At 36.9% G+C, this 60,948-nt stretch overlaps 3 protein-coding genes and 2 pseudogenes across 3 annotated transcripts; 2 read left to right on the top strand and 3 right to left on the bottom strand.

Annotated features, from left to right (window-relative positions):
* The first annotated feature begins 354 nt into the window (after window positions 1-354).
* Window positions 355-3,361, top strand: LOC110763660 (histidine kinase CKI1-like; annotated as a pseudogene).
* Window positions 3,362-5,803: 2,442 nt separating this feature from the next.
* Window positions 5,804-11,324, bottom strand: LOC110763659 (uncharacterized; annotated as a pseudogene).
* A 4,219-nt stretch (window positions 11,325-15,543) lies between these two features.
* Window positions 15,544-17,875, bottom strand: LOC110763658 (uncharacterized). Its single transcript, XM_088244437.1, has 2 exons — window positions 17,478-17,875; window positions 15,544-17,388 (listed from the first exon to the last, which is right to left on the bottom strand). The coding sequence occupies exons 1-2, from the start codon at window positions 17,781-17,783 to the stop codon at window positions 15,850-15,852; spliced, it is 1,845 nt and encodes a 614-aa protein (XP_088100563.1). The 5' UTR covers window positions 17,784-17,875; the 3' UTR covers window positions 15,544-15,849.
* Window positions 17,876-18,454: 579 nt separating this feature from the next.
* On the bottom strand, window positions 18,455-23,502 carry HIT3 (HIS triad family protein 3). Its single transcript, XM_021966496.2, has 5 exons — window positions 23,288-23,502; window positions 23,098-23,155; window positions 21,949-22,038; window positions 18,918-19,035; window positions 18,455-18,786 (listed from the first exon to the last, which is right to left on the bottom strand). Exons 1-5 carry the CDS (start codon window positions 23,485-23,487, stop codon window positions 18,719-18,721), a joined length of 534 nt encoding a protein of 177 aa, XP_021822188.1. The 5' UTR covers window positions 23,488-23,502; the 3' UTR covers window positions 18,455-18,718.
* Window positions 23,503-46,417: 22,915 nt separating this feature from the next.
* Window positions 46,418-52,913, top strand: PAG1 (20S proteasome alpha subunit G1). The gene is made up of 10 exons (XM_021966495.2): window positions 46,418-46,611; window positions 46,746-46,785; window positions 46,912-46,995; window positions 47,972-48,045; window positions 48,982-49,068; window positions 49,153-49,237; window positions 49,368-49,414; window positions 49,856-49,921; window positions 51,506-51,596; window positions 52,566-52,913. Exons 1-10 carry the CDS (start codon window positions 46,508-46,510, stop codon window positions 52,635-52,637), a joined length of 750 nt encoding a protein of 249 aa, XP_021822187.1. The 5' UTR covers window positions 46,418-46,507; the 3' UTR covers window positions 52,638-52,913.
* The last annotated feature ends 8,035 nt before the right edge of the window (window positions 52,914-60,948 follow it).

The following is a 60,948-nucleotide window of genomic DNA, read 5'->3' as shown; positions in this document are numbered from 1 at the left end:
TAAATAGGCCCCTCCACTACAATACAGGGGTAAGACTTTTCAGCTTGACTTTTATACTTTTATATGGTCAACAGCAAGAGCTCTTAAAACAACAAACTTACTTCGGCATCGGAGGGTCTTAGGCTGGTTCCACACCGGTTCCATAGACCTTACGAGTCTCGACTTCTTTCTATTCAGGATCAGCATCCAAGGACAGGAAGAATCGGCATCCAATATTCAATCGATCTCTCGATCGTCCATCTCATTTGTAAGTTGCACTCATCTCTATCTGTTCAGATTTAGCGCCAACATTGTCAATATGTTTTCACAACGCACATTGCGCGTTGTGAAAGGACTTTTTTCTTGTAGTGATCTTACGATGAAGTTTCCCCGGGTTCTAAATTAGAGGCAAATTTAAGACAAATGGATTCTTGTACAAAGGACCTGTTAGGTAATTATAAGTAGTCTAAATGATACATTAACCTTAACTAGCTGGTCATGCATCACGCATATGATTTTTTTTTCCTGTCCATAACTCAATAACATGTAACTACTTGGTAGGCATATTGAACTCTATTCTTGATACAAGTAAAATTGAAGCGGGTAAAATGCAATTTGAAGAAGAGGAGTTTGATGTGGCCCAACTTCTTGGAGACGTGGTCGATTTGTATCATCCTGTGGGTTTAAAGAAAGGCATAGATGTGGTGTTGGATCCTTAAGATGGCTCTGTTATAAAGTTTTCGAGCCTGAAAGGTGACAGGGGAAGACTTAAGCAGATATTATACTACTTAATAATCAATGCTGTCAAATTGACTTCGGAAGAACATGCAGCAGTCCGTGCTTGGGTTGAAAAACCTAGTTTTAAGAACTCAATAGCTGGTTCGGACAAGAACATTGGTGTTATGAGACAATTGTTGTGTTTTTTTAACAAGAACAAAGCAAAAGCTAACATGGAAACAATGAATGTGGTCGAAAATTATTCAAATTTCTTGGAATTTGTATTTGAGGTGGATGATACAGGGAAGGGAATTCCTGTGTGTTGAGCAGAAGACATGACATAATCATTATGTTGAGAAGAAGACATGACATATTCATTATAGCAGTCAACACAAGAATATAATATTGTGTTGACTGCTATAATGAATATGTCATGTCTTCTTCTCAACATAATGATTATGTCATGTCTTCTGCTCAACACTGTGGGAACCAAATTAAATCAGAACCCTAATTCCTTCCATTTGGGGATTATTTGACCTAATTGGGAATTACTAAACCTAATTGGGGGTTACTCAATTTAATTGGGGGTTATCCAATTAAATACACCAACCCCACCAACCTCATCTACCACAATTAGGGATTTGATTAATTCCCTAAATAATCAAATCCCTAAATATACCTACCTCACCAACCTCACCTACCTCACCAACCTCGTCAAGGCCCCCTATAAATACTTGGCCACGCACAAGGATGAGGTACGTCAGAATTTCTACTAAAACTCTAGAGAGCTCTTCCCTTCACAAATCCTAGCCACCTCCTCTCTCTCTCTCTCTCTCTCTCTCTCTCTCTCTCTTTTACATAAAGCTCCGGCCGCCCGGTTTTCACCACACATATATATCTCCGTACCCTATTTAGCTATTGATTTTTCCCTAAATTAATTGAACTAACTTAGGCATCGGAGGGCCTTTGGCCAACACCCCCCGGGTGTGGTCCTCTTATCCAATTTATTTTGCAGGGAGAAGGAGGCGGCGAAGAAGAAAGCGGAATCTTTCAACAGAACATTCTCGTGGGAGGAAATTTGCTCCCACAATTCCCTAGGAAAGAAAAAAAGCAGTATTTGAAAACTATGTCCAAGTCAAAGAAACAGCTCTTGGAGAGAAGTTGGTACTGGCTTAGGGCTTGGTATTGTTCAATCTCTGGTAAGCAATAAATATCAATCTTATATACTTTTCCTTTTTACTTGGGAACATGCCTTTATATGTTTGTGTGTATATACTTGGGGAAACAGACTGATATTTTGGAATATGCATGCCTACTCACATGAGTGATATACAACATTGAAAAGTACTTTCGATGACAGGTCAAATCTACATTTGGGGATAGCAGCAACTCACAATCCTACTACTTCCGGTCCAAGCATTCATGCACCAAGGCCCAGATTGAACATTTGAACCCCAAGTCCTAGAATTGAGGGATTGGGATCCGTTGTAGTCATGATGATTAAGAATGAGGAGCACCTTAGAATTTCACAAAAGTTCATGGAGAACCTTAGGATAAAGGTACTGGTGGCAGAACATTGGGAGCAACTTCCTCATACTCTAGAGAAAATAAGATGCAAGGGTTGCCATTCTCGCCGTCATAGTTCTTCAGGAATATCTGAGTTGGGTTTGCAAGATTTCTTGGCATGCAACTCCAAGAACAAAGGAAAGGAAGTGCCTTTGATCAGGGTCATGGATGGAACCGAAAACAACAACAACAACAACATACTGTCTCTCTTTAAGAAGACTAATTTTAGTGGCACATCAGGCTTTGTATTATTAGTAATTGATGCCACAGCTGGACCATTTCTGGAACTATGTAAGATTGTAAATGAATTCAAAAGTAGCCTTCACAAGAATAGTAGTAATTGCAATTGGTAAGGTTGTTTGGTTAGCAAATCATAGCATTAACTTCAATGACGTCCTCGGAAAGGGGGATATTTTATATCCAGAGGATGTTGTCAAACACAAGGCACTTCACGGTAGTCGTCTATATGAAGTGGTAAGGCTTCTTCCAGAGTTTGGGGGTGCATTACCAAAGAGAAAGTTCGCCTTTTAGCGGCAGTAGCATCAGTTTCATAGAAGTACTGACGATGGATATGAAATATTGCAAGATCATACTATTGGTGGTTTGGGTAATATGAAACCTCGCCAGAAACCAATGCATCATCAATATCCGTCTCATGTTGGCTCCACATCAAGAAAGTCAGAAGTACTAGTACCTAATGACCACCCCTCAGTTCCAGATCAAAGACAAGATCAACCTAGAAATAAGAGGTAACTACCTACTATTGCATACATATATGTGTAATGGACTGTGAGGTACCTAGTATATTAATGAACTGTGAGGTAACTACCTACTATTGAATACATATATGTGTAAATCAATCCTATTGCTTTTGGGTTAAGAATTAAGATTGCGTATTTTGGTGTCCCTCAAACAGATGCCAGAAATGGATGGGTTTGAAGCAACAAGGCATATAAGGAAAGAGGATGAACCTTACAATCTCCACATCCCTATCATTGCATTAACTGGTCATGCACCAGGCGAGGAAAGAAGAAAGAGGATCGAGGCTGGCATGGACAACCATTTAAGCAAAACTGTTCCAGAGGGAACATTTGCTTGAAATAATGAGGCGCATTGATAGTGGAAATAAATTAAAAGGGAAATGTTGGAGGTAGAGGGATGACATTTGAAAACGACAACAATTATTATTGGAATTCAGGGAGAAGGATTATAATTCAATGACAATTACTACAATTTAGCCTAATAATTTAGATTTATACTCTAACAATTTATCACACATGGTAATGTCCCGTTTCACACAAGTTTTTAGCAGGATGGACACTCTTAACAGGGTATAAGCATATAAGTCATGAAGTTCCACGCATTCTTTCTAATTTCAAGAAAATTAATTAGAACTTTGTTGGTTATGGAAGAACAATAGAGTGATTTTACTTATTCAACAATAGATGGGTATAAGGCTTTATAGAGGACTAGGCTTATTGGCCTTCAACAACTAAAAACTGTTTACTAGGCTTATTGGCATTTTTCCTATTTTCTGGCTTATTGGTCTCTTCTCTCTTAGTTCACTTATACAAGAGGCAACACCTATTTATAGATATAGGCTGCCGCCATTGTCCAAGTCGGTGGACTTAGCTTTCTACTAATTTACAATATAATAATATTACCTTATTACAATATTTTTATTAGGACTTTTCTAGAAGCCTACAACAATTATGTCTTAAATCTTGACTTTGTCAAAGTTATTGGATATTTCTTGAGGTTTCTATTTTTTTTCTAGATTTTTCTAAATTCTTCAAGACAAGTGTGCATTAAATTTAACACTCCTCCTTAATGCACACTTGGAGCTATATTGCTAGATATTCTGATCTTGTTGATGCCATATTCTTTGCTCCAGCTGATAATTGAGCTGCAGTTTCTATCTTCCGGTCATTACCACTGTTGTTGATATGCCAATTTGTGTTGTCTTTTTCTGATGGTGCTGGACATGCATAGATCACATGCATGCTCGTACTTATCATTTTCTTATGTGTAGTTAGCTTGATAGTTTTTCTTGAATCGGCAATCTTTTTCTATATGCCCAAATCTTTTGCAGTACCAGCATTTTGGTATGCCTCGGTACCAACAATCTTTCTCTAGGTGGCTTGTCATACCCGACAAGGAGGATAGTCTTTCCTCTCCACAATTTCTCTTTTATTTTCCCAATTATTGTTGGGTTCATTTTCTACTTCTCTAGAATTTTCTTCAAATTTCCTTTCATCATCTCTAGACTTCTGAGACCTTAAATTTAGTTTCGACTGGAAGGCACTTTCTACTGGACTTTCATTTCGCCTACTCAGTCTTTTTTCATATGCTTCCAGAGAGCCCATTAATTCTGTCATTGACATACTAGTTATATCTTTTGTTTGTTCAATGGCAGTTACTAGTGGATCATACTTATCAGTGAGACTGATAAGTATTTTTTTCTACAATTCTTGAACCATAAACTTTTTCCCCATAGGCTCTCAATTGATTGACTATTTCTTTTACTCTAGCATAATACTCTTGTGTGGTCTCAGAATCTTTCTTTTTAATGTTTTCAAAATCTCTTCTCAAAGTGTAACATCCTACATTGACCAACAGAGAGGGGGGACCAAAGAGGACAATTTCGTGCTACGGCGGAGTGATCCTGAATGTGACAATTTGGTATTAGAGCCACTTTGCCATGTGGTGCGAGTGTGCCGACGAGGACTTCGGGCCCCTAAGGGGAGTGGATTGTGAGATCCCACATTGACCAACGAATAGGGGGTGCTGTGCCTTATATGTACATGTCCACCTCCATTTAGCATGAGGCCTTTTGGGAGCTCACTGGCTTCGGATTTATGGGAACTCCGAAGTTAATCGAGTTGGGGCTAGAGCAATCCCATAATGAGTGACGTACTGGGAAGTTACTCGTGAGTTCCCAAAAACAAAATCGTGAGGGCAGAGGGGGGGGCCCAAAGCAGACAATATCGTGCTACGGTGGAGCGATCCCTGGATGTGACAATTTGGTATCAGAGCCACTCTACCGTGTGGTGCGAGTGTGCCGACGAGGACGTCGGGCCCCTAAGGGGTGGGGGGGATTGTAACATCCCACATCGACCAATAGAGAGAGCTTTATACAGGACTAGGCTTATTGGCCTTCAACAACTAGAAACTGTTTACTAGGCTTATTGGCATTTTTCCTATTTTCTAGCTTATTGCCCTCTTCTCTCTTAGTTCACTTATACAAGAGGCAACACCTATTTATAGATATAGGCTGCCGCCATTGTCCAAGTCGGTGGACTTAGCTTTCTACTAATTTACAATATAATAATATTACCTTATTACAATATTTTTATTAGGACTTTTCTAGAAGCCTACAACAATTATGTCTTAAAGCTTGACTTTGTCAAAGTTATTGGATATTTCTTGAGGTTTCTACTTTTTTCTAAATTTTTCTAAATTCTTCAAGACAAATGTGCATTAAATTTAACAAACTCAATGGATTGGAATGTTCCTATAAATGTTCTACACAGGGATATGGTTAATCCATATCTAGAATTTCTCTACCTGTTGGAGAAATCACAGCCTTCCGAGCAGCTTGATTCATTTGTTGGATTGTTTGGAAGCCCTGCATCATTTACAGCATTAAAATCCTTATAATAGTTGACGCTTTAAATTTCAATTCCCACAAAATAAAAACAAGAGGGACGTTAAAGTATTTGAATCACCTTCTCCTCCAATTTAGAAAAAATAGTGCAGCAACTTATCTCAACTTTCAGAATTAATATGGGGGTGTTCCAGTAATATGGATGGATCAAGCAGTTCCCAAGGACAATGACAATGGGTTATCCTCCCATCATCATTCTTGTACTGAATCTCATATCTTAACCAAGGTCTGACGGGCAACTCATGTGATTTGGCCTGACAGCGAACAATTTGACCTTCCCACCAATTCCCACCTCCATCTGAATCCCTTCACCAAACCTCACAATGTCCCTAGTGGTCCAATTTCTTCTAATAGCAGCATCATACTACATTTTCTCAACAATGAAATCAATATCAGGCAAAGTTAACCTCAATGCTTTTACCCAACATAGCAGAAGGGTCTACAAATTTAAGTTTGATTCTACTGCAGCTCTCTCCAGAACTAGGCAGCGAATCATAATCAAGGCTTTCAACACAGCTTTGATGTTTTCCTTGATTGATCCCCAAGGACTCCAAGGACCCACTTCTGATTTCATAAATACTTCTAGATACTCTTGATGGCCCTAACAATCAATTTAAAAAATATTAGTTATTAAATAGTAAATTCTAAAGCAGAACTCAAAAAGGACCAGAAACCATGAATACAGATAAAAATTACCTTTATGTAGCTTCTTTTTTCTTTCTGTTGGGCTGAGGCCTTGTACCTTTTAGTGTTGGGCTGGGTTATATTTTTGCATTTTTTGACTGTGTAAGCCTTTTCATTTTAATGGAATGAATAAAAAGGCTAGATTCCATTGTTTGAGGGATTAGTAACTGTTGAAAAGTAATGCACATTTGAATCTAGAATAATCTAGAATAGTTGAGAAATGAACAAACCGATTTAACAAAGTCGGTAACTCCAAAAATATCATGATATCAAAGACATGTTTTAGTATAAAATAATCAAGATATTGTAATATAATAAACTAACCATAGTTGTAGTATAATAAACTAACCGACATAGCTGTATACAAAGTCGATGACTCTCCTATATATATAGGCTTGTTGCCTTGAACAAAGAAGTAAGCTGAAAACTACAGCTGTCCAGTCTCAAGCAATAAGCCAAAAGTAAAAAGGCCAATAAGCCTAGTAAATAGTTTCTAGTTGTTGAAGGCCAATAAGCCTAGTCTTCTATAAAGCCTTGTACCCATCTGTTGTTGAATAAATAAAATCACTCTATTGTCCTTCTAAAAAAACAACAAGTGGTATCAAAGCAAAGTTCGGTAATCTTGGGCGTAAGGGTTCGATATAGTCCTCCATCATGTCTACTGATAGCCAAACTTCTATCCCATTTCCAATCTTTACTGGAGAAAACTATGATTTCTGGAGCATCAAGATGAAGACTTATTTTATGTCTCAAGATTTATGGGACATAGTTAATAGTGGCTTCAATAATCCAGAAAGTCCAACCGTGGAATAGTTAAGGTAGCTAAAGAAAGATCAGCAGAAGGATGCAAAGGCTCTATTTGCGCTACAACAAGCTTTGGATGACACTATTTTTCCAAGGATTATGGGAGCCACAACATCAAGGGAAGCATGGGAGACTTTGAAGGAGGAGTTTCAAGGAAATGCCAAGGTACGTGCAGTTAAACTACAAACTTTAAGAAGATATTTTGAAAACATTAAAATAAAAGATTCTGAGACCACACAAGAATACTATGCTAGAGTAAAAGAAATAGTCAATCAATTGAGAGCCTATGGAGAAAAAGTTTATAATTCAAGAATTGTAGAAAAAATACTTATCAGTCTTACTGATAAGTATGATCCACTAGTAATTGCCATTGAACAGACAAAAGATATAACTAGTCTGTCAGTGACAGAATTAATGGGCTATCTGGAAGCATATGAAAAAAGACTGAGTAGGCAAAATGAAAGTCTAGTTGAAAGTGCCTTCCAGTTGAGACTAAATTTAAGGTCTCAGAAGTCTAAAGATGATGAAAGAAAATTTGAAGAAAATTCTAGAGAAGTAGAAACTGAACCCAACAATAATTGGGAAAATAAAAGAGAAATTGCGATTCAAGAAAAACTATCAAGCTAACTACACAGAAGAAAATGATAAGTACGAGCATGTGTTCTATGCATGTCTAGCACTATTAGAAAAAGACAACACAAATTGGTATATTAATAGCAGTGGCAATGACCGGAAGACAGAGACTGCAGCTCAATTATCAACAGGCACAAAGAATATGGCATCAACAAGATCAGAATATCTAGCAATATAACACAAATGTGCATTAAGGAGGAGTGTTGAAAAGTAATGCACATTTGAATCTAGAATAATCTAGAATAGTTGAGAAATGAACATATCGACTTAACAAAGTCGGTAACTCCAAAAATATCATGAGAAGGCATGCAAATGACCCAGCCATCAATCAACCTTGTCTACTTCAACTTGGACTATAAAAGGGAGCTCACCACCTCCAAGCAAAGGGACCAGCGGCTGCTACTTCTTCACTTCTCCAAGAACTGTCCAAAGCTCTCCAAAGCTTTCTATTTCTCTTCTACTAGAGCTCTCAAGCCTCTCTGCCCATATCTCTCCCATTTACAATGTAATCTCCATATTCAAATACAAATACAAAGCTATAAACTATAGTAGATGTAGCCCCATTATGGGTGAACCACTCAAACACTTGGGTTGTGTGTGATTATGCCTTAATCCGTTAGGTACAAATTCATCCATTAACACTACCCTTGAAGGAAAAAAAAAGTTCAAAGAACTTGGTCTGCCAGCACCTCCACCCACTTTTGGCACTTCCAGATTTAAATTTTGGTTCATGCATGAAGTGTATTCTGGCATTAAATCTCCATAACCTATATAGGCGTTCTGCAGAAAACTCAAGGGGGGCATTATACTTTAATTCATCATAGTGCAATGTTCCAACAACCTCCTCTATCTCCAGGGAGTCCTCTATGCTTTTTGGTTTGTGCTCACCCAAAGTAGAGGACTCGAAAGATGATGATTTGAGTGTATGAGAAAGCTCGTTACTTTTGAGACCGTCCAGATGCTCTAATGCATCAGTTCCATTATGTTCTTCATCCCTGCAAGGCAAGATACCTCCATAATTTTATTTTTTTCCCTTAATTTTTGAACGAGTATAAAACTTTGCACAGTTGTCCTTAAGATAAACATACCAATTGACATAATTCCTCTTTCATATAGACATGAAAACTAGCAAGCAATCCAGTGGCTGCCTCGATTGGTATGGGATTTCCTAATCTAGAATGCTTTGGTGTGCATATCTTGACCTCTCCCCAGACGACTCTGTTATCCTTGTCACATGGAGATGCCTCCAAAGAATTTCCAGCCTTTGCAGTTTGCCCAGGATCTGTGAATTCATTGTCTATGAGATTTCCTGACAACTCCACGTCAATCACATGGCTTTGAGGACCATTACTTGAGGAGGGTCCAGTACTTGAAATAGCATTGCTCTTCCCTGCAAGTAAATATCACATGATGTAAGTCATCACCCAAATAACCAACCAATAAGGAAACAATGCCTGAAGCACTATCTAACTAGTTGTGTCCGAAGGTTGTGGCATGTATATCCGCGGAGGGTACTAGAAAGACGTAGTATCGCAGATTTGACTAGTCCCATCATCCGATGACCTATGAATGTTATGGGCGTAAAATAACTAACAGAGCAAAATGATTTCAAGAATTATTTTACTTAATGGCCATAACCAACATGTCGCATTAAAGGTGTGAAAGACATTGTTAAGAGTCACAAAATGCATATCAGGAGTAAATTACTTTACATGAAGATGTTTCCAAACTAAGGTCAATACATGCAAGTAGACATGTAGACACACACACGACAGCTAGAATGAAAGCCTCGAACAGAAAGGGCAGGAGAGCGGTTTCATCCCGGATTCAATCTTTTCTGATGCCTACTATAGATCTCGAAATGTACACCCCGACACACAGAGAACAACCAAGAAAAGGGAAGCAACATCAAAGAGAATTCACTCTTAGAATTTGGCTTACGATAAAAGTTGGTAAACAGCACTAAGCCTGGGACTAAAAGCAATTGCAGTGACAGCTCCAGTGTGCCCTTGCAGAACTGAAATTGGAAATCCATAAAAGCGTTGTTTGAACTTACAGCCAAGTCAGTAATGTCATCCTTTGATTCATATAACAAGCAGAGTAGAATAAATAATACAGGAAAAACAAATGAGGCTATATTGATACCCCAAAGAGAAAGGGAATGAGAATGGCTACAAGAGCTAGCCCGCAATAGGTGAGAATAGCCAAGCCAAGTGCAGTTTCCATTGACCAAATTTTGACAAGACGATCATCCAAACCAGTGATAACATATCTCCCAGACCGATAAAAAATGGCTACAAGATACAAGCGCCAGTCATCCTTGTTCTAAAAAAATTTCCAGTAATACAAATTCCCAGAATCACACACATAGTGCAACATGTATATGTATTACGGAACACCTGGAGATAACTAGAAGCTCCAAGGGAAAACTAAATAAATAAATAGCCGTAGATGGTACAAGAGGATGCATAATGTATATTTTTAAGAGAAAATTCGAGCAAAATTTCTAAGAACAATTTGGAAATACAAAGTAGATTGGCATCGACTTTTCATTTGTTTGGCATAAAACTCCCAGTCAAACAAACATTGGGCAATAAAAGGAAAATGCTCGGATATTGTCTACATCATCTGGGTTATATTTTCCCTTATTCCACACATCGTTGCTTTCCATTGACACTAACATTAATAACTCAGCATGACCCCATAAAACAGGATTGCCTGAAAATAAATTGTTTATACAAGTTTAGTTAAAACTGAATAATACCGCAATAGACAGCATTACGGTCAGCTTCTTTTTGTTGTTCATCTTTTGCACCATAGTTGATGGTTTAACAATGGCATAACAAGCAGAGAAAATTGATGGAACAAGATGATGCTGTGTGAAACCTCCTCCAATTTCCTTTAAACTAAGCCCATGAACTTGATCAGCCTGCATGTAAGGCCAACGCAGGTGGGCTGGCAGGGGCTTAACTCTCTCATTTTCCGTAGTCCTATCACCTGCAAAAACGAAATTAAAAAAATTCCAAAATAAGTAACCTTTGGAGAAACTTATTATGCATGGAACCTGAAAGATATGCTTTGGGTAAATGACGACAATGAGGTTGGTGACATAAATAATTAGTTAAAATTTCTATATTAGTTATATATAAAATCCACGATTATGATACGCATTTATCATGGAATTTGTTTAGATTTTCCTTTATAAATATCTCTTCCAAACAGTTAAGCATGCTTATTACTCGAGGATTAACTACTAAACCTTATATCTACTCATTCTCCTTCGAGTTATCTACTTGTTCTTACATGTACAGTGTGTAATATTAGGGGCAATGTACTATGTGTGTCATGTGATGGGATTCAAGTTGTCTACCCATCCTTACATGATCTGTATATGTTGGACTGGACAAGGATTAAGAAAATAAGTTTAGGGTTAGAATACCAGACAAGGGATCTCAGCATGGCATAGCTACTTCGAACGGATTTTGGGGCTGGGGTGTGACCGTATGAGTCATGTTATAGATATGATGCAAATGTTAAGTGACTAATGTTAAAACATATATCTTCTCTAACAAGAGGACACATGATATTAACATGAACAACACCAATACTAACAAAAATAGATCCTATGTTTGGCGTTGAACTATTCCTATGATAAGGGCAAGATAAATTCAGAAACATATCAATGGGAAAGAGATGACATCATCATTATTATCGCCACTTCCTACGCCGCTCCTTGAACTTGTTGGAATTTAGTAGGTGAAACAAAGTGATTTTATTAGATTTGGAGGAAAATAGTACATGGCTTAGTGTAGGCTAATTGGTCTCCTTAATTTTTTTTGGCTTATTGGCCATCACACTTGATTTAGATTAGTTTGGGCTATTTGGCCCTTCACTTAGATTGGTGAGCTCATTGGCTCCCTCAACATATCTTTATTGGTAGCTCTTGGCTCCCTTATAGTTTGGGAGTTCTTTTTTGTTGGACTCCCCATATATTTGGGTTGGGTAGCTTTTTGGCTCCACAATGTATGACCTCATGTATGTCTATTTATAGACATGATCCACCGCCATTCCTTGGTCCACCGACTTGGCAGATTAACCCTAGTGTTGTGTAGATACAGCTGCACCAAAATGGATTCAGTTGCATCCTCAACTTGTGATACTCGCAAGTGCACGAGCCGTTTGGTAGTATAGCATATGTAAGTGCGAGGTCGATCCCACGAGGATTGGTGATTGAATGATCCAATTCATTTTCCCTATACAAAATAGAAACAAAAACAAAGAACATGAAAGAAGGAAAAAAGAAAATAAGAAAGTAACTCAAGCAAATAAGTTCCCAAGTTCAATTAGATTAATGGATTGATTCTAGCTAAAGTATGGTTAAGCCATGGTGTGTGGTCATAACCTTGTGTTCCTAATTCCCTAATTTGATCATTTGTTGTCTAACCTAAAATTAAGCATTAGGAACCCATTAAGCATAGAAGAACAATTTAAACAACCAAGCATGTATCTAATCCCTGTTGTCGAATGTCCATACATACTCTTCCTATTCATAGTTCAATTCGAATTAAAGCATGGTGTATACTCTTAATTCAAACCAAGATAGCTAACATGCAAGCCTAAATGGTGATCAATCATTCAAACTAGCATATTAACTTATAAGCATAATGAATAAGAACATGAACCATAATTGAAACTTGGAAACTAATCAAACTTGAAACTAAAGAAAAGAATTTACATAATGAAAAGTAAAGTGGAACTAAGAAAAACTTAAGGAAAATTTCAGCACAAAGATCTCATTATAACAATTGAAAACTAGAAAGAGAAACTAAGAGAATTTGAGGGAGAGAAGGGAAGGGAGCTCTAGAGAAGTGTTTGAGAGCTCCCCCCCTTGGGGTGTGTTTACAAGCTTAGAGAACCTCCCTATTTATAGGCCTAAGGAAGTGAAAAATCTGAATTCAATATGGCTAATGCATACAACACTTGTTTTATAAAATCTGAAATGGTTGATGCATTTGTATTAGAAAATTTGAATTGGTTGATGCACTTCACCAATAAATCCCACCAGCAGCCCTAGCTCATCTTCACGTCACCATGACCAAGCTTCCAACCAGCTCAATAGCTCATGCCTAGCTCATCATGACTAAGCTTCCAACCAGAAACAATAGCTCATCCTGAGGTCAGCATGACCAGCAATTTCAAGGGCTTACGAATTGGGCTTCCCTTAAGCAAATTAAGACTTTAAGCACTCAAACTTGAAGTTCAGAATGTCTTCTTTCCAGCCATATATCATTTGGGCCAATCCAAGGTCGGAGGAGGAAGTTAAGGCCAAAACAAATGGCTAACTCACTTTGCGCGCTGATAAAATCCATCCTGAGCATGGCTCTGTGTTTGCTAGGTAACAGACTCCATATTTATCCAATGGGGCTGAATTTTGGATATGTTATAGTATACACCCATTGGAACAACTTGCATGAAGAATGTTGCCTCATCCGAGCTATGTAGGTTGCTGAAACAAAGCTTGCAATATGACCTACGAAACTGGACTGGCAGGGGGCTGTAGCCAAAATGAGTTTGTCTTTAAGCTCTTCTTCCATTCATCCAAATCAGGCCTTGACATGCTTGAATTGCATGAATTATGCTCTCTTGCTCTATTGGCCTACAAAACACACAAAGGGAGGCAAATCACTTAGAAATCTAGGAAACTAAGCAAAAGAAGTAAGTAAATAGGGCATGTATATGTATGAAATTATGAGCTTAACACCTAGCCACAAATTGTGGCTTTCTCTAGATAATTCTCCCAAGGTTTGCATGTGGCTGCTAACTTCCCATCAAGATATAGTACTTTCTTCAAGCTTCTAGATTTCTCCATACATTTCTTTAGCACAAATGTGCATTAATTTCAACAAAAACCAAACATGGTACCTTCTAGGTAGAAGCTGATGTTCCAGAAGATCATTCCCAAAAATCCTCTGGCATGGCCCAAAAGACAGAAAGTGCAAAATGAAAAAGTAAACCTCTCTAATGTCAGGTTGAGCCTTCTCATTCACCTTATTTAAAATACTTGACGGTGCCATGGAAAGACAAAGTGCACTTCCAAGGATCCATTGTTTGAGTACAACCCGAACCATCAAAACATAAATACTATTTGAAACCATCAAACACAGTTTTTGCATATGAACGACATCTGTGGACTATCTGAAAGAACCCTAAATTAACTGAGTACACCCTATGATCTAAGTGCACCTTAATATTTTAATCAAAATGTAAAATTAACTAAGTACACCCTATTTAACTACCAAATATACCTCTGGTACACCCTAATACACTCTATCACACAACACCTTAATGGATCTGAATCATCTGCTTGGATTTTTGGCAAACGGACAAAAGCTAACGTCGTCAGTTATCTTCTTCTTCAGAAATAGATTCAAGGAATCCCAAGTACGAAACTCAACGACGCCAATTTTAGTCAGAAAAAGAAAAAAAAACCCCTTCTATTTCCAATCAAATTATCACCAATCTGACTAGTTCACAACGTAATTAATAATCCATCCCGCATATACTTCCATGACTGCAACAAGCTGCAAGTGCAATAGGTGGGAGGAGATGAATGCGTGGGATTGAGGTTGTGTGGAGCATTTTGTTTAAGGTAGAATTCCCTGTAATCGGTGTAGGTGTTGGAGGAGGCCTGGTTGTTTTTATTATTCTTATTATTATTTGAAGTGCTACTCATTGCAAATTATTGCCCTAACAAACATAACCAGAAGGAACTGCAAATATTGTGTATTCTTTTGTCTTCCATATTTTCTTCTTTTCATTTCAAATCCAGCTAACACCTCTATTTTACTCTCTCAATTGAAAAATATAGAAAAAATAATAAGGGTTTTAGCTGACTGGCTTATAAATTATAATGGGATTGAGAATAAAATGATTTCTACAAGTTGAGAGTAGAAAGAAAGGCGATGGGATAAAATAAATAAAAATGGGGTTTTGAGGGTTTTGCAGACTCTTAGATTTTTGAAGAAGATGAAGAAAAGTATATATCCTTTTTGGTCATTTTACATTGGGATAAATGAGTAATTCAATAAATAATTTGGTAGGAAGGTATACTCGGTTAATTTTAGGGTTCGTTTAGCAGCACTCTTTGATAATTCCCTATATGACAGCAGTGAAACATAAAATGTCTTCCAATATTTTGAAAGTTTAGACATGCTTACTCATTCTTACTTTTAGTTGAATATATTGAAGGTAGATTTAACACTCAAAATAGAGTCACATAGGGAAACATACGAACAAGAAAAAACAATGAAATCTAGTAAGGAAAACCACAATGTTGAAGAGATCTCAAGTTCTACTCCTTTTCTTTCTTTTTTCCTTTGGGTGTCAATTATGCATATGATGCGTATACACAAAAGAAATTAATATAACAATAAAAAGAACAGAGACAAAACGACCCATAACAACCCAATCATCATGCAAGAGAACAACACATGCACATAAAATTAAAATTGAATAAAAAAAATGATGAAATCAATAATATACCAACACAATTACAAAAAGAGAAAAAGGGAAAACGTGGAAAAAGAGAATAAAGACGATAGAGATGCTGGCTTTAGACTTTACAGGACGAATTTATGGATAAGAGAAGCATCCAATGCAATGCATGTAAAATATATGACGAGAAAAACTTGTATATCGCGGGAATAACATAGTAACATAGTTCTTTGATGAAAATAACAAAATAGTATTGTCCCGTAACATGCAAGTTAGTTCTCGAATACACGACTGATGATTGATAATCAGATGACTGGCTGTGCGGATGTTGCAAAAGGAACAGACATCCGAGCTGCAAGCGGTGGCTTATTATTATGGGCTAAGCCTGGCCTACTCCCCACATGCCTCATCCTGGAATTTGACGATGGTGATAGAGTTTTGGTAGGTCCTGCTCCTCCACCCCTATGTCGATTCTGATCAGGTGCTGCAGCAGGAGCAGCAGGAGGCAGCATGATCAATCTCACTGGGTTAGGCCCCACACTAACCGCCTTCTCACGTCGACAGCTCAACAACCCAATATTGTTCCCTTTGCTGCTGCTGCTCACTTTCATAATTTGTGCCACGTCGGCAACATCACGATCATGATCTTGATGATGATGATGGTGATCGGATGGTCGGTCGAAGCCCTCAGCCGTGGTGACGCTCCAGTCGATGCTGGCCTCGCTCGGCTCGTAGCAGTACTGATCGGTTGACGTGATTGAATCGTGGCCATCGGATCCCGAGTTGATATTGGCACCCAAACCGCGTCGACCGCGGCCGATTGCATCCTCCTCATCCAACGACTCGCCGCGGGTGCGAGAGTAATTTTGTGTTTGGGCATAAGTGGTAGAGAAGCTCTCGATCTCGAACAAATCAGAACTTGCATCGCTTGCCACGTCATCATCAATATTATTATGATGATGATGATTTTTGGGATTAATATTATTATTAAGAATGTTAATTGGGGGTTTGGGAATTGAAGAAGGGAATGTGAAAGTAGGATTCGGTGGGTTTTGGAATATGGTTGAGATAACTGGCGATGACGTGGACGTGCCCCCAATCCCATTCACTTTCAATATAGGAAAGCTAAACCCACCACTAGTAGTAGTAGGCCTAGGCATATTGTTAGCAGTGATCTGTTGGTGCTCATCCCACTCCGGACGACGCCGTTCTGGACCGGGCCACACTAGGTGACGACGGTTGTCGATCGGCGGCGCGATTAAGGAAGAGTTCGAATCGCCGGCTGTAACAACATTGGTGGTTGCCATATTGCCATTATTAATGGTAATACTCTCTCCAACTCTAACTCCGACTCCGACTCCGACTCGATTGACTGATGATGACATGTTTGGAATTGATGATTTAGTCTCGGGATCAGCAACTCGAACCGATTTCTTTCCGGAGCAGGGGCATCTCCTTGATCTTCTCGTTGGGAAAATACTGAACCATCGTACACCCAATTTCTTCTTCATCTCCTTCTCCTCCTTCACATTGTCGTGATAAGGATGAGGAGCAGCATTATGATTAGCAGCACTGCCACTATGCAATGACGTCATGAATGTGATGTTGGCGGCGCCGGCAGGACCACGAGGACGAGATAAGAGGCCAGTCTGGCTGTTCCAGCTGGCCTCCGAAGAAGCCGTTGGAGTGGTGGCGGCAGTGGCGGAGGCAGCAACCACGTGGAAAGAACGAGCTCGCGGGTAGTTATTTCTACCCATACTACTATAACTAATATTATCATCATCAACTGCAGATATTGAAGAACCTGCGGCCCAAGAAAATCTCGAAACTGTTTCACCAGAAACCTGCACGCATGCAGTAAATATAATTTTTTGAATACAAGCGATAGTCTAAATCTCGCTAAATTAATTTACTTATAAACATTTGTTATTACCTTTTGGGTGTCGATGTCATTGATGATGCTTAATTCATTGTTCAAGTACTTGCGGGCGTCAAAAACGCTTATTTCTTGATCATCAGTGCAAGGATGAGGAGGAGGAGAAGGAGTTTTCAAATCCACGTCAGCTACGTGAGGATGATGAGCATGCTGTTGTTGTTGACCATGGTCAACATTAGGTCTCAGATTCGACCAGAAAGAATTTGCATCATCTCTGTCTCTCAGGTGGCATCGGCTCTTCTCAAACATGCTGCTGCTGCTGCTGCTTCCACTGACACCTCTCCATACTCTTGACCTCTCCATTATTAATTCCCTCTTCTCTTCCTACAGCCTAGAGCATTTAAATATTTATACATAATAATACTCTCAGGCCTCACGCGTCACTACAAAATTAATTTGTCCAATTGCTCCAACTTGATCAATCATGAATAGGAGTGGGCATTTGAAACGGTGTACCAAGCCCAAAAAAATAATGTGTTCGCAGAAATCAAATTAGACTATAAACAAACTTAACTAGATTGATTTGGACCAATTCGGTTTTTAGGCATTGCAAAGTCGGGAGCTTATTTGAGGCGTTCAATCCCACCATCAAACCATTTAAAATATTTAAGTTCATTAATTTCCTCACATTTGTTGATGATTGGATTGAACCCCTCAAATAAACTTCTCACTCTAAACTCCTCCGTGCGAAGCCGGACCATATCAAATCATAAATGTTTTATGACCTTTTAAAGTACACATAGGTGGATTTTTTTTTCTTTAAGGTAAGGTAGAGTGTGAATTGTCTTTGAGTGATAAAAAAAAAGTTTATTTTGGACGTTATTGGTTGTTCAAAAAAATTGGTGGAGGCTTGTATGCCATTTAGAAAGTTTTTAGGCACAATGCATGTATGCAATTAATAGCAAGACTGAACTAGGACCTATTTTGTCTCACCCCAACTCCGAAGCCACCTGAGCTAGAGCTCATGAGCACTCTGGAATATCAATATCGTCTTTCCATAGAAACCAATTTTGACGTTTATGACAGAAATGATAAAACTGACAAAGAACCTCAAACATGACAACCAAACCATCGGGACCAGTTTATTACTTACATATGGTATGGTTCAAGAAACAAGGTTTTTACCAACCACCACAAGTTCATAACTGGTTCGAGATCTCCAATCAATAAACTACTAGTTTCATGCCAATACAGACTTCCAGTGGAAATCTTGCAAAACATCTGAGCACGTCTCCTCATTAGCCCGGAGGCCAGTTCAATTGACGTCCTCCAAGGAGATGAACATGAAGGTGATAAACGGATTGGCCTGCAGGAACACATCACTCACTATGAAGTTCAAAAATTTTACACTGAGAAAGCACAAGGGTTCGAAGATAAAGACTTAATGATAAGTCACCAATCCCAAGCACTTAAAGTAAAGAAAGAATAAATACGCACATCCGTTTGGCCCATCATTAATCACAATCCTGAAGCCATCATCAAGACCTTCCTGCTTGGCAATCAGCTTGGCAGTGTAGAGAAGCTGACCAAGAATTTCAATGTGTCTCTCCTCTGCCTGGAAAACATAAAATTTAGCAAAAAATTACATTGAGTTCCACAACAGAGTGTAATCTGTCAATTATGAACTGATGAATTACAAGACTAAATAAGCACATACTCATATAAAAAATACCACTTATTGTAAAGGGGGAGTGAAGAAATGATAGGTTCCTTATATCCATGACAGGAAACATTAATATCCACTAAACATCCCATTTTATCCCACATTTCATCTTATTCTAATATTTCAGTAAAACCAAACCTTGCTAATGGCGTTTCCCACTGTTTGGAGATGGAGTGATGCTGCAAGAAGCTTACTGCAGTCAAAGTCTCACATATCTATTCTTCTTCTTTTCTTTTTAATTTACATATAACTTCTAAAATCACCCAACTCTTTCAAAATACAGAACCACTAAGTCGCTCATGCACAAATTTACTAGCTAACATTATTTTGTAAAACCCTCAGTCACATACAAATATGATACTACTACAACAATATATCAAAGTATGGAAGGTGATGCTGGAGCATAGTTCAAGCACCACATGATTGGGAGTCTTTGTTCTTTTCATGTAACTAAGGCAATTTAGACATGTATTTTTAGGTCAATTACTTCGAACCCTGATTATCCATTATTTCTGAATCTCTGTATGTCACATGATCAATGTCTGAAGTGTTGAATTATGTCTTTTGGAATTCCTTAAGTGTATAAAATAACTAACTTGGATCTTTCAATGATTCATGCATCAAAAACCCCCATAAAAGAGCTACTTTGTGAGCTTTGGCAAGTGCATAGAGAAACAAATAACAGTTTTTCCTATTTCCCACTATGTGTGAAGCATGAATTCCCCATCATAATAAAATTCTAGCTACGCCCTTGGGATGAAACTCTAACAAGATCACATGAAAAGGATATTAACCCTATCAAAATCATCATACATAAATTAGGTTTGCTATGCATGAGTACAATAAATTTTTTTTATTTTTTTAATCCTTCGGAGGATTCCCTTTTGGATCAGTGCCCCGAGACGAGAAGAAGAGAAGCATCTGAGGAAGATTTCTTATGCTTTGGCAGGAGGCTAGAAGCCTTATGCATGTCATGCGTTGCACTGGAGTAGATGTCTACAGTTAATTGCTATCAGTCTACCCAGATCTTAAACATTGAAGGGCAAAGCATAGCGAAAGAAAGTGAAGTTTTTATGATTTTCCATTCATAGTCAAAGGCCAATTATCTCCTTGTGATGAAGTTCTGGTACAATCACAAAATAAAAAATATTAAGCTCAACCACAATCAACATACCCTTCAACAAATTTTCAAGGACCATTGTCCAAAGACATGGGAAGAATAGGAGACTACAGGTTGTAGCTTTGGTTTAATTGCTATTGCCTAACCTAGATTCTGCGCATTGAAGGGCAGTGAAGCATATACAGAAACAATTGAGAACCAAAGATTAAATGCTCATCTATGTACATGAGGATATAATACTGGTTGGCTATGCTTTCTGACTTCCAGTCGAATCAAGATTCCGGGAGGAGCCATGAGTTGAACAAGTGTGAAGTAAACTTAGGTTGCTGATTCTACTGTGGAGACTGAACATTTTGCAGCAAAAAAGGTTTTTGGCTCCGGAAATTCATGGTCCATACCATTACGAGTGCACAGCAGCACAAATCATTGGTTCTTTCTGCACTAAAATCTTAATTCACATTGATAATAGAATTGGAAAAACCATTTGATTGACTGTGATGGCTAATTTATATAGATTGGCTCATCACAACCATTGGGGTGATTAAGATCACAATTAGTGTTCTGGCACTGTGGGTGTTGAACAAGTCACTTACTAGATTACTTCACTGAATGTCTGCCATATTGTGAAGTAATCTTGTATGCTAAATAGCAATTGGCTCTTAATACGGAAACAGAAATGGATTAACAGCTCTGGGTTTGGTTGTTTGTTTTTGTTGCACTTGCATTAATCGTTTTGATAAACTCTAGTAAGGTCCTATGAAATCCAAGCAGAGTATGCTCTTCATTGGTTATAACATTTTCTTTTTTTATTTTAAAAAAACACACTTTCATTAAATGAAGAAAGAGAAAAAGAATCAGATGACAAGATGTCCTCTGGCCCAACGGTCAGACTTGCAAACTGTATGATTTAAAACAGCCACCAAACTACAACAAGAAATCAGACTACCACACCAATACTCTTAAGACATGACAGCTATCCAAGCAGATAGCATAACAGAAACAGCCATCACAACACACGTTCCCACGAACCACTCCCTTCTTCTACCTTCCGAAAACAGAAACACTAACACAATAAAGCAGTGCATGAATGCAGAAAATCTCAGAAAAGACAGTTCTGTTAAAACCACACTGTTTTCCTCTCATAGTTTGACTAGGATTAGCATTCCCATGAAGATTGCTCACTTACTCCATAATTTTTTTTACTTACATTTTCTGTTGTAAGATTTTCTATTGCAGATTTTGTGGAGATTAGACCACAGGCATGCACGTTCACACTGACCATCGTCAGGCTTTGCCTTGACATTGTCCAATATGCACATATAACTAGAATTGCATCCTAGTGAGGTAAAAATTTAAGCTTTTTGATATATAGTTGATATAAACCATTTGCGTTTATTACCACGATACACACAAATGTATTTTTATTTTTTTCTTTTAAATTGTTAATCATCAAGCGCAAGTTGCTGTGGCTAGTCTACTAGTTTGCCACTTCTCTAATACACTATATAAAGTAGTGTTGACGCTTTCTACTCTTTTGGAAAAAAAAATTCAAGTGCACATTGTTAGGAAACCTATCAAGTTCCTGAAATGTATGTGTTCCCCCTCCTTGGATTGCTTATTATTACAAGAGAGAAAAAGGAAAACACCATAAAAAGAAAGGAAAAAGAAAGGTCAGTAGCAAGTACCTTAGCGAGTCCAGTTAAGCCATCTCTAACTTTGGGAATTATCAAAATGTGTGTCGGAGCTTGGGGATTAATGTCCCTAAAAGCAAGGACCTATTCAAAATAAATAAAAGGGCGGGGTGAATAACCAGAAAATGGGTACTGTGAAATCAATATAACACCCAGAAATAAGGTGACTATATTAAAAACACATTGATGAAGATAAACAGCTTTTGATTAAACAAGATTGTAAGAATACAGATCTCAATGAATGTTTACATACTATAAATTATATATATATTATTATACATCCCAGCCTTAAGGAAGCAAGTGAATCTCCATTAATCACATTGATTAGGTGGTCTCCTCAAAAGTTTTGGCCTTGTATCAGAAAATAAGCTATATGCATCCACTATTTTCCCAATTTGCAGCTCTTAAGGGCCCATTTGGTAACATTTCTGTTCTTTGTTTTTTGTTTTTGTTTTCAATCAAGGGTAAAGAAGAAAACAATGACAGAGATTATAGATATGAAAGGTAAGAGGAGATAGTATGCATTTTTGAATTTTAAAAACTAAAAAGAAATTATAAATATATGTTTTTTAGTTTTAGCTTTTTTATTCTCTCTCATCTCTCATGTCCCTCAAAATATTTCCTATTCATTTATTTAAATAAATAAATAAACTGAAATCATACCATGCAACCCCTAAGTTATGAGCAAAAGTTATTGTCAATAGTGATAAGGACAGGATTGGGAACTCAAGTACACCAAATATTTTGAAACATGCAATTCCATTAACTTCACTAACAAAATCACAATGAGATTGGTAATTTTTAGAGGAAGAGAGATACTAATATATGCATAATATTGTAAAAAATACAATTAAATTGCTAAGTTAATAGAAGATTTAGGTAATAGTATCTCAGCCATTGGATCAGAAATATTTTCACATGAAATTTATAAACATGAACAAATGGAAGCTCCTTTGTTTAAGCATTTTTCAGCCCCAAACTTATAGATGTGGTACTCCAAAGCAGAATGTGGTTAGCAGCAAGATTTTAGCATGAATCAACACAAGAGAAAACTCACTAAAATTCACTAAACAGAGACGGAAAATACGAAAAACAAATCATATAAATTAAAAATAAAAATAAAAATAAAAAACACGGGAGCACCTTATCGTCCTCAAAAACCACCTTAGATGGTATTTCCTTGTTGATGATCTTGTCAAATCTGCAAAAAAAATTAATTAATCAAACAGATTACGTTATTTGTAAAAAGTAAAAAGATAATACAGACGAAGAATCTGAACCCAAAAACAAAAACAAGAAAAAAAGAAGCGAAAACAAAAGGCATGGAAAATACATGGTGGGAGAATCAGAGGGAACGGCCGCAAGAGCAGCCTCCTTCTCAGAAGCAGCAGCCATGGGGATTTGAGGAGTAACCAAGTGAGAGCTTATTACTGCAAGCCTGCTGCCTTTATCACTAGTTTTGACTTGCTTTTCCATCTCATGCCCTTGATTTTTCTCTCTGCTCTGCCTCTCATGTTTGGCCACTACAGTCATTTCAAACTAATACATTTTTTTTCTTTTGGAAAATTGCACAAATAGGATTTTTGTTTTTTTATCGAACAAATAGGATAATTAGGAATTAGGGGTTTGTGCAATTGACTGTCTCAACAATTTGTCGTCCGGTCTCTTGCCGTGTAAAGTAGGATTGCAATTTGTAAGTTCTGATTCCGAAGGCAAAATGTTATTTTTGGTCCTTGTGATTTATCATTTTTACCAGTCCTTGTGGTTTTAATTTGATTACTTTTGTCCCTATGATTTTCAATTTAACCAATTCAAGAACAATTCCCAATTTCTGTCAAATTAGAATAACTTCCATCACTTGTTGAGGGGCATTTCGGTCCAAAAAATAGGAGAGAGAAGCCCTTAGCCACCACCACCACCACCACCAACCCCACCAGGCCAAACCAATTAAACAAATTATGGTTTCCAATTACCAAATTCGTTGGCATTGACGAGAAGGCATCGCGAACCGAGGGATATGTTAAGGCTGAAATCGCAGAATAGCGAGAGTTGTGCATCATACGTGAACTGTATGCCATGGACTCTCATGAGGAGTTATGATTCTTTCATACATTGTTCATCGACGTCTCTCTCTTGAGGAGTTATGATTCTTTCATACATTGTTCAATGATTCTATTCTTTTGATAGCCATAGCCATGTATTGGTGAAATTGTGGGAGAAAATTCATGGGTCTTCTCCACTAGGTTTCCTTTGTTACTTAAATTATTTTCTTTTGTTCTTGTTTCTGAATTTTCTTGGTGTTTTACAAGGCTTGTGTGCTATATTTGGTTCCATTAAAAAGTCAAATGAGTTTTTTTCCTACAGTTTGAGTATGTAGAGTTCTGTTGTTGTTATAGTTTAGGCCCTATTTATGGGTTCAACCCTTGAGAGCCCTATTCCTTTACCCCAAAATCGAGAGGCAGTGGCTCCTCCCCACTTGAAATGGGTGTTTTTCCTTAAGCTACGTCTCAAATGTGGGGCTTTTGCTTCTTCGAATCCCTCTCCTTTTTCTCGTTACCCTCAAATTATCTTCCCCTAATTTTTGCCCAAATCTAGAAACCCTAAATCTACACTTTCTCCCTCACCCATTGACATTGGTTTTTAGCCTCCACTTCTCACTTCTACACTCCCCTTATCCCCTCTTTGCTATGGTGTCCTCCACCCATCACTAGTCCTTGCATCTCACAACCAATGCTCAACCACCATCCTCTGCTCCTCATTCGGGTGTCGATTCCATCGTGCTTCCTTGGTGACACGTTGTGGTGTGCATATGCATTTAAACTACATTTTGAACTCATTGCTTGAATTATGGGAGCACATTGTCCAAGTGGCTTGTTCACCCATTTTCCGTTCAAATCTTTAGTACGTCTTGTTACCGGCTAATCGTTGATGGTTGTGGACCTACGATTTTGGCGTGACAAGTGTGATGCATGTGGTGACTATGGTTTATTTTCAAATCTAAGGTTTTCTCTTTTGTGCTAGATTTTTACTACTAACCCCACTTTATGTCTCTTAATCGTGAGTGATAAGGATGGAAAGATCTTTCTTAAAGTCACTAGTTTTTGGAGAGATCGATGTATAATTTTTGTTCTAAGGATGGAAAGATCTTTCTTAAAGTCACTCAAAAAATCATAATGAGTGTGCTAGTTGTGCAGGGCTAGGATAATCCATGTAGAGATAAGAGTCAAGGAAATTATGGGGAAAATCGGGGTCTTATAAATGGTTTTGGGCCAATTAATGGCTTTAATCTGTTTATTGGTATAAACACAAAAATCTTGCAACAAATGAGACAAGAACACGTGTACAGAATAATATTTGTATTAATGAAATTTAGGGTTACAATCACTATATGAAATCCTCTCATTCGATCTCCAAAGTGTTTAAAGAAAATTTGTGTTTGATACAAGGGCCGTAAAGGCTTGATCTTGATCGAATGAGTAGCAGGAGGCTTGTTTTGTGGTTGGACTTTTCTAGGGAGGAACTGGCACGTATTTGTTGTGCTTGGTGGCTCTTCCAAGTGAGGTGAAGAATGCAGAGAGCTTTCTGGATATTCTGAGTGCTTGGTGTATCTAAGGGTCCCTTCCTTTGTTTTGAGGCCTCTTATTTACAGGCTCCTGCAGGGTTCTTGATTTCAATGGCTTTCACTCGTTAGGACCTTGATTTGTGGGATTTTGATTTGATTTAAAACCAATTCCGATAATTTGGCAATCTAACCAAATTATCTTTAATTGATTGAATTGATTAATATTTTATTTAAATCAAAGTCAATCACAGAAGATTCTTCCCTTTAGTTTTGTCTTCAATTTGAACCGTTTGATGCACTTTTCCGAATGTCGACACATGTCACCTTTGACAACTAATTCAATTTTGATGACTCATATTCCACGTGTACAAACTGTGGGACCCATAACTTAATCCACTAAGCCTTAATTATTTCCTTACTTAAAGGATTTTAATTCACCAAAAATTTTTTGTCTGCATTTACTTCACGGTACGCTGTAGATATGTGCTTGTTACATGTTAGAGGTGTACCTTGAAGTAACTATTGATGGTGATCATCTAGTCATTGATCCAATAACATTTCTTGTGCCCTTTTTTTATGTTTTGTTTTTTTAATGTGATTGTGTGTCATTAAAGTCATTGCAATTGACTCAAACACGTTCTGATGATATCAATCGAGCAATATCAATTTGATTTGCATTGAAGGTTTCCTTTTCTTTTTTTTTCTTTGTTTTCTTTTTTTTCCATTGGAATTAATCCCCATTAATGCAACTCTTTCTTTCCTTAATGTTTGGGAGCCTTATTGGGTAGGCACTATTGAGATTTTATACTTGATATGGTCTGTACGTCGAAGCCATCTTGAGTTTTTTTTTCGTACAATATTAGAACCCGGACAAGGAAGCCGCGATTTCATAAATCTCATATTGCCTTGAATAGTCTTACTATCAAATAAGAAAATTCTTAGGCATTACTCAGTTTCAACCATAAAAGAAACTAAAGGTTAGCCCTAATTATACAACAGTTATTGCATCCGTCTTTGAATGTGTCTTGAAGCGCTGCTTGTGGCTGAAGTGCATCGTCTTTTTTTTATCTGCCCCTTCATGGGAATCCTATATTATTATCATCTTTTTTTTTTTTCTTTTGTCCAATCTTTGAATGGGCACCACCGCAAGGAATCTTTGCTTAGAGATATTGTCAAAGCAATATTGACAAATATTTCCACCAATTGCTATGCATGTGACACTTCAAGTGTGCAACTAAAGTGGTAGGCTTTAACTCCCTTTTTGAACCACTTATTGAAACTCTTTTTGTTGCCAAGAGCGTGGAATTAATTCCACTATTCTTTCTTATTTGCAGACAATGACTCAAGAAGACAAGTACATCAAGAACTCCTCCTTCCTTTTAAAAATTATATATTTTTTGTATGGACATCAAATCGTAAGTACACCTGTTGCTCTTTTAGTTTTTTTTTTTTTTTTTAAAGTCATGCTGCTTTTCTTTGTTGGTGGACATGTCTTTGTTTCACTTATTTTGCTACGGAGACACATTCTGATCAATTTTTAGAAGAACACCCATCAAACTACAACATGACCCACCAGTCCTACTCCTTCTTTTTGCTGGTGCAAGGACATGTCTTTGTTTCGCTTATTTTGCTACAGGGACACATCCTGATCAATTTTGAGAAGAACACCCATCAAACAACTATATGACCCACCAGTCGAAGTAACAAACTTATAACTTTCTTTTTCCTTTCCTTTTGCCCAACATACATTTTTCTTGTATTGTTTATATGGAACTGATATATATATATATATATATATATATATATATATATATATATATATATATATATGGTAATTTGAAGACAAATGAAGGACATAACCGTCAAAATTGCTTGGGTTTGATCCATCTCTTTCAACTTGGTGATAATTGTAACATCCCACATCGACCAACGGAGAGGGGGTGATGTGCCATATATGTACATGCCCACCTCCATCTAACACGAGGCCTTTTGGGAGCTTACTGCCTTCGGATTCATGGGAACTCCGAAGTTAAGCGAGTTGGGGCTAGAGCAATCCCAGGATGGGTGATACACTGGGAAGTTTCTCGTGAGTTCCCAGAAACAAAACTATGAGGGTAGAGAGGGGGGCCCAAAGCAGATAATATCGTGCTACAGCGGAGTGATCCCGGGATGTGACAACTGTTATCATTCTCGAGGATGAAAGTGATGCTTGGGACGAAGGAACTACATTGCTTGTAGGCACGCCCATCCTAGCTTTAGAGGTGCCAAAAGGAGACGATTCTCTCCATACCCCATCTTCGTCTCAAGAGGTGTTTTGTCAACTAAGGAGTTTCAAAAAGTCCAAGTCTACAGGTATAACCTTCACTCCAAACTTTTACAATTAGAGTCCTCACATCATACATAGACTGAATCGTTAGGGGCAAACAAACTTCTTAGCGACCAAATCCATAATGGAGCATTGAGTTGGAGTTTTGTCCTCCCAACGGTTGGTGAATCTACATTTACTGAGTATTACTCGGAATGGCTTGAAGATGTGCTAAGTAGAAACACTCAAGTTCTAAAGAGTGTCAATTTGTATAATGCCGTATTCGCCTCATTATTTAGCTACGATCGGCATGCTTCAGTCATCCGAGCCTTTTGTAAGTATTGGTATCCTGCGACAAATACTTTTCATACCTCACAAGGAGAAATGTCTATTTCCCTTTGGGATCTTCATGAAATCGGCAGTCTTCCTATTATAGGTCGCTTTTATGATGAGGTTGTACTAAGCATAGAGAGTCTCAACAAAAAGACAAAAAACGCTCGCCTTATATCCCACACATTTGTCGCTACTTGTTCTTAGCATACCATAAAATTTTAAATGCTAAAGGAAAATCTAGAGTAAGGATGACTGCTTCGATAAGATACTAGTAATAAGAGCCATTCAAGTACAAAAGGCCTTCGAGGAAAATAATATGGAACAAATCACAAAATCCAAAGGAAGACTCTAATCCGTTTGGTATTATTGTAGTGGAATCAAAACACACTAATGGGGAGCAAGGTTTTTTTGAAGATTTAGGTGTAATTGATGAAGATATAGAAAGATCATACTTGGCTGCTTCCCTTAGTTATTGGTTATGCAAATTCATATTTCCCAAGGATGATGTTACTTTGATCAGACTAGGGTTTTCAAAGTTGCTAGTTGAATGACGTAGTGCGTACCTTCAGCTTAGCAATTCCAGTATTGGCTAGCATTTATAAGGGGTTGAACGAAATTTCTAGTGCAGATGATTCAGGGGATTGTGCAATTGTTCTTCCTTTCCATTATGTGTATGGGTGGTTGGACGAATACTTCGACACACACTTTTTATCTTCATCTTCTGAGAAGTCTACTCCTATCATGGCAAGGTTCTCAAGAGGACTTTCGAAAAATATTTTGAAGATTCAGAAGCTCAAGCTTTGTTGTAGACTTGTGATAAAGTGCAGATGAACTGTATAGGAAGAGTGTTTTCAGAATATAAACGACTGACTGATGAAAATCATATTCCCAAGGAAGACTTCACTTATTTGATATGCCTTCGTTCATAATACATTTGTCTATGACAGGATAATTACCGGGTCATCCAACCTTATAGCCCGCACCGGTTCCGTAGACAGATCTGCTATGTACAACATGCGCTTGGAGAACTTATAGATGACATTCGGAACGAGACTGTGATATCTGTGTATTCACATTGGAGGTCATGCGTCAATGTTGGCACCACATCTACAATAATTGCGAATTGGAGATCACTTCTGATTATGTTGTTTAGTGGTCAAAGATGCATCGTTTTGAATCAAGGAATCATCTACAGGCAAGTCGTCGTCTTTATCTCAACTGAAATCTTTTAGGTCTCATGACAACGAAGCTTTGAAAAAAGTAATAATTTTGCAAATGATCTAAAGTTAAATGGTGAGTTTTGGATTCCATTCCGAGATAGGGAATGGAGAGTAAGGGGGAAGCAAAGCAGACACAAGTGTGGGAGAGTGTGGAGAGTGGGGGTGGTGGGTCCCCTTATTTTTTTGATTTGCTGCAAGAAAATCAAATCTACAGGGCTCATGGCCCCATGCTTAATAATAATGTCTTGTGTATAGTTTGTCTACATTCCATTGCAGTATGAGTGCGGTTGGTTTATTAATTACTCATATGCCTATTTAAACTCTCATTCCCTTCCAATTTCAACACTCTCAACTTACCTCACATACAACAAAAACCTTCTCTCATCTCTTCTTCACTTCTTTATCGTAAGGCTTAGCTTCTTCCTCCCGATTTCAACCTCTCACCTTAGATAATACTTCCACCTCTTCTTCAGCCAACTCCATGGATCAAAATATTTCATATCTTGATGAACTATAATGTCTTAATCATTATAATATTTTTTCTTCCACAACACCCAACTTAATATTATAATGATTAAGACAATATTGTTTATTAAGTTATGATTTCAAGACTATTAGTTTGTATTATTTTATTGTTGTTTTTATTATTAAGTTATGATTTCGAGACAAATTGGTTTGTATTATTAATTATGTTATGTGAAAACTTATTATATTCATGTTGTGATTGTTGGAGACTTAGTATTGATTGTTGGACTTATTATTACTTAAGACTTATATTTGTTGGAGTATACACATTGTTGGAGATTTGAAGAGGAAAACCTAGCACCGATAGAAGTACACACAACTAACCATTGGCAAGTTTTCTCTCTAACTCACGTAGTTTTTATTTTTGAAATAACAGTAGGCATCACAATATGTTTTTGTACGTGTGGGATAAGCTCTATATAATGTGAGCATACATGCATGCGTAATGTTTTGCCTAGTTTTTGTGGAAGCATGTATTTGACATCTCATCGTTTCTATTTTTGAATGGCTTATACCCCAAAAGTATTGGATGCATGCAGGTGGGGGTGCCTCGTGAGTCGTGAGTCGGATTTCATCAAAATGTTACCTAGGCCTAGCTGAATCTTATGTTAGATAGGTCTATCTATCTATACCAGATAATATATATACTGTATTTATAATGGAAGTTTTTGGTTGTTGAGAAAGTTCTAATGTCAATATGATTGGTACTAATTATTGTTCAATTTAATGTCAATTTAATGTCTCTTCTTCACTTCTGCGAGAATGGGCCTTAATATATATGTCGGATATTCAGTCCTCAAACAAATGGTAGATTGAAAAGATCACAACATAGCTCTGGAGAACCTACTGAGGTCAATCTCTGTGGAGCAGCAAGAGATGCCTTTAGGTTTTGACGCTTTCTCTAAGGTGTTCGACAGTTTTTTGGAAGAGGAAGATGATACTCTATCTACATGAATTACCAAGTGAACAACTGAAAGATGGAGTTACCGACAATGGGTCCAAGTTACCGTTTACAATTGTGTTGTCCGCCAACTATTTTATTTTATTTTATTTTTGGTTTTTATCACAAAGTGAAATCAAATTATCGTCATTTGGTCTTTTATGCAATTTTTTTGTTGAAATTATTGAAATTTTTTGTGACATTAATATTGGTACTTTATATTATACTTGACACATCAACATTGTTAAATTGATGACATTGCATGTGGGTTGAGGCCGCATGTTCAATAATAGAGATCTTACACAAGTTGTGAGACATGCAAAAATTACTCCTTTGACAAGTAATAAAACTTTTACTACAAGTTAAAATAGGTAATTCTACTATTAATAATTCAAAAGGTACACCACAACATTACCAATCTAAAAATCTCATTAATTATTTTAGCCGAGTACCATTAACCCAAATTAGGTGTTGTGGTTCACAAAGTAGTTTCCATGTTAGGAAACCAAGTAAAAAACATAATCTTGAAGGCTTCTTTCATTTAGGGATGAACTTGGCAAATTGTTGACTACCTTGACAAAATGTTGGAGCAGACTCTTTATCCTTACGAGCTAAGCTTATGCACTTATGGTGACTGCAGTTGATCTTTTAGTTGATGTTGACCCTTCACTTTCTATTGTTTTGTCTCTGCAACAAGCAGAGGAGATTCATCATCTATCCATACTTGAGGCTGTTTATTCTGCAAACACACGTATGGAGGAGTTGAAGAGAGAACAAGAATAGTTGGAGTTAAGACTTTGCCAACTCAACGAATCACTTTCGGAGAGTGATGCGCAACTTTCACAACATCACAATGAGCTCACCCATTTAAAGGAGGAGAAGACTGTGATAGAAAAAACTCATGTATTATCTCACGCTGATGCTGAGGCTTTGGACACACTACGAGCTTGGTTTGAGAGGTTACATAATGGCTTTAGAGACTTGAGTTGGGAATAGCAATTTTTTGTTTTTTTTAAAACTTTCTTTGCTTCATTCATAAATATTTTTGACGTTGTCAAATTATTTATGTTTACTAGTTGACCTTCATAATGAAATAAAAGCGTTCCCTCGTTTCATCATTTCTTTCTTATGATTCAAATTCATGGGGAAACTTTTTTTTTCTTATTTTGATGTTGACTGAACTTGGAGTTAATTTTCCAAATTACCTACATACAGTCGATGAAAAGGGATTAAGTCATCACGTAGTTCAAAGATATATATTTTTTGCTTGAGTCCCCCTTTGGGGTTTTCAACTTTATAGGCTCTTTTTGGTCCTAACTTTTGCTTAAGCCATCTTTTCGGTTTTTCAACTCAACGAACTTTATTATGCTCTAACTTTTGCTTGGATCACCCTTTCGTGTTTTCAATCCAACAAGCCTTTTTGGTTTTTTGGGTGGTGCCATGTGCAGTTTAGGCTCATGCAGGCTAATGGACACATAATTATTACTTTTCTACTCCTATAATTCTTCCATTTAATTTGTCTTCAATTTGAACCATCTGGTGCACTTCATCGGATGTCCACACCTATCACCTTTGATAACTAATCCAACTAACCCTTTTTATCTATAGCTAGGAATTAAGAGAAGTCATAGGGTAATCTCAATTAAGGAAATAATTTTCGAGTCTTAAGGTCAAAAGCAGTACAAAAATGACATCTCATGCTTAGTAAAAGGATCTACAATCTTTTCAACAAAAAAACGATATACAACCGGTTGGAAATATGCCCTAAAGCCAAACATGTTATGTAACTTTATGGATTCCCCTCGGAATCCATGATGAACCATGTACTTGTTCGACACTGTGTCGGACCCAATTTACTGAAATACTACCCCTTTTGCCTAAATTCAAAACCACCTTGGAGTTCGACTTCTGTCGAAAATCTGACAAAATCCACTTGCATAACAAATTCACAAAATATCCCCAATCATTCACCACACACAAAATAAGTTCATACCCTTTAAACGAGTTTAAACCAACAAAACCAACCCATGGGCTAATATCATAGACTCCCTTTACAAGAACTTTCACGAGATTGAGTGTTATACAAGTCGATATATCTTGGTCATTGCACGCATCTGTCCTTGACTTCTACAAGTGGTGTTCGATGCTTCAGGATCTGCAAATATAAGGAAAAATCATGAAACTCCTTGACAAAAAACAGAAATTACAAATAAGGTCTCAAGAGTCTCTTAAGACTAAAAATTAAATGCATCTTCATAAGCTACAATTTGATAGAGGACATGAAGTACACCTTTTAGCTGGAAACCTCTATGAAGTTGAAATTCATGCTCTGCAACTAAAAGTTCTTCATATCGATAAGTCGCTTTTCGTAAAGTTTAAGATTGGAAATTTCAATTCTCTCCAAGAAGAAAGGCTGCAAAGCGGCTTCTATGAAGCGAAAAGGCGGCTAGGAGAAGTTGGAGAACTTCCTCATTTTTCCCGAGAAGTCTTTTCAACAATTAACAAATCGGCACTATATGCTAGCTCGCTAGTTGTAGGAGATGGTGCTTTTGGAGTATGATTTTGTTTTGTTTTGTTTTGTTTTGTTTTTTCAATTTTGGATGAATTGTATGTATTATTATTGATTAATGTGTTGATTTTATCTTTGCAGGCACTAAGTTTTACACTTAACTGGAGTTGTATAGACTACCTTTTTTCTTTTTCTTTTTTATCATAATGAAGCTCCAATTTGAGACAAGTTTAGAAAGACATTTCTTCATTCTCATTGTGTTATGAGCTTGAGGTTGTGTATAGCAAATTCTTCTAGTTGGGTGTTCATGCCATATTTGCTCTCATATTTTTCTAACCTCGTAGTGCGTCGAGAGCTGGTTGATTGGAGTCACCATTTGGACAAGCGCCCTGTCAAAACTAGTTTTGACATAACATACCTCACTAGGTCAGCTTGTGCACTTAGATGGATTGTGTATGCTTGCATGTAGTGCCTTAACTTTTGAATATAAAAAACAAGTGTGATACACGTCTTTTTTATGGGCGTGTAGTTTAGTTCGGGACTAATAAGGGTTTGACTTAAATAGTAGAGTGCATGCCCTTTATGTGACTCATTCTTTTGCGCCAGAAGAGCTCCAATTGATCTCTCTTGAGCCGCAATGTTCAATACAAGTGGCTTGCTGGGAAAAGAGCTCATAATAGTGGTGTACTCAATAAGTACTTATTTATGCCCTTAAAGACATTATGACAAGCATCATCCCAAACGAACGAGACATCCTTCTTCATAAGACGACTGAACGGTTAACACATCCTTACTAAGTTTGAGATGAATCATCAAATATAAGCAAGATGTCCTTATAAACTCTTCAACTCACGTAAAACCTTTTGCTCGTGAATGTCTTGGATACCTATAATCTTAGACTCCTCCAAAAGCACTCTTGAGTTGCTACTTCCACAGTTTGTTAAACACTATTCTTCGGTCCTTCAAGTGAGATCTTCTCTTATCTGTGACTTGACCACCAAGTCACATAAGATCCTATGCAATATACGTTGATAGGTCGCACATGCATTCTTAAGACCAAATGGTATTACCTTGCAACAACACATTCCTTTCGGAGTGCGGAAATCTATGAGCTCGTCACCCTCTCGCGACATTATTATTTGATTGTATCCGAATGAACCATCCATGAAATATAAAGCTTCATTACCTATAGTTGCATATACCATGAGCTCAATTATGAGCAACAAATACGATGATCAACGTGTCACAGGAACAATGTTCACGATCCACGAGCATTTTACCTCCCCAATAAATCATGCGACGATCAACGTGTCAACTTCAGCTTCGATCTAACTTAGAAGCTCTAGGCAGAAGCAACGTTGAGTTTGTTTGATCGGACTCGTTCCGGGCTTGATTGCAAGGTGATGGATATTGGTGGATTTAGCTTTATGCACTTGCACTCTAAATATGAAGGGGGAAACAATATAACGAACTAAAGAAATAACATCATTTTGGAGATGTGAAGCCTGAAGGCTACACAGAGCTCCTACACAAACTTACTTGAGGCAAACTTCAATAAGATTGATACTTCAAATACTCTACTACAACACACACTTGATACTCTTGATACTCCCAAACACACTTAATACTCTTGATACTCCCAAACATAGAATTGATACAACGCCTATTTATAGGCCATAATATTAACTCAACATTAAATATAATCATAACCATTATACCCACTAAACTTCACATTAACTTCAACTCATAAACTAGACATAATAGCTAAACCCTTTAGATTCTAACTTTTTATTTCCTAAACTTCTGACCTTTGAAATTACCCCAACAATGGACAACAACTTTTGGATCAAGGCTTGGCATCTCCTTGTATGTCCAAGCAAAGCCATATTTAATTCAAGTAGAAGCTAATAATATGCTTCCTCTTCACTAGGGTACAAAAGTGCATTAACGAAGGTAGGTCTTGGGTCTTCACTTGTGCCCAAGTTTAGTTCTTTCAATTCATCTATAGTCACTTACCCCACGTCTTTCAGTGCAGGAAAGGCTTCTTGAACTTCATCCTCGAAAGGTTCCTCATCATCGAGCTCTTTAATTGCAACGTGATGGACTACTAGGACCATCACTTCTTCATCATCACCTTTATTTTGATGACTTTAAGTTTGCAGAGTATGTATGATTGTTCGTCGTTGCACTTTGAGTTGGTCACCTAAAGTTACGTGACGGGATTTAGCATTATATAAACGTGGATCGTGAACATTGACTCCCTTTACAAGAACTTTTATGAGATTGAGCATTATACAAGTCAATAGATCTTGGTCATCGCACGCATATATCCTCGACTTCTACAAGTGGTGTTCGGTGCTCCAGGATCTGCAAATACAAGGAAAAATCATGAGACTCCTTGACAAAAAACAGAAATTCCAAATAAGGTCTCAAGAGTCATCTAAGACTAAATTAAACTGCATCTTCATAAGCTATAGCTTGATAGAGGACATGAAGTGTACCTCTCCGCTAGAAACCTCTATGAAGTTAAAATTGATGCTCCGCAACTAAATGTTCTTCATCTCGATGAGTCACTATTCGTAAAGTTTAAGATTGGAAATTTCAATTCTCTCCAAGAAGCGTGATTGTAAAGCCGCTTCTATAAAGTGAAGAGGCAACTTCTCCGTCTATCTTGAGAAGTCTTTTCAACAATTAATAAAGCGACAATATATGTTATCTCGCTAGTTTTTGGAGATGGTACTTTTAAAGTATGATTTAGTTTTAGTTGTATATTTACAATTTTGAATGAAATGTATGTATTGTTATTGATTAATGTGCTGATTTTATTTTTGCAAGCTCTAAGTTTTACATTTAACTGGAGTTGTATGGACTACATTTTTTTTTTTTATCATGAGAAGATGCAATTTGAGACAAGTTCGGAAAGATATTTCCTCATTTCCATCATGTCATGAGCGTGAGATTGTGTATGGCAAATTCTTATGGTTGGGTGTTCATGCAATATTTTTTTCTCACATTTTCCTAATGTACAAAGATTGGATCTCGAAATGGTAAATAGGAAAGATGTTCCATAGAGTAAGAAGTTTGATTGGAATGCCCCAAGAGATGATGTGGCATGGTGTTTGACAAACGTTAAACATATTTGATTCATTGGGTTCGGTGAAAAGATGAAATAGGCAAGTCTACTATTAGCTTTTATTAAGAAGGATGCTATAGAAGAAAGCTTGGAAGGAATAATGTCACGACCCGATTCGAAAACAAGGAATATTCTCGAATCAGGGTGTGAGTCATACAATAGTCATAAGAATAAAATCCTACAACCATGATATGATGAGAAAAAGACCCACAAAATAATACAAATTTACTTAACACAAAATCAAAGTCGCAGTAGCTTGTAGTTAACTACACACTAAGATCTTTAACAAACGGCTGACTACTTACGAATATTAATTACACAAATCATCAATAAAAGCCCAGCAGCTTAGTTGAACCCGCTTCCTCAAACTTCTTCTTTAATCCTGCACAATCTATTAGGGTATGAGCATTCAAATGCCCAGTAGAGTACCGTCAAACCCCTCAAAGTCAGCTATCACAGTTAATCAAAGTGTCATGCATCAAGCAACACAAGGTATATGATAATTATGTAATCAGACCAGATAAATAAATTTGCATATGCGATGATGTTATGAACTCACTCCCTTCTAATCCCACTAATTCATATCCTAGGGCAACAAGCCTGCATGTCCCATACCATGCGTTTTACCACTATGGCTCCGAATACCCTAAAATATGAACTAGCGCCCATCCGTCCCTTAACCCATCTTTCTTTTGTTTACGAATTTCTCAACTTTCACTTATCATTAGAGGCCCTGCTCCCATCACCTTAATATATTCAAGCTCTGCTCCCGTCACCTGAATATATTCCACATTTAATTTACTTAGATATATCTAAGGCCTTCTCCCACCCCTTAGATATACCTCAAACGACAAACACACACACCCCAAACACCACTGTCTTTATGATGCATATGTAATGCAGCGCAAACATCATTTATCTCTGTAGAATAATAATATAGATAATAACAATAATATTCCAGGCTTAATCACATGCATAATAATATTCACTCAACATCAAATAATATCCACGGAGAAACATCAACAATAATATTCACATAACATCAAATAGTATTCACCTAGCAACACAACAATAATATTCATATTTATAGTACTATATATAAGCACCAAGATTAAAAGTGACATAGCCCAATCATCGGGAAATCAGGAAACCCTACCTCAAGTCCAGCTAGCTTAACCTTATGCGGTTTCGTCCTTGAAAGTACGCAGAGTAGAACACCTAGTTAAGTTAATTTATTGATTAAAATTCATTGGAAATAAGGAAACAAGTTTGAGTGTCCTAGTAGCTCACGCAGACCTAAAACCCCATAAAACACTTGACAAGTTGTTTAACCCGATTGTTACTCCCTTAACCTTCCTTCCAACCAAGCGTCAAGGAAAAACTAATCTATTCCCCTCCTATAATAGTTCTACTCTTTGGGATGTTTAAAATCAGGTGGTTCGGCTCTAGACTCATAAAGAAAATTTAAAACATCAATTTAAAACTAAAATTTCAGTTTTGCTAAACATTTGGGTTTGAACACGTTAATTTTGAAAATTCACTAAATATTGAGTTCAAGTCAAAATAATGTAAAACCTTCCAGATCACAACTAGACATAGAAATATTAAGGATGTCAAAATTTGATAAAAATTAGGGTTAAAGAAGCATGTCAAAATAGAAACCAAAACAGACTAGGCTGCATAACGTTCTTTTTTTCAGGTTTGTACACTTTATTTTGAAAAATCACCAAAATTACAATTTACAACCAAACTGGATAAAACTTTCCAGATCTGAAGAAAATACAAGAAAGTAAAACATACTAAAATTTCATGAAAATCCAAGTTTAGGAAGTTTTCAAACACTTACTTCAAAACAAGGTATGCAGCAGAATCAAAACAATTCCAGCAGGATAGTCTCTACTTTGAAATTTCACAAAAAATCAATTTAAATTCAAATGGCACAAAATCAACTTTGAAATAACCCTTGAGATATTCATTTTGATGTAACAAAACCCCAAAATGAAATTGGAACAAAAATCACATCGAAATAATCTAGAACTTCACAAAAACACACTTCGAAAGATATATATATATATATGCTTGAGAACCAACACTTGGTTTATAACTAGTACTCAAAGAGACAATAAAAAGAAAAGCTTCAAGCCTTCAAAGAATCATTTACTTGAGATGATAGTGGCTAATTTGAGCAATTGAATGATAAGGAACAAGCCATTTGAGAGAAAGTACACATCTATAACAAGAGATTCAACATAATCAATTGAACAAGTTTTGTTCATACCAATTTTTAGAGAGTTATAGTGATTGCGTTTGGATGATCTTTGGATATGTTATAAAGGGGAGAATTTGGAGTAACTATCATGAAGAAACCATAGTGTTTTGAGCTTTTGAAATGAGTGTTTTGGACTGAAAACGAGGGAAGGAACTAAGGTTGAAGACTATAAACAAGTTCCACTCTAAACATTCCCAAGGTGGCTAGAGAAGTCCGATCAATCTGACATTTTGATATGTTATAATAGACAGCATTTCAAACAACTTTGATGAAGGAACCAACGTCATTTGAGTACAGGAAAGCACAGAAACAAACTGAAACCGAGCATACTGCTGTGAAATCAGGAAATGGTAAACTTATTGTGATCATACCAACGTTTCAGAGCCTATACTAGTCGGATTCAGCTGAAATTTGAGTATGTTATAGGAATCACGTAAATGAACAACTTTTATGAAGAAAGTTTTCTCATTTGAGCTTCCGAAAGTTGAGTTCTTGGCTGCTCCAAGGAAGTGACGAATTTTGGATTTTTAAGAGGAACAAAAGAAGAATAAGGATGAAACTAAGGTGAATGAGGAAGGAATGGATGATACAATGAATGATGAGGATAAGAGTAAATTCATGATTGAAGAGCCTTAATTAGACTAGGTGAGTCATCCATTTAGAAGAGGGTGATAATTCAATGAATGGGGAGGAAGAGAATAAGAAAGAATCTTAATTAGGCTAGGTGACTCACCATTTTAGACTAGGTGACTCATCCTTTCATAAATGGTGGATATGAAAGCTTGAGGCAAGGGGGGAAGAATGAAGGAGGGAAGAAAGCTTTGGCTTACACGTTGCTTTCTCTTCTTTTCTTTGCCTACAAGGGTATTTTGGTAATTATCCACACCTAGGGGTATTTTGGGTCATGTTTGTCCAACTTGAAATTAAACACACTTAATTTAATAATCTCAATCCAAAATCTCTTGATAAAATATCCATAATCATTCTCCACAATTATATTATTTTTCACTAAAATATGAAAATCCACCTTGAATTTTTCGGGGTATTACAAATAACCATCACCTATGAACGATTGCCACATGCAGTTCCAAAGTATAAAATATGATGAAGATGATTTTTGGTATCAAATGCAAATGGCCTGAATTCTTGCTAGCTTTTCACTTAGTAGAGATTGGCATTATATAGTTGCTTCATTTTTTACTACCTTAAATGTAGAGCACTTCAATGTAGTTATCTCACAATATGGTTGTCAGATAAATACGATTGGGATGGAGAGCACTGTATATAGTTATGTCACAATTTGACCTGAATTCCTTCTAGCTTTTCACATAGTAGAGATTGACATTATATAGTTGGTTCTTTTTTTACTGCCTCAAATATAAAGCATTGTTTGTTGTTATCTCACAATATGGTTGTTGGACAAATACTATTGGGATGGATAATGCAATTGTTTTTTCTGTGTTTGATGTGCATTGTGTCTCAGTCATATTATAAAATACAACGAAACTTGCAATTCAATTAGGGATGAAATCAGAGAATTTTTAACACTTTGAAATAATACTCATAAAAAATCACTTTTCTCTATCTAACAAATTTTCTATACTGACTTGGTTGCTGCAACTTTTATCATCTGCTTCCCACATCACGAACATGAACAATCTCGTATAGTGATATAATGTTCTCTACACTCAACTGGAAAATGATGCTCCATTCCAGACGATTTGACTTTCTTGCAAGAAATGAATGTTTCAAATTTTTACACATTGTCCATTCATACGCTTTTTCAAGTATTATATTATTTTTCCAACCAACTTCTTATGATACAATATAACAATTTGAAGTAATTATGTCTCCCTTATTTAAGAATCAAGTTGAACTTGTAATGATTACAAGGGAAAAACTACCTCTACAAAATTTAACTTGAAATCCAAGTTTCCGAAGCATTGTGTAACCTCATACTCCTCTCGAAGGTACTCATGTACTTTAGTATATTTTGCATCCCTCCAAGCAATTTTGATCTAATGGATAAAGAAAAAAATAATAATATGAAAAGATGCAATACGAGGTTATTAACCAAACGGATGTTGAATTCAATGAATTGAAGCAATGTCCAATAAGAAAAGATGTAAATAACAGATGATATATTATGCAATATAATATTCCAAAAAACAAAAAAGAAGGAAACTAACTAAATATAGAAAAATAAAGAGTCCTTAGCAAGAAATTGATAGTTCTAAACTAAGTAGTAACACACGTCGCCAACAACAACAATTTGAAAGTTCTTTCTTTTTGTCTTTTTTTTTATTATAGATAGATGCATACATAATATGATTTTTGTAATAGACATCTTTATTAACTTCTTTCTGTTTTTTTATTTGATTTAGCAGAAAACTTAGCAGAGATTGTTGTTTTTTACAATTGGAAATTGCAAGTTTCAAGTTCAAGAAAAGATGCTCAAAATCCAAGTTTTATTGTTATGTGTTTATTAGTTTTATTGTTATTGTTTGTGTTGTGTTTATTATAAAACTTATAAAATGTTTCCTAATAAACAACTTTCTGTAAATATCAAAAGACAAACCAAAAAAAAAGGAAGAAGAAATTGCTCAAAGTCTAAGAGGGTCTTTGAATAAATAGGTCCCTACAATTTCTATTTCCTAGACATATACCCATCATTCTCTAAATCTATGTGTAAAACCCAATTTCAAACTTAAATGACCAGTAAGATATAAGAGGTCGTAGTATTCCTATGTTTTTACATCCTTGCCATCATACTTCATATTTTATTTATAATTAATTCCAAGCATTTCATTAACTGCTATAATTGTAATTAAAACTCCCTATTAATAGCATATCAATCACCCCATTTCTTTTGGTTGTCATTCCCTCTAATATATCGCCCCCTAAAATTGCTAACCAAAAAAATATATATGTAAATTACATGTCTAATAATGTACATATGAAAAATATAAATATAAATATATAGGTATATTATTTACCAAAAAAATTTTAAAAAAATTGGTCAGTTACTTTCTAATTGATATTTCCGTACATTTTTCATAAATTAAAAATAGGTACACAATAATTTATAGAAAATAGGTGCGTTGTATAATTGAAATTTATACACATTTTTTATAAATTAAAAATAGGTACATTATACTAGGTAAATTGTTTTACTAGGTAGTTGCGTTGTATAATTGAAATTTATGCACATTTTTTATAAATTAAAAATAGGTACATTATTTAGAAGGAAAAAATAAGTTCATTATATACTAGGTAAATTGTTTTACTAGGTATACATTATTAGAGAAAAAAAATAGATACATTATTTAGAGAAAAAAAAAGGTACATTATTTAGAGAAAAAAATAGATACAAAATTTAGCGAAAAAATAGATTCATTATACTAGGTAAATTGTTTTACTAGGTACATTATTAGAGAAAAAAAATAGATACATTATTTGGAGAGAAAAAATAGGTTCATTTAAAAAAAATTGTTTTCAAAAAACAAACAATAAAAAGATGATCAAATTATTTTTCATAAAACAAGTAATAGGTGCTTTATTTAGAGAAAAAAAGAGTACATTATTTAGAGAAAAAATAGGTTCATTTAAAAAAAATGTGTTTCAAAAAACAAACAATAAATAGATTATCAAATTATTTTTCAACATAATTAAAATGTACACTATTATTCATAAAACTATAATAAAATGGATTACTAGTCGTATAATACATAAAAGGAAAACAACATTAATTTCTAAATTCAACATTGAATTTAAATTACTAATATGTTAAATAGATTACTAGTCGTAATACATAAAAGGAAAACAACATTAATTCAAAAATAGATTACTAGTCGTAAAATACATTACTAATACGTTAATGTTGAATTCAATATTTAATTTCAAATAAGTTTCTAAATTAATTCCTACATCCATTACAACCATTTGATGATCTTTCCAAATTCAACGTGTGTCATTAGTTACACCCCCATAACACATTAAGTCATAAATAGGGGTAGTTTTGGAATCCGAAAAATACAATAAATCAGATTTTAAGTTATATTAGGTAACTTGCTTAGTTGGGTCCTAGTCATCGGGTATTATTTGAAAAAATTGGGTATTTTAAATAGAAAACTAAAGGAAAGGGTTGTAGGTGATTTAAAATGAATTTTATGGGTCTAAGCTCAATTTACTATAAATATTTTGCTAAAAATAACAATGCTTCACTTGAAATTTACCTGATGAATCTGAACAACCAATTCAGTTGGAAGAATTAGCAGAAAATGACAATGATGTGAATGACGAAGTTGGTGATCTAGATGAAAATGAAAATATTGATGGACCTTGCCATGATGAACATACAATGAATGAACCAGAATGTCCAGAAACAAGATTTTTTTTAACATTTATGATCCGAAAGTTTGGGATAACCTTGATGCAAAAATGAGAAAGTTACTTGTAAAAAAGGGTCCCGTAAGAGAAACTAATCTCAAATTCCCTATTAATGAATACAAAAGACATTTTTCTTCAAATTATTATCTTCGAACATTATCAAATGAGGAAACTCATGATTCAAAATGGGTAGTGTACTCAAAGGAATTAGATAAGGTGTTTTGCTTATGTTGTAAGTTGTTTAAAACAATGTATACTAGAAGTCAGTCAGCAAGTGAAGGAATTTGAGATTAGAAACATCTTGGTGCGAAGCTTAAACAACATGAAAGGAGTGTCGAACACCTCACTAACTTGAGGTCTTATGTTGAATTGCAAATCAGAATGAAAACAAATCAAACAATTGATAAAGAATTACAAGAGCTTATCAAGAAAGATACACTACACTGGAAAAATGTTATACTCAGAATCATTGCCGTTGTGAAATGTCTTGCTATACATAATTTGGCATTTCGTGGAACAAATGAAAAAATTTATGAAGATAGTAATGGTAACTTTTTAGGCCTACTTGAAATGATTGCAGAGTTTGATCTAGTAATGCAACACCATTTTCGTCTAATTCAAGATAAGGAGATTCATTATCATTATCTTGGCCATAAACTACAATCTACATCCTCCATAAGATATTCATTGTAATGATATGTTTCTATTCGTATTTTAAACTCAATCCAAATCATGCATTCCTCAACATAAGTATATAAGCCCTATATTTTAAACTCAACATAACATAAGAAAACATGGAATATCTTGTTAGAAATAAGCCTTAAAAGCCAATCATTACATGAAACCTTTTATGGATATTTCGTTTAGCAAATCATTTAGGTTAACACATAAGGGAAAGTATGTAAATTCAAGTAGCAGTCTAAACTGTAATTGTTCACTTATTGACGAGTCCATGGTCTTTGAGCTAAGGAAAGTGATCTAAAGAGGTTATATGCGAAGAGACGTTTTCTTGTAACTCACAGCTAAATGTTCCCAGAAAGTATGTGTTTTGTTTTGATGCTGCTCCTAAATCAAACCTTAGGTTGGCTATGTATCCCTTGTAGGAATTAAGCCACTCGTAGTTCTGAAAATCTGCAATGAATACATGACTCATTGCAAAGGGAATTTGAATTGGATTTGATTGAAAAAAGTTTAAGTGAATTTAGTTGAATAAACATAGGATTCTATTTGGAATTGTGTTTGGGGCAAATTTGGTTAAGAAACCATGGTTTCTGTTTGGGGAAAGTATGGCCCACTAATTTAGGATTTGTGTCTTTGAGACATTTGATAGTGTTTAGAGCCCTTGAGTTCATTTGAGATTTGACTTGAAACCTCAATGAAGTTGATTTGTGAAGATCATTTTTTGACTGAATTTGGTTGACGAAAACCATTGATTCAAATGGATTTTCAGTTGCATATAGATTGAGCCTAGATTGCCTACGTACCCTATGAAGGGATCAAACCAACATAGTTCTAAAATTTGGCAATTAATGAGTGAATGATTCACTAATTGAGAATTTGTGTTAAAGAGATTTGTGAGGGTTTAGAGCCCTTGAATTGATTCTGAAATTTCTTTTTTGGAGATTTGAAATGGTTCAACCTCACATAAATTTGCATGGGGTAGATAACCCATGAGAAAAATGGTTTTGTACCATTTTTTATTGTCAATGTCAAAGGAAAGATTAATGCGCATTTTATATGAACTCACTAATTTGGTTTTACTATTGACATTTGCATTTGTGTCTAGACATGATTTGGAGGATTTGAGATTAATGGACTTTTGTGATTGACAAACCTTCTAATCATTATTGATGCTTCTTCGGTATTTTGGGAATGAGCTTGATGCTTGGAGCATAACAGATCATTTATTTGGATTGGACTCATTGTCACATCATGGTTGAGTCGCCTAACACTTCTTTCTGAATGGCTTCCTAGCCACAATGATTGGTCCCTATCCTTTTTATTGGGGGTTCTGTTGACGTGTTTAGTAGTCGTCTTGCATTTGAGAAAACTCTTGCTACTTAAGTTCATGGGAACATTGGACTACCAAATTTGATCCAATGGCTAATAAGTAGGTCCTCTCTTGAAGACCTTGGATAGTAGCCCTCATTATTAGAAGTGTCAAACGGACGGGACTAGCCCAAAACCCAATAGGCTTGCTCGTTTAAAGCCTATTTATTAAATTATATTTATTTTAGAGAAAAATAATACATAATATTATTACATTTATATCTTAACTTCAAGTCTATTTCTTTTCTCTAATAATATATATTAAAATTTAATGTTTTATTATACATATAATAATAATTTTATTTTTCAAGTTTCAATTTTTAAAATCTAAACAATAATCTAGTTATTTTATATTTAAATATACTTTAATAAAGTTATTTGCCTATTTTTTCAACAAATCATAATTTTTTTTTTGTATATACATAATTATAAAAAAGATTTAAATGATGTTGAAAAAAATTATTACGATAAAAAAAACAATACATAAGTTAAATTTGGTGTGGGCACCTTGGCCTGTTTAATGGTCCGTCACGAGCATGGCATGAGCCCATATGGGCTAGGGCTGTAAGTTTGGGCCGGGATTGATAATTTTTATAAATGGATGAGCCCCGCACGGCTTGTTTATTAAATGGTCAAACTCTAAATGGACAGCACGGCCGTTTGATTTAAAGTGGGTTTTACAATTCTTATTAGGCTTATTTACTGTAGTGCCTTCTGAAACTTGGGTCAAATCTCACTTTACCCCCCCAAAGTTAAAATGACCCACTTTCATCCCTTGACCGAGGTTTGGTAATTCACTTTGCCCCCTGCCGTCAACTCAATTCAAACTCTGTTAAATTTGATGACATGGCAGGGGTGTTTTTTGTAATTTTGTATATAAATAAAAATATAAATAAATAATTTTAATAATTAAAAATATAATTAAATAATTTTAATAATTAAAAATTAAAATAATTTTAAAAAATACCACTGCCACGTCATCAAAGTTAACAGAGTTTTGGATGGAGTTGACAGCAGGGGGTAAAGTGGGTTACCAAACCTCGGTCAAGGGATGAAAGTGGGCCATTTTAAGTTTGGGGGGTAAAGTGAGATTTGACCAAAGTTTCAAGGGGCATTACTGTAATTAAGCCTTCTTATTATTTGAAGAAGGGCCCAAGCCCAAGCCCAATCCGAAACCCAAATCGAAAAATAGTCATCAACATCCCCACTCCTCCTCTGTTTGTTTTTGTCTATTTATTTCTTGAGAGAAAAGCCAGTGTCTCCCTATTTGTAGCTTTCTCAGTCGAGCTCTCAACAACACTCAACCCAAAAGAAGAAAGATGAGCAGCATTGGAACAGGTTACGATCTCTCCGTCACCACATTTTCTCCTGATGGCCGCGTCTTCCAGATCGAGTACGCCGCCAAAGCCGTTGACAACTCCGGGTACCTTTTCCCTCTGAAACCCTACTTTGGTTCCCCGAAAAATGCAGTACTTGTCCAAATTTTTAATCCACATGATTTTCGCTATCTGATTTGGGACTTTGGGGTTTTTTTTAATTGTCCATTAATTGTTGCAGGACTGTAATTGGGATCAAATGTAAGGACGGCGTTGTTATGGTAAACTTTTTTTTCTTTTTCTTTTCTTTCTTTGTAGTTTAATAAATAAATGTTTTTTCAAAATTTCAGCTCTCATCCTCTCTGGTAAACATGGGGTAATTTTTATTTATTTATTTTGAATTTTAGGGTGTTGAAAAGCTTATAGCGTCGAAGATGATGTTGCCAGGTTCCAATAGAAGGATTCATTCTGTTCATCGTCACTCCGGCATGGTATTTACTTGGATTCTCTTACAGTTTTACTGTGAAAAGTGGGCTCTACCCAGTCCTACTAACTGAGCTCAGTAATGGTTCATTTTTCTTTAGGATCTTAATTTATCTACCATTGTTAATCAAGGATGCCAAGATTATGTTGTGGGCATGCTTAGATAGATAATATTTGTCACTTATAATGTCGGGAAATCCATATTCCTCATTGAAAAATACACTTTAGGCATCAACAATATTACTTAGAAGCGAAGTTTTTTATAGAGAAATTACACTATAGCTTGTACTAGGCGAGAAAGGAGTTCACTTTTGCTGTTGGGTTATCTGAAAGTTTGTTGCTCTGGCCTCTAGCTGCTTTTTGAAAAGGAAATGGATGTTTCTCTTGCTGCTTAGAAGTATAAGATGAAATCTTAAACTTATAGCAGTCCTGGTGCTCAGAGAGTCTGACTACTTTTCACAAATCGATACTGTTTTTATTTTTTTGGCCCTAAACAAGAGCTACTAACATTGTGAATGTCTTTGATGTAGCCTCCGTATCTTAAGTCTCTACTCCTATGCTTATCACTAGGATTCTGAAATAAAAGAAAGTAGCATACAGACTGCTGCTTATTTGAAATGCCGCCTGGAATTGAAAAGTCACTAGATATGGTTGGAATCTGCAAGACTGGGCTAGCCTGATTCTTATATCCCTGGGTGCTTCCTTTATGATTTCTTTCGTAGGTTATGGTCAAACTGGTGATATGATATTCTAAGCAGCATGTGGATTTGTATAAACCATTGCTAACTGTAGTTTGATACATCATAGAAAGATATTGAGATATTCATAGACTGTATGATATTTTGTGCCAGCTTTAGATTTTTTGATATCTCATGAGATTTGTCTGATAATTTTGGTGGATCAATTATAACCTATCAATCTTAGCAAGAGAGCTGACTTCTAAATTTAGTTTTTGATGCATTTTATGATGTTATCCAATTACAGGCAGTTGCTGGATTAGCAGCAGATGGAAGGCAAATTGTTGCCAGGACCAAGTCTGAAGCTAACAACTATGAAAGGTGTGCCTTTCTCTTTGAGTTTTACCTATAAAAAAAGTGTTTCTTGTTCTTTGGAACATTTAAACATTCTCTCTCTCTCTCTCTCTCTCTCTCTCTCTCTCTCTCTCTCTCGTGGATTTGTGTTAATATATCCTCCCCTTACTTTCCTTTCCTTTTCTTTATCAATTTTTTGCTCTAGTATAATTTGAATGGACAGGTTTGTTTGGCTGGAATCCTGTATTTAAATATTAACTTGTGATTGGTATAATCAATGGGTAAATAAAAAACTTTTTTTGGTTGGTATACCCATACTTTGGCTTTTCATTTAGTTATATTAGTCAATAGACAGGCTCAAATCCCATGTTCGGATTACACTTGCATGTTATGGATGTGTTTATGCAGTTGTAAATTGTCAACCATTGCCATTGAACATTTTTCATGATAATATCTGAAGTATTTCCCTGTTCTGGTGAATTCTCTCTGTCTCTCTCTCCCTCACCGCATGTTGTAATAATTTAACACTGCTGATACCTTTTGAAAAATGCAAATATGTTGCTGGTCCCCTCACTTTGTGGCTACTATCTATTTCACATTACGCTTGTGTTTTCAGGAGTCGGGACTTGCTTGATGTTTGTTTGATGCCTGTTAATAATAATGGACATGGACAGGTCTTTTTGTTAATATCCTTTTGAATTATCTAGACAATCTGGTTGGTGAACAAGTTTTGAAACTTCTATAGTAATTGTATGCATGCATAATTGTGACTACTCTTTTATTATTTTTTCTTCCCCAGTCTTGGAATGATTACCACTTGCTATGTGATGATTGACTCTTCATTATACATAGATTGACCCTTGAAATTGACCTCTGGAGTCCACTCGAAATTCAAATGGTCTGCGTATCTTTTATCTATTCATGTTTTTACATGTTTATCTCATTTTTATGATTTTTCTGCAGTGTGTATGGTGAACAGATTCCTGTTAAGGAACTTGCCGAACGTGTTGCTAGTTATGTGCATTTGTGTACGCTATATTGGTGGCTCAGGTTTGATGAGAACTCGCAATTCCTTGTTATCATTTTAAAGGTTCTGTTTACACCCTCTTATTATCTATGAAAGTTGTTATGCAGACCTTTTGGATGTGGGATAATCCTTGGAGGTTATGACAGAGATGGGCCACAACTGTACATGGTTGAACCTTCCGGCATTTCTTACGTGAGTTTATTTTTGTATCTTGTTATTTTTCTGCCGTAAGAATTGTATTTATTCCTTTTTTATTTTTTTAGCTTAGTATTTTTTTTGTTGACTTGTTTTGTACTAATACTGCTCTTGGCATTTCTTCTAGAGGTATTTTGGTGCTGCAATTGGAAAGGGCAGGCAGGCTGCTAAGACGTAAGTTGAGAGTTTGTTTTCTAAATTTTTGTGACAAGATATTGCAGCATTATCTTGTTGAGAAATTCCTGATTTATTAATGTGGACTTGAGTATTAGAATTTGCAATATGGCCCATCTTGGTCCCACTGAAAGCTTGTGTACCAAGTACTGCCATTAGGGAAATCCACTCAAATGTATCCACAAAAACTTTGTATCAATTTGGTCCATCTTGGTCCCTCCAAAAACTTGTGTACCAATCAGTCAAACATTAAATCAAAATCCGTCTACCAGACACACGGGCTATGCTAACAAGGATGCTTGAACATGTGTCTTACAATTCGATAAGGGCATTAATGTTAAATTTGTTCTTACTTGAAATTCTTTCCTTTTGTTTATTATATTTTGTTGTGCTGAGAAATTTGAAAGGTGACACTGGTGTATCTATATCATGCAATGGCAGTGAGATTGAAAAGTTGAAGCTTTCGGAATTGACTTGTCGGCAAGGTGTTATTGAAGTAGCCAAGATGTAAGTGGCATCCTCTATGAATTCTTTGTTGGCATGTTGTAATTTGATGATGGTGGCATCTAGGTACAGATTTTTAATATACGTATAGTGTTATTTTGTAACAAGGTCATTAAATAAGGTTTGTTTCTCAACTATTACATGAGATGTGGCCAATAAATATGCAAAGAGGTGTACATTGGGTAAGATGCATGAGCAGGCCCTCATTTAAGGACCTTATTAGTGTATATGTGTGCGTCTAGGTATGCATGTATATCCACATCAAACATGCGACCTTTGTTTTTTGATATAAATAACTCTTTCTTTTTACTTTTCCTAAAAATTCAATGTAAGCTTTTCAAGACAAACAACTTTTCTTTTTACCATTTTATTCTTCAAAATTCAGTGTACCTAACAAGGATGCTTCATATTTGATAATATTGGTTGTCATATCATTATGAACAAGATAGAGGGTCAAAAGCCTTTTTTTTCAGTTGGTGCACTGTTTTATCTACTAATAGGTCTAAACAGTTATGGGCCCATTTCTTTTTCTTTTTATAGTTCTTTGTGGAAAATGAGAGTGGGTATGGGAGATAAATCGAACTGTGCCTTCATAGAGGAATAATTACTGTATAAACTATAATAGACAAGGGAAAACGATATAGTACTAAAGAGTGAACTGGCAGAAATCTAGGCAGTTGCCTTTGTGCATTTTTAGTGTTCATGTAAGAAAAAGATAGAGTTGCAGAGATGAGAACTGGGCAAGGGCCGAATTTCCCTTGGTCTCCCTGCACTGTACCATGAAGATTTTGGATAAGTTTATTTTGCTACCCATATGGCAGATAGTGTTGGGTAAGAGATACATCATAAAAAGGTTACGGCAGGTAATATGTTGGGTAAGAGGTAAATCATACAAGTCTATTGTAAAATTTAATAATTCTGTAACCTTTAGGCCTCTTTCTTAGTTGGGTTTGGGGGTTTTGTAGCCCTTGTTTTTGCAATTCTTGATTGTGGGTTTTGTTGTGGCTCTTGTTTTTGTTTTTGGCTTAGCTATGATCTTCTAGGGTATGCGCTTGTCTCAACTCCTCAAGTAATCCTTTTTATCCCTCAGAAATTTATTTTATCTACCAGAACAAAAATAAATTTTTATTAGCCAGATGCATCTCACTCACTTCACTCGCAGTTGCATCTAGTCGTCAATATTTTGAAATGGATCTTTTGATGTTGTGGCCATCTTACCCACTCCATTTTTAATTTTATTGTTTTCAGCAATAAAATTTGTTTCTTAAAAAAAAAAAGAGAAAAAAGAAGAAGCTGAGATTGTTATAATTATTAGCATTAGCTTGTGTGTCTTTGAGTATGTAGTTATTTTTCTCAGACACTAGATTGTTTCATATGCTTCATGAGTTTGCCATAAGATATATCATGGCATAATGTGCTTGTTCTAAAGAGTGATCTCAATAATAATATTTTTCATGCTACTTTCACCCCCATTCCCGAACAATATTGTAATGGTAGAAGGCATCAAAGCATTTATGTATTTATGCATGTCTCATGATGCTCAATCTGAAATTTCTACTAACTGTAATTTTCAATTATGCCAAACAGCATTTATGGAATCCATGATGAGGCAAAGGACAAGGACTTTGAATTAGAAATGAGCTGGGTCTGTGATGAATCAAACCGTCAGCATCAGAAGGTATCTAAAGTTTGCTTTTGAGTTCAAGAACCTTGCAAAATTCAAACTAATTTCAGATACGGCTTTTATTTTTTCCAATTGCCTCATTTGTTTCTCATACCATCATTTTGTGATTAAAAGTAACATGTCATTAATATGTAAAGTTTATCAGAATTTTAAAAAATATATCTTTCCTTTCCTTTACTATTTCCTTTTAATTGGCTGTTAGGCCACGTTCCATAGCTTTTCTTATTTTCTTAGGGAGGGACCTAGTGGTGAATGGTACATGACCTAGAACCTATATCTCACTTGGAGATGTAGAATGTACATTTCTATAGTAGGCTCACAAATGTATTCTTCCGGAGCCTGAGCAGAAACTCTTTATATGCAGCAATGGTTCCTGACCTGTATGATTAATTTTCCATATTAATTTATTTGAGAAAAACCTTGTCATCGTGTTCTAAGACTGTTAATTTGAATACAATCCTCTTTCAACGGCTGCTATTTGTACTACATTTGCTGACCACCTCTCCCATAGAGGTAGGGGGTCAGTAAATGTGGTACAAAATATTCGTATCTTTTGGAAGGCTTAGCTGTTTCAGTCGCTTCCCCCCTGAAAACCAAGTAATCTAGACTGGTATAGGATTTAGAGATTGTGTTCTTTGATGTGCCATAGTGTTCAGTTGTGCGAGGTTCCTAGCTACAAGTGCCAACTTTAATGATATCTATTATTCATTTTCCACTATGCTTAATATCTTTTTGAACTTCTGCATTTTAAGCCCCACATTGAAATTGATGATTTAACATGGGAGGGAGATTATGATTCTTTTGAACCAATATTTTTCCCTTGCCCCTCCGTTTTCAATTATCGCTACTGCATGGTATTATAATGTTTTCGTCTTCATCTGTGTTTTGTTTGTGTTACCTTGTAGGGTAGTTCCATGTGAAAGCTTGTCTTGCATATTTATAATTTTATTTTTCAATTTTCAGGTTCCAGATGAGCTTCTAGAGGAAGCAAAGGCAGCAGCTAGAGCAGCATTGGAAGAAATGGATGCAGATTAGAAAGCTAATGATAATATGTTATTGTTCTGATGGTTTTATTTCAGTGAGTCCCTGTGCCTACTCAAACAAGTATATCTAGAAAACAAAAAGGGTTAATGGGATAAGATTGATGGATTTTCATTAGCCAATTTGACTGCTGTAGTAGTTTTGTACCTTATGCTGTTCAATTTACCAACATTGTGGTGCGAACTGTATCTGTAGGATGTTTGAGAAACAGAGTTTCACTTACATTATGCACGTTGTCCTTTTACTGCTAATGGTAATTCTGTTATTTCACTTTTGTGAGTTCACTTTTCTTTTGCCGGAGTTTGGCTCGAAAGCAATGTTAGTCACCGGGATTTCAATTTTCTCAATTTCGTCACTGTACTTGTAGTCATTAACAAATTAAGTCATGTCTCTCAATTCTGTCAGTTTAATTGCACGTGCTAAATGCATGCAGGGGCAAAATTATATTTCCACCCTTTAAACAATTAATAAATCCAGAAGTGGATGCAGATAGTGATGATTTCAAGTGGGTAACTGAGATTTTCGAGAGCATTTCTTCCTTCTTTTCTAAATTGGATCTTGGTTTTCAAGATTGGAGCTTTGAGTTCGTGGGTCTGTTAATCTTTGCAAAACTTGAAAGTAGCATAAACTTTTTCGGGCCAAAAAGGGATATTGGTTTTTACAGCGAGACTATGAGCGCAAAACTTATTTGGCAAGTGGGGTCGACAGGGTGAAAGAAAGTGAAGACAAGCATACTGAACATACTGAACCAACTTGGTTGCTGCGTTCATGGCCTTTTAAGTAGGGGTGGGCTCGGTTTGGGTTGGTTTGGTTTTGAGCTTAACCCGAATACCAAATCGTAGCCCTCGATTTGGCTATTTTGGAAATCGAAACCAAACCGTAATCGATGAAAACCGACCGTTTCGGTTAACTGGACTTGGTGGGTTGGTTTGGTTTAGTTTGGGTATTTTGGCTTTCTGAGAGAGAGAGAGAGAGAGAGAGAGAGAGAGAGAGAGAGAGAGAGAGAGAGAGAGAGAGAGAGAGAGAGAGAAGAAATAAAAGGGATGTGAGAGGAGAAGAAGAAAAAAAGAGGGAGAGATGGAGAAGAAGGACAAAAAAAGAGGGAGACGGGGAGAGGGAGCGAAGAAAAATGTAAGGAGAGAAAAAAAATAGAGAGACAGGGACTGATAGAGACAAGACAAATGGAGAGATGGAGAGAGAAGAAAAAGAAAAGATTGAAACTATGTATTATATATATATATATATTTCTTATAATGATATTATATATAATATTTTTTTAATACCATCGGTTTGGTTTGGTTAAACCGTGGTTTTGAATATTGCAAATCGTACACCGAACCATATATTTCAGTTTGGCTTGGGTTCAAACCGATGACAAAAAAAATTGAAAAAAAAACCAAACCAACTCAAACCATTGGTTTAGTTTGAGCGGTTTGATCGGGTTACCGGTTTGAATGCCCAACCCTACTTTTTAAGTATAACAACAATAAGCTATACTTTTTGTCAAAATACAAAATAAATAAAAATTATCAGAGATAGTTTTAGAGCTAGCCAGCCTCACTTGAGAAACGAAAACAAAGAAAACCAAGGAACAAAAATGGAAGTAGCGATGGGATTGATGCGGAGAATGCCTCCCAAGCACACTGAGAGGGCTCTCTCTGCCCTCCTCTCCCTTCTGCCCCAACACTCCTCTGATCTCCTCTCTCAAGTCGATTAGCCTCTTCCGGTGCAGGTGGTGGGTTTGGGTGGTTATAGATGATGGTGGGGTGGTTGGTTGCAGATAAAGGAGAAATGAGAAAGGATTTGGGGATAACAATGGTGGATGGGGGTGGGAGAAATAACTGGGTGGTTGTTTTTTTTTTTTTTTTTTCATTTTATTTATTAATTGTATAAAGAGTGAAAATATAATTTTTCCCTTGCACACATTTAGCACGTGTAATTAAACTTGTGACCTTGTTGATAGGGGAGACCGGTTCTGTTGGATGGGGGTCTCGATTCGAGCTAGGGTCGAAACGTACCCTATGCTGTTGGGTTGACTTGATTTTCCTGGACAACGTGCACACTTCAAGCAACTAGACCATCAGACAAGGGGGAGCTAGTGTGATATCAGTTGAACCACCTCTGATGGCTAAGTTAGTGGTTGGTTTGGAGTAAGGAGAAGGACACAGAGTTTTTGGGTGAGAATAGTTATTACCTTTGTCTCAATGCAGGTGAAGAGTATTTATAAAGGGAGAAGGAAAGATCATATCTCCTTAAATCTAGCAAAGGGGAGATCTTCAGCCATTCCCCATGCTGGTCTCAGAGAGTGGTTACAGGCATCAGTCACTGTGTTGATTATCAAGGACTAAGTAATACGACGACACCTAACTTGGATGTCAGACTCATTAAATGCCCTTTCTCCCATCATACTAGTATTAGGTATGTGAAGTGACTTAGTCTGACAGGGATCTGGTCAGGTCGGTATACTAGTGCTTTTGCCTTTCTGTTCTTATGACGTCATAGTGGACCTAGGGCGGTCAGCTTGGTAGGGTTGGTGCATAAGCACCCCGACCTTGGCCATGTGGCATCCTCTGATAAGCTCGAGTCTAAGACCTATTAACAGTACCTGAGGCGATCAATCTAGTCGGGTCGGTACACTAGCACCTCGACCTTGGCCACGTGGTGTCTTCTGATAGGCTCGGCTATTCGAACTATTAATAGTAGTCCCCCAACTCTCAACTCAAGGAGCTGATCTTGGGTGAGGAGTTGTATGAGTTTTATTTTTAGATGAGCTGAGCCCATTTCATATAAAGTCGACCATAAAAGGGGTCTGGTAGTGTAGCCCCCAAGTTCCCAGCCGAGGAAGTTGCGTTTGAAAAAGATTTGTGGCAGCAAGTTTGAATTTTGGGGTGGTTGAGGCAGTGTGACGTGGCGATGACTGATTAGCTGAACAATCAGCATGTTAAATGCACCTAACGTCAACGACATGCGAAAGGTCGCATCAGTGCAGGCTCCGTCGTTTCAAGTGATGGGCGCTGTCGGGCTGCCATTTGTGGTCATCCTAGCATGGGTAGCCGATAAGTGGACGGTGCGGATGCTTAGTCGTCAATATATAAAAGGGAGGGCAGCCCCCCTTTTGCCATTTTTCTCCGTTGTCTCTATTTTGAAGCTCCAGTCGAAAGAGTTTTTCAAGCGATTTTTGAGTGCGCCGTCATTGCAGAAGGGAATGGGTGGCGTGGCGTTTGACACGGTACTGTTATGAGGGTGTTTGGGTAAGGCCTTCTGCCTTTGCTTTTATGTTTAAAGTGTCATGGTCAGTCTAAGCATGTCAAGTTGGTCAAATATGTCTGATTCACAAAAATACGGCGAATAGCGGATCAGCCTTTGGAGATGATGTGGATGATTTAGACATGGTAAATGAGATGTATGATGCAGCCAAGCAAATGGGCGAGGACATGCCCATCAGTCTCGGTGGGAATTTTGAGTATCGAGGGGCAGGAAGAGAGGTGGGAGGCGAAGATGTAGCGGATGCCGATCAGGTCGAAGGGGATGAAAGGTTTGAAGTCATGATAGTAGTGGCTAGGTCAGGTAGGGTGGAGAAATCAAGCTTGGGTAAGGGCTTAGCTAAGGTAGAGGAAGAGTGGTCGGTTGAAGCAGTATAAGCTAGAGCGCTTGAGGGAAGAATATGCCATTCCGAGTAGTATTAGGTTTAGGGCGCCCTTGGGTAATGAGAAGCCGAGTGCTCCTCGCTTAGGTGGGTAACCTTATGTACAGATATGTTTGAGCAGGGGGTTCGACTGCCTCTATCTCCCTTTCTTCAAGGATGGATTAGTCGGCTCGGTGTAGCCCTTCACCAAATGAATCCAAATGTATATAGAACCATGGTGAGTGTCCATGTGTTGTGACGGAGGATGCATAATTCAGAGCCGACATGAACCAAATGTTGCACTGTTTTTTGCTGAAGAAAAGTCCATACTAGGTCGACTTCTGCTACCTTCAAAGTGCTATCAGGAAGATGATTAATAGTAATCCTTCATCCTAGAAGACGTGAAAACCGCACTGTTTCTATGCGTTGGGTGCCTGGGAATTTGCTGAAAGAGTGGAACCGACACTGCCTAGGATACCGAGGGGGTTTTAGGATACCAAGTCTGATTGACGTGTGGTAGTTTTAGATATGCTTTCCCTACTTTATCTGCTCAATTCTCTTGTGTGTTGAGATTTTTTTTTTTTTTTTGTTTTGTTTTTGTTTTTGTTTTGCGACAACGTTTTTCACTAAGGCTGAAGTTTTCCATTACTTGTGCAGTTGAATTGGAGTTGGTGGAACTCTCAGCAACCGAGCATAACGAAGTCAACCAGGTGCTTTCCCTGCCTACTACGGAAAGAGCGGCAGACGTGCTGCTTGCCAGTGACCGGCTCGGCAGGTGAGTCTTACCGTTCAAATGATGAGTCTTATCGATGCGTTGACCACAACAAACTTTTTCGTGATTTTGCAGCGATGAGGCCCAGTCGAAGTGATCCTGTTATGCAGGCTAAGTTGATGAAGCTTGCCAAGAAAGGCCAATCCAGTGGATCGGTTGGTGGCTCACAGACATGTGGGGTGGGCCAGTCCCAGCATATGTTGGTGGCTTGGAGTTAGATAACCAGTGTTGCCACAAGGTCCACTCGAGGGAGCTAAAAAAGATGAGCCAATGAGCCATTGTCCTGAGACATGAAGAAGAGGTGGATTGAAGAACAGCCGAGGAGGGAAAAGACAGCAATCGTCTGTTGAAAAGATAGGAAAAAGGCCGAGTGTAGAGCCTTTCAGTGGTCCGTTGGAGTTGTGGGTGGACGGAGATCTGGTCCTGATCTCATATTTGGAGGTGAGCAGGAGGCTCTTGAAGCCATAGGTCATTAAGGGACTGTTCCCTTTGGAGATGGGATATTGTGGCATGACCTTATCGGCTTTGGAGGATCAAATGAAGGTGAGATATATTTTGGTGCCCCCTTGTCCTTGGTTACTATTGCATTTTGCTTGTCTAACCATGTTCCAGTGCAAGCCACAGTGAAGTTGTATGTTGCTGCTCAGAACGTGGCTGCTCATCGGGAATTTGACAAAGGTAAAAAGGATAAGCAAGCAATGACCAGAGCGGAGCTGAACAAGACTATTGGGGGAAAAGGCAGGTTAAGGAGGAGTTAGAAGCTGCGCGGGGTTGTCTCGAGGGTTTCAACTTTCTACCCGGCGTCTAGGGATGAGTTGTCCAACCATGGGACAACCACTCTATAGCGCACACGCCGGAAAATCCAACGCCACGTGTGATAAAGTACTAACATTACTAAGTGAGCCCACACGCTGGAAAATCCAATGTCACATGTGGCTAAACCAAACCATGTCCTACGAGCGCGGACTACCCCGCCAAGGGCCTAAGGCACACCCGACCAAAGGTGTTCGAACCTTTACCACATGCCAGAAAATCCAACACCACGTGTGATAAAGTATTAATGACCAAATCAGCCCACACGCAGGAAAATCCAACGCCACGTGTGGGTGTAGTAACCAAGGAAGGGACGTATGATTTTGAGATCACAACCCATATACATAATATAAAAAATAATATACCCTCCCTTAGTTCAAAATTTCCCAAATATGTAATCATAGTATAGAAAATAAACTCTCACAAGCATAAATTCCATAAAGACCCAAAATAGTCAATCTGAATAATCAAAATAATTGAAAGTATATAAATATGCAAGAAAATCCATAAAACACTTTCATAATATAATATATATATATATATATATATATATATATATATATATATATATATATATATAAAATAAAAGATGATATTCTCTAAATCCAATTTCCAAATATTCAAAGATACCCCAAACTCATGTATATATAATAGTAATGACAATAATAATAATAATAATACTAACAGTAGTAATCCCTGGAAATCCCATATCACATTCCGATAAAATCATAGTAAAAACATATATCAAATCTAATTTATGAATGCAATTCCATATTAGAAAAGTAATGCTCACTTAAAACAATGTACACTTGCTTCCTAATAATCCTAGCCGAGTCCCAAGACTCACTTTCACAACCAATCAATCAAGTATCCCATAATCATGTATTCCATAACTTCAAATATCAATATAACATCCGATAACCCCACAATTAAAACAATAAAATAATCTCAAAATCTCAACATAATCAAATAACTCAAATACAATCAAGACTTTTTTTTTTATTTTTTTTATTTTTAAGGTCATTCTAATACTTCTCGAAGGGTGAAACTACCTCGGAAGACTCACGATCAACTGAGGGGTCAAACTTCTCATATTGGTCAACCAGGCCCGCAGGGCCCATGACCTCTGATTTTCGATCCTAAAGTTCATACGGGCTCAACAAAGTCCAATAAACACATTCGGTAAGTTTGGTCTCGATCGAGCGGTTGGATTGCTATTGATTGCACGATCGGACGGTCACCGATTTACGTAACCCTAGAATCAATGATTCGAAGTATCCAGGACTCCGATTCTCGATCCGTGAGTTCGTACACGATCCTAAAGGTTTGAACATATCGAACATGGATATCGCATAATAGGCATAAATCCGTTCGACTGTCATACAATAATAATATTCGAATCCGAGCATACCGTTGTGCTCTGGACGACATGGGAAGTGTTTTTGAATAAAATGGGAAGCCACTTAGTGGCCCAAGCTCCGCCACATGTGCCGGCAGGGCTTGGGTGGCTTGAGAAAATTATAGCGATAGAAAATCCTTGAAACATCCTACAATACCCATACCAATACATTCAAACTAACACGGGGAACACTTTTTGTTCTTGGACCATGGCCAAAAACTAGCCGGAACGAAGCCGAAATCGTCGGCCAAAAATGAGTATATTAAACGATATGTAAAACCTCAAAATCGATCTACAATACGTACATAAACAGATAGAGCACGAAGAGTAGATGAAGTTTCATACCTCAATTGAAGAAAATGGCGGCCGGAGTCGCCGAAAACGGCGTGGGAAACTTCAAAAATCACCCAAACTTCCTGTCGTTCCAGTTTAATTTCCTTACGTTTTTTAGCTGGGAAAATGGGTGGGTCAAATAGAGGAGGAGGAGAGGAAGATTTTGCAAGTCGTTTCGTCGAAAACGGTGGCCGGACGAAGCCGAACTCAACTCCGGAAAATCTGGCTGGCGCGACGGAGAGAGAGAGAGAGAGAGAGGGAGACTCCAGAGAGAGAAGGCCGAGTTGGGTTTTTAAAAATCCAACTTGGAAAAAATTACGGTTGTGCCACTGCACTTCCGTTAACCGTAACTTCTTCGTTAAAACTCCGATTTGTACCCACTACGTGTCTACAAACTCGTATTGATGAGCTCTACGCAACTGTAGCATTCAAATCCTGGAAATCCTTACAGATCGAAAAGTGACTAATGTGACCTTACCCCAAGGGCAAAATTGTAATTTTATAAAAATAATTAAATTGAATTAAATTGAATAAAACAATTAAATTGGGGCAAGGATGTTATAGTGCACGTGCTTGGAAGGAAAACATAGTAGATAGTAAACCAAAACAGTAATGTGATCGGGTGAAGTCTCCCATTGTGCCTAAGGATAGTATTTCCTTAGGTGCTCGGTGTTCCATGGATGTGGCAATTGCTGGGCGTTCCGGGTCGGCCGACATCGAGGACTTGGTATGTTCCCTCCAACTTGGCCCCCAGGGTACCAACAGTTCTGTCTTTGGTCCCAAGTAGTATTGTGCGGAGAACTAAGTCCCCTAGTCGGAAGTTATGTTGGCGAACATGCTGGTTGTAATACCAAGTCGTAAGTTGCTAATACAAGGTGAGATGAAGAGCAGCGCGGAGTCAATGCTCTTCCAATAAGTCCATGCTAAGAGAGAACTGCTCCGCATTCACCTCAGGTGTACAGTGGTTGACCCGATGTGTGGGGACATCAACCTCAATGGAAATGACTGTTTTAGCCCCAAAAGCTAGAGAATATGGGGTTTCCTCTGTCGACGTGCGCTCAATAGTAATTCCGACCAAGCCCCCTTCTTAGCCCCCAACTTTTTCTTAAGTGTACCCTTGAGGAGTTTGTTAACAGCTTCCACCTGGTCGTTTGCTTGAGGGTGAGCTGGGGAAGAAAAACGAAGTTTGATCTTCAGATCGAGGCAAAAGTCTCAGAACTTTTTGCAATCGAACTGCTTTCCATTGTCAGTGATGATGGTGTGGGGGATACCAAACTAGCAAACGATGTTTTTCCAAATGAAACTCTGAACTTTGGCTACTGTGATTGTTGCCAGAGGTTCTACCTTAGCCCACTTTGTGAAG

Source organism: Prunus avium, chromosome 7 (genome assembly GCF_965620075.1).
Source record: "Prunus avium chromosome 7, drPruAviu1.hap1.1, whole genome shotgun sequence".
Classification (NCBI taxonomy): domain Eukaryota; kingdom Viridiplantae; phylum Streptophyta; class Magnoliopsida; order Rosales; family Rosaceae; genus Prunus; species Prunus avium.
This window is presented reverse-complemented; position numbering and strand designations above follow the sequence as displayed.

Bases quoted from the DNA above. Each gene is read 5' to 3' on its own strand.
- LOC110763658 (XM_088244437.1), bottom strand. From the start codon at position 17,783: ATGGAGAGGTCAAGAGTATGGAGAGGTGTCAGTGGAAGCAGCAGCAGC. The intron at 17,389-17,477 runs GTAATAACAAAT...GCATGCGTGCAG, and splicing joins ATGACATCGACACCCAAAAG to GTTTCTGGTGAAACAGTTTC.
- HIT3 (XM_021966496.2), bottom strand. From the start codon at position 23,487: ATGACTGTAGTGGCCAAACATGAGAGGCAGAGCAGAGAGAAAAATCAA. The intron at 23,156-23,287 runs GTATTTTCCATG...TTTTTTTTGCAG, and splicing joins CCCTCTGATTCTCCCACCAT to ATTTGACAAGATCATCAACA. The intron at 18,787-18,917 runs GTGCGTATTTAT...GTGTTCCTGCAG, and splicing joins TAATGATGGGCCAAACGGAT to GCCAATCCGTTTATCACCTT.
- PAG1 (XM_021966495.2), top strand. From the start codon at position 46,508: ATGAGCAGCATTGGAACAGGTTACGATCTCTCCGTCACCACATTTTCT. The intron at 49,922-51,505 runs GTAAGTGGCATC...TATGCCAAACAG, and splicing joins GTTATTGAAGTAGCCAAGAT to CATTTATGGAATCCATGATG. The intron at 51,597-52,565 runs GTATCTAAAGTT...TTCAATTTTCAG, and splicing joins CAAACCGTCAGCATCAGAAG to GTTCCAGATGAGCTTCTAGA.